At 47.1% G+C, this 68,769-nt stretch overlaps 4 protein-coding genes and 1 long non-coding RNA gene across 9 annotated transcripts; 4 read left to right on the top strand and 1 right to left on the bottom strand.

Moving 5' to 3' along the window:
• The first annotated feature begins 14,280 nt into the window (after positions 1 to 14,280).
• LOC150045115 (2'-5'-oligoadenylate synthase-like protein 2) lies at positions 14,281 to 21,524 on the top strand. Of its 3 annotated transcripts, XM_090320285.1 has the most exons (6): positions 14,281 to 14,937; positions 16,196 to 16,484; positions 17,029 to 17,204; positions 18,592 to 18,830; positions 19,624 to 19,753; positions 21,019 to 21,524. In XM_090320285.1, the coding sequence occupies exons 1-6, from the start codon at positions 14,506 to 14,508 to the stop codon at positions 21,490 to 21,492; spliced, it is 1,740 nt and encodes a 579-aa protein (XP_090176411.1). In that variant the 5' UTR covers positions 14,281 to 14,505; the 3' UTR covers positions 21,493 to 21,524. The 3 variants fall into 3 exon arrangements, with proteins under 3 accessions (XP_090176411.1, XP_090176413.1, XP_090176412.1); XM_090320287.1 differs by lacking the exons at positions 14,281 to 14,937; positions 16,196 to 16,484 and having other exon boundaries at positions 17,113 to 17,501; XM_090320286.1 differs by lacking the exons at positions 14,281 to 14,937; positions 16,196 to 16,484 and having other exon boundaries at positions 17,113 to 17,661.
• Positions 21,525 to 27,106: 5,582 nt separating this feature from the next.
• Oasl (2'-5'-oligoadenylate synthetase like) lies at positions 27,107 to 38,923 on the top strand. Of its 2 annotated transcripts, none has more exons than XM_090319966.1 (6): positions 27,107 to 27,304; positions 30,862 to 31,120; positions 32,792 to 32,967; positions 34,851 to 35,092; positions 36,114 to 36,261; positions 37,903 to 38,923. In XM_090319966.1, the coding sequence occupies exons 1-6, from the start codon at positions 27,107 to 27,109 to the stop codon at positions 38,401 to 38,403; spliced, it is 1,524 nt and encodes a 507-aa protein (XP_090176092.1). In that variant the 3' UTR covers positions 38,404 to 38,923. The 2 variants fall into 2 exon arrangements, with proteins under 2 accessions (XP_090176092.1, XP_090176091.1); XM_090319965.1 differs by having other exon boundaries at positions 34,851 to 35,119.
• Positions 38,924 to 41,266: 2,343 nt separating this feature from the next.
• On the top strand, positions 41,267 to 47,075 carry C28H12orf43 (chromosome 28 C12orf43 homolog). Its single transcript, XM_090320284.1, has 6 exons — positions 41,267 to 41,416; positions 43,410 to 43,452; positions 43,617 to 43,715; positions 45,741 to 45,814; positions 45,985 to 46,072; positions 46,375 to 47,075. Exons 1-6 carry the CDS (start codon positions 41,269 to 41,271, stop codon positions 46,688 to 46,690), a joined length of 768 nt encoding a protein of 255 aa, XP_090176410.1. The 5' UTR covers positions 41,267 to 41,268; the 3' UTR covers positions 46,691 to 47,075.
• Positions 47,076 to 48,390: 1,315 nt separating this feature from the next.
• Hnf1a (HNF1 homeobox A) lies at positions 48,391 to 63,425 on the bottom strand. Its single transcript, XM_090320282.1, has 10 exons — positions 63,098 to 63,425; positions 58,050 to 58,249; positions 55,908 to 56,094; positions 55,434 to 55,675; positions 54,073 to 54,224; positions 53,781 to 53,982; positions 52,201 to 52,392; positions 50,974 to 51,095; positions 50,747 to 50,891; positions 48,391 to 49,820 (listed from the first exon to the last, which is right to left on the bottom strand). The coding sequence occupies exons 1-10, from the start codon at positions 63,421 to 63,423 to the stop codon at positions 49,693 to 49,695; spliced, it is 1,896 nt and encodes a 631-aa protein (XP_090176408.1). The 5' UTR covers positions 63,424 to 63,425; the 3' UTR covers positions 48,391 to 49,692.
• LOC150045111 (uncharacterized) lies at positions 61,319 to 65,728 on the top strand. Of its 2 annotated transcripts, none has more exons than XR_016532959.1 (3): positions 61,319 to 61,619; positions 63,364 to 63,528; positions 64,849 to 65,728. It is a non-coding gene; the product is annotated as an uncharacterized LOC150045111 (long non-coding RNA). The 2 variants fall into 2 exon arrangements; XR_016532960.1 differs by lacking the exon at positions 64,849 to 65,728 and adding an exon at positions 64,047 to 64,299.
• The last annotated feature ends 3,041 nt before the right edge of the window (positions 65,729 to 68,769 follow it).

Here is a 68,769-nt window from a genome sequence, read left to right as displayed (position 1 = left end):
CCATGCCCAGCCCCAGGATGACTGCAGCTGGCACAGCTGAGCTGCATCTGGGGGAGGAAGGACACGGGCTGGTAGGTACACACTTAGAGCCACACAGCCTCGGTCTGTTCTCTGCCAGGCGCTTCTCAGGTGCTCAGTCAGTAAATCTGACCCAGGCCGGGAGCCCCAGCCCCGCCGACCCCTTTTCCCTGCTCCCTCATCTTCTATCTGCTCCTCCTCGCTGCAGCCCAAGCCAAACCCAGCTCATTAGCTATGCAACTGTCACTCGGGCAGTTGGTTTAGAATGTCCGGAGGCTCAGCTGGTTGGCAGTTAAGCTGCCCACTGGTCATTTCTGATGATTACCTGATTTTCTTTCTTACTGGCATGCTGAAATTTAGGCGTGTGCCAGAAAGAAGATACCAAATAACCAAACCCCATTTAAAAGCCCTTCAACACTCAGGCACTCAAAGATGGAGACATTTGATGTGTCTATGGGATTCATTTGGGCATGATTACTGGGAACTTAAAACTCAATTTTTGTCATTCACCACTGGCTAATGTCTATAATCCTAGCAACTCAGGAGGCTGAGATCTAAGGATCATGGTTCCAAGCCAACCCTAGCAGAAAAGTCCCATGATACTCTTATCTCCAATTAACCACTCAAAAACTGGAAGTGGCACTGTGGCTCAAGTGGTAGTGTACTAGCTTTGAGCACAAAGAGGTTCAGGGACCATACTCAGGCCTTGAGTTCAAGCCTCACAAAAATAAAATTAAAAAAAAAATTTCCCCCTCTGGTCTTTACTCCATGAACCTTTTCTCTTGGGTTTAACTAATATGCTTTCATGCTAACAAATTAGATCTGTGTGTCTGTCTACCAAGCCCAGTGGGTTGGCCAGCATATCAGGATGGGACCTTCATTCCATTATGTTGCCCTTAACAAACCCAGAAGAAAAGAGAAATCACTAGAGATCTACTCCTAGTAAATCATTAAATCCAAGTTCATGGGATTTCACAATACAGATTGACATACAGATTGGTAAAGGCAGACAATACCTTCACTCCCTGAGAAAATCCACACATTGGACTTTCTAGAAAAAAAGACTTATCAACTATTATAAATGTAATTAGAGGACAAAAGTAACTATGCCAACTGGGAGAAAACAAACGAAATGATGCTGTCCCCCAAAAGAAACATACTCATTAGCTGACTTATGAAATGGTACAACTCCTTAATAGTTACAATAAAAGTATATATCTTTTTTAAATAACTATGCCCAAAGATCTAAAAGCTACTGTGAGGATTATGCATCTCCAAATAGAAAAAAAATATGAATTCTAAAATTAGATAAAGTATAAAGTAAAATGTAAACTAGAAAAAGGAAACAAATAGAATTTCTGGAGTGGGAAAACAAAAGTAAAGCACTAATTTTAAAACTCATTAGAAAATAAAAATAAATACAAAAGCTCAACTGGGCATCAGTGACTCATGCCTGTAATCCTAGCTACTCAGGAGGCTGAGATCTGAGAATCACGGTTCAAAGCCAGCTCTAGCAGGAAATTCTGTGAGACTCTTATCTCCAATTAACCACCAGAAAACTGGAAGTGGCACTGTGGTTCAAGTGGTCGAGTGCTTGCTAGCCTTGAGCTCAAGGACAGCGCCTGGGCCCAGAGTTCAAGCCTCATGACCACCACCACCAACAACAAAAAGGCAACCAGTCCTGAAAAAAAAAAAAAAAATCATCCTGGGTCCGGGAGTTTGGCCTAGTGGCAGAGTGCTTGCCTAGCATGCACGAAGACCCGGGTTTGATTCCTTGGTACCACATACATAGAAAAAAGCCAGAAAAGGTGCTGAGGCGCAAGTGGTAGAGCTCTGTCGGGAGCAAGAGTGGAAACAAACTGTACTTTGATTTGCATCAGATAATTGCTTGATTGTCTCATTGTTTTTTGGCCTTCTCCTGTTCAATTGATCTGAGATTTACCATATGAATGTAACCCTCAACAGCTCCCTGATTAACGATCTGGATGTAACACCTGGGAGGGCCCTGGTCTCCGGAGGGGATAAAAACTTTGTGTTAAGAATAAACGAGGCGCGCAGTTTTTGCTTGGGCTGCAGACCTCCTGGACCCGATGTGTTTGTCTCTCTTCTAATTTTTCCAGTCCCTGCCCCTTATTTCAGGAACCCCAATTTGCTGCCGGGAGGCCCCGGCATCTGGCGCCCGAACAGGGACCCTGAAAATCTGGGACGAAGGTGAAGGACCCCTCCCTGTGGTAAGTAACACATCGTAGGACTATTAAGAGAGTATAGTCAGGAGTAATAATTATGGGTCAAGCTAATAGCCATGAGTTATTTCTACCGATCTTAACAGGCCTATTTGAAGCCCACGGAACGTGGGTGGAAGAGGGGGTGCTTCAGAGCTTCCTACAGTTTCTCGAGGAAGCATGCCCGAGGTCTGTAGAGGAGGCATTCCAAAAAGCCTGGCAGCGGATAGGAGAAAGAATTCAAGATTATTATGAGGTATATGGCCCCGAAAAGACCCCAATAGAGGCTACTACTGTATGGAATTTAGTAAGTAAATACATAGATCCTCTACATGAAGATGCTGAATTTAATCTTGAATTAAGGGAACTTTATGAGTTAAAGGACCCTTCTGAAGAACCTGAGGCTGAGCCATATGCCGCAGCCCAAGAGAGTCTAAATGAGATCTTGCAAACGGAACAACAACCAGTAGATATTGAGTATCAGAATTCAGGTTTGAATACCAAGGAGGAAAGTTATGATGAGTCAATGGAGGGCCGAATGGCTACGATGGAGAAGAAGTTAGAAGAAATCCTACATTTTCTATCGAAAATGGGGACAGAGCAGAGAGCCCCCTCAGAAGTAGGAAAGAAATATGACCCTCAGGCCACTATGGTGTCTGATTCTAAACCTTACCCCTCACACCCACCGCCTCCGGCTGCAGCCTTACGGCCTCAATCCCTTTCTCAACCTTTAGGCAAGCCTAAAGGCCCTAGCAACAAGTCCCTTTTAACAGGCACTACAACCAGGCACAGTGCATCGCAATTAAACCTGACTCAGGCTGCTAGAGAGAGGGAAGGTATTTCAGGGCCTCGATGCTTCCCTAGTTCAGTTGATCATGATGAACAAGTACACCATCAGCCTGTTCCTGTTAAACTATTACAGGATTTAAAAAATGCCTGCTCCCAATATGGGCCAACTGCCCCTTTTACTCAAGTAATATTGGAGGCCGCGTGTGCTGGTATTGCATGCCCAAATGACTGGAAGCGGCTTGCCAGAGCATGCCTTAGTGCAGGAGAGTACTTATTATGGGAGACAGAGTTCACTGCACAGTGTCGGGCTAAAATTGAGACAAATAGGTCTAAGAACCTGCCTTACACTGTTGATCAGTTGTTAGGAGAGGGAACCTATAAAAACACCGAAGATCAATTGGGTTATGCAAAGGAGGCCTATTTACAAATAAATGCTGCGGCGAGAGAGGCTTGGAAAAAGTTACGCAATTCCAATCGTACAAAAAATCTAGTAGAAGTTAAACAGGGACCGAATGAACCTTATCTAGAATTTTTGTCTCGATTAATGGAGACTGCAGACTGCCTAGTACAAGATGAGAATGCAAGGGAGAATATAGTTAGACACATAGCCTATGAAAATGCCAACGCCGCCTGTCAGGCGGCTATCAGACCCCATAGGAATAAGGGAGGAATCACGGACTTTATTTCACTGTGTGCTGATATTGGACCCTCCCATGTACAAGGCCTTACTTTAGCCGCCGCTCCTCAAGGAAAGACTGTTACTGAGTCTCTAAAATATAGAGGTCAGCGGCATTCTCGGGATGCTAGACCCCCAGGGCGTTGCTTTTCTTGTGGACAAATAGGACATTGGATGACGCAATGCCCACGCCAGGCCAGGCAAAAGAGAGAAAAATCACCTGGCACATGTCCACGCTGTGGTAAAGGGAAGCACTGGGCTAAAGATTGCAGGTCAAGAACAGATCGCAATGGCCGCCCGCTTTCGGGAAACTGGAGGAGGGGCCAGCCCCTGGCCCCGCAAAACCATGGGGCAGTCCCTCCCTCTTCTCGGCCACAAGTGCATCTTCTAACAACCCCCCAAGATCAGTCTCCGGCCTCCTCCGTGCCACCCCAGGAAGTGCAGGATTGGACCTCTGTTCCTCCACCTGCTCAGTATTGACCCCAGAGATGGGGACACAAGCTCTCCCCACGGGAGTCTTCGGCCCCCTTCCCCCGGGAGTGGCTGGATTGCTGTTAGGGCGAAGTAGCTCAGCCCTTAAAGGGATACAGATTACACCTGGCAAAATTGACCAGGATTTTACTGGAGAAATCAAAGTTATGGCCTCTGCCCCGAAACACGTGGTATCGATCCCAGCCGGTCAAAAATTAGCACAATTAATACTTGTGCCTTTACCTCCCGGGGAGACTGCTAATCCCCCATGTGGACAGAGAGGATTTAGATCTTCTGATATCTATTGGGTACAAAGCATAAAACAAGAGAGGCCTGAGATGACTATATTTATACAAGAAAAGCCCTTTAAAGGAATATTAGACACTGGAGCAGATGTGTCTGTGATATCTAAAAAACATTGGCCAGCCCAATGGCCCCTGACAACCTCTATGACTTCCCTACAGGGGGTTGGGCAAGCAACTGACCCACAGCAGAGCAGTGCGATCCTTGTTTGGAGAGATGAGGAAGGGCACTCTGGTCATTTTCAGCCATTTGTCTTGGATCATCTGCCAATTAATTTATGGGGTCGTGATATCATGGAAAAAATGGGAGTGTATATGTTTAGTCCTAGTGCTGCGGTCACTAAGCAGTTACTTGATCAAGGCCTCCTCCCCTTTAGGGGACTAGGCCGAGCAGCACAGGGGGAGCTAGAGCCACTCCAACCCCAGTCTCACCCTACGAGACAAGGATTGGGGTATCCCTTGACGGGAGCTGTCGTTTGCCCTCCCCCTCATGCTGATCCCATAAATTGGCTCTCTGAACGACCGGTATGGGTTGAACAGTGGCCTCTTTCACTAGAAAAGATCATTGTAGTACAGCAGCTGGTACAGGAGCAGCTGGATTTGGGGCATGTGGCCCTTTCTAACTCTCCATGGAATTCTCCAATTTTTGTTATAAAGAAAAAGTCAGGTAAATGGAGGCTGTTACAGGATTTGAGAAAAATAAATGCCACAATGGAACTGATGGGGGCCCTACAGCCTGGCTTGCCTTCACCCATGGCAATCCCAAAGGATACTTATAAGATTATTATAGATTTGAAGGATTGTTTCTATACTATACCCCTGGCGCCTCAAGACTGTAAGCGCTTTGCCTTCAGTGTCCCCTCTGTTAATTTTAAAGAACCCATGAAGCGATATCACTGGCTTGTGCTCCCACAGGGCATGGCAAATAGCCCAACTTTATGTCAAAGTTTTGTGGCTAGAGCCATTTCTTCCACTCGTGAAAAATTTTCTTCTGTTTATATTGTTCATTATATGGATGACATCTTGTTGGCTTGTTCTGACCCTATCGTCGTACGACAAGCCTTTGGACAACTAAAGCAGGATCTGAGCCTCTTTGGCCTTGTAATAGCAGCTGAAAAGGTTCAGGAACACCCGCCTTTTACATATCTAGGCCATATATTAGGCCCACACTATTTTAAAAGCCAAAAAATACAATTAAAAACTTCACACTTAAGAACTCTTCATGATTTTCAGCAATTCTTAGGAGATATAAATTGGCTTCGGCCTTATCTAAAGCTCTCCACAGGAGAGTTAAAACCCCTCTTTGATCTCTTAAAAGGAGATACCAACCCTACATCCTTGCGCGAATTAAATCCTGACGCCAGGAGGGCCATCCAAATTGTAGAAAAGGCAATTTCCCAGCAACAAATGACCTATTGTGACTATTCTAAACCCTGGGGAGTTTACATTTTAGCTACTTCTCACTCCCCAACTGCTGTATTGTGGCAGGATGGCCCACTTTTATGGCTTTATCTACCATCAACACCCGGCAAAGTGCTGACCCCCTACTACGAATTGGTAGCTAATCTGATACACATGTGCCGAGTGGATTCCCGTAAATATTTAGGTCAGGAACCTCATTTTATCTGTGTCCCATATAATTTACAACAACAAGATTGGCTATTCACCCATTGCGATCCTTGGGCCATTGCTTGGGCCAATTATACGGGAAAAATTTTGCATCACTACCCGTCTAACAAACTTCTCCAATTTGCTGCGTGTCATACGTTTCTATTTCCTTCCATAGTACAGGCCTCGCCTTTATCTTCTGCCGCTTTGGTATTTACAGATGGATCCTCAAATGGAACGGCTGCTTTGACCATTAATGGGAAAACTCAATCTTGGGTTACAGGTTTTTCCTCCGCCCAAGAGGTGGAGTTAGAGGCTGTTTTACAGGCACTCGTCCTGTTACAAGACGAGCCCTTTAACTTATACTCAGACAGTCAATATGTAATTCGTGCTCTTCAAGTCATAGAAACTGTTCCCTTTATTGGAACTACTAACTCCAATATTCAGACCCAATTTCGCCAAATACAAACTTTGCTTTGTTCTTGCAACCACCCCTGTTTTTTTGGCTTTGTTCGAGCTCACACTAATCTTCCTGGCCCTTTAAGTGAAGGCAATGCGGTCACTGACTCTGCCACCAGAGTTTACTTAACTCAGGTTGAACTTGCTAAGCAGTCACATGCCATCCACCATCAAAACAGTCGAGCCTTGCGCCAACAGTTCAAATTATCTAGGGAAACAGCAAGGCAAATAGTTAAGACTTGCTCCAACTGTGTCCCTTTTTCACCAGCCCCCCATTTAGGTATAAATCCACGAGGACTGCTTTCTAATCACATTTGGCAGATGGATGTCACGCATGTTCCATCATTTGGCCGATTAAAATATGTTCATGTTACTGTAGATACTTATTCTAATTTTATCTTGGCCACCCCCCTTGCTGGGGAAGCCACTAAACATTGTATTTCTCACTGCATTCGATGCTTTGCTGTGATGGGGATTCCCTCGCAAATAAAAACAGATAATGGCCCTGGCTATGCAAGCCGAGCATTTCAATCCTTCTGCCGTTCCTATAATATCACTCATATTACAGGCATTCCTTACAATCCTCAAGGTCAAGGCATCGTGGAGAGAGCTAATGGATTATTAAAACACCAAATTGCTAAAATACAGAAAGGGGAGTCGTATCCCGCTACCCCTGTGAATATACTTAATCATGCTTTATTTGTTTTAAATTTTTTGAATTTGGATTCAAATAATTTATCTGCTGCTCAGCGATTCTGGGAAAAAAGAGAGCAGCGTCCTTTTGCCTTAGTGAAGTGGAAGGATCCCCTAACTGGTGCTTGGCATGGACCCGATCCTGTTCTAACCTGGGGTCGAGGGCATGTATGTGTTTTTTCACAAGGAGAAAATGACGCCCGCTGGCTGCCTGAACGCTGCGTTCGGATCGTGGAGAGTGACAGTGGCCATCCAAGCAGCGACTCACTGGGCCTACACCCCCAACCCTCCAGTGGTGCATCCTGCGACGTGGAAAGGACCTGAGTTATTCGTGCATGTCTATTGGGACTGCTACTGATCCACTTGTTCCACACATTCATATGAGCTGTGTTTCTCCTCCTTTTACTATTATGTAGGGACCTTTTAACATATTCATTGACTCTACACAATTTAATATGTGACATTATTTTGTCTTTACCATCCCTCTTCTTAATAACCTCTTTTGTAAAAGATGCCCAGGTGAAAAGCAAAGGCCTCCAGAGGTAAGTAGAAGTCGGCCGACCCCCTGTATGTCTGTGTTTTGTTTTATTTTTTCTTATTCCATTTTATTTTATTTTATTTAAAAAAAAAAAAAAAAAAAAAAAAAAGGGTGCACTGTGGGCCTAAAATAGAGGCCTGGGTGGTCAAGGGACGCCTTGACCCCCCTTCCCCTTCTGAGTTTCTTGTCAATATCAAGGCATACCAGAGAGTCCCACCTGCAAGACATGTCTAAATCTAAAATTAGCTGTTAAGTGTATCTGATTGAGTCCAATTTTCTTGTTATATGTCAATGTCTGATTATTTAAAAGTCTCCGCTTCTGTCTTGTTCATGTTACATATTTTTCTTTGTCCAGTTTTTGTCTTTAAAATTGGCACCATTTCTAAGTGTGGGTCCTTATGGTTTTTCTGTGCGTACTCAAGCACACATCCTTGTTATTTATTTGAACATTTCTGGGCCTAGCATGGCCGCTCCCCCATGTCTGCAGTTGTAACAAGCCCTGGAAAAATAAATTCCAGCTAAGCTGCCTTGCAAAAAGTTTTGTTTCGAACCTGGTTCTCACCTGTAAGAGTAAAATTGGCAAAACTCTCTTGACACAAACTTCCGGAAATTGAACGGCCGATATTAATTTTGCGCGCTTTATGATCTTTGAGTATGAATGTGTGTGAATGAGTGAGTGAACATGTTCAAGGTTAAATTGTCAGCATGCTGAAAAAAAAAAAAAAAAAAAAAAAAAAAGGATAAATTTATACTTAAACACAAAGACAATTGGGTAAATCTAAGCTTAAAACTTCAAGAAAAATATTAGGTTTGGATGTTTTACAATGTCTCAAAGAATTATTGTGTTGTCTTAAAGAAAAACTGGTAAATATTTTTCTAGATCCTGAAATCTGCATTTTATTGCAGGGCATACAGCTGTTTACATTGTAAACATTGTATCCTGTTCAGCTCAGAGGTGTTAGGGAATTTGGGATTTATTACTTTAAGTTAAAGTTTGGAAACATGTATTAGAGATTTAAATGTAAAATTGTTCATTAACGTCAGAAACTTTGCCTGTCCTTTCTTGCAAACTGACACTAGAAATCTGATGGTAAAATGTGGATAATGTGATTAGTATTTTAAAGGAATGTTAAAAAAAAAAAAAAAAAAAAAAAAAAAAGGAAGAAAACTAAGTCCAGACTTGGACTTTTGGTGCACTGATGTCTATAGTTCTTGCATTAGGGAAAAACTGTTATTTGAGTTTAAACTGTCGTTGGAGTTTTAGACAGTAATCTAAACTGCATAAGAGCCCCTTTTTTCTAAAAGGCAAGAGGAGTGCCTTGGGCCCTAGGGGGCCTGAGGGCAGGAGCTCTTTGTGCCCTTAAAGGTTTTTCAATTGCAAATAAAGGCTAAGGTGTTAATTGTTTAAGCCAGTATCAGTAAAAGTTATTAAGAACATTGGAAATGGGTTTCTAAACAATATTTGAAAGTGAAGTTGTCTTATATGTTTAAAGAAAGAGAGAAAAGGAAAATCAGGACTACCAAAGTAATTGCTTAATTGCTATTTCAGCTTGCTCTTGTAACTTCCAGCTAGCCCATTGGAGAAGAACAGCAATCCTTATTCAGATGTAACTTTGGCCTTTTCCAGGTTCTAGGTAAGCTCATGCTTAGAGACTATTTCTGTGTCTACCACCTTGTTGCTCTATTGGAGATACATGGCCGTTCGTAGGACTCACTGATCTGAAAACTGCAGTTTTGAGCCAACCCCGGGCAAAGCAAAGTCCCTGTGAGATTGTGGTGTCTAATCTGGCAGCAGAGTGCTATTAAGGCAGAGTTGCTTTGGAGCTTGAAGCCGCAGAGTGCTAGCTCTGAGCTGAACAGCTGGGGGACAGCACTCAAGCACCAAGCTCAGGACTCACAGTGGCAGGGTGCTAGCCTTGAGCTGGAGAGCTGAGGGACAGTGCCCAAGCCCTGAGTTCAAGTCCAGCAACTAAGCAAGTGAATTGCCAATGGGACATTTATCCCTGTGTGGGGAAACTCTACTGGGACACGACGCAGAAAGCCTCTGCTTGGATGGCAGAGATGGTGTCAGATCTTAGTCACTTGTGCTTGGCCGATCAAATTAATCAGAGCCGGGAGGTCATAGAATAGTTTGTAAGCATGCCTTACTAATGCCCATGCCTTTCATAACTGGGCAGGAACTTGTCAATCTTCTGTGATAGTGGATAGTTTAAAGCCCTAATTGAGCAAAATTTTTATTTATTTATTTATCTATTTATTTTTGACACCAGCCACAAATTCAGGAAAAGTTTGTGGATCTGAGACTTGTGTCTCTATTAATCTGTTTAGATCTGACAACTGAAGCATTGTTAAGGTTGCAGAAATTTAGTTCCCCAGACAATCAAGAAAAGGCTTTTGCAAATGGGTGCTATGTAACTACACTATTGTAGCCAAAGATGGTTTGTGCAGTTGTTAAATGTCAAATATGATCTCTAGTTTGGAGTAAATTATTATTCCTGATATCTAATCCTTGCAATCCCTAATAAACAGGCTAGGCTTTTTAAGGTCCCTGGTCAAGCACAGAGACAACGCCCCTGAGTCAGCTTGAAGAAGTCACAGAAGCCGAATCTCCGCCCATCTATCCCCTTTAGATGAAGGGACCAGTCATTTTTGGAAAGTGAGACAGGATAATGAGATATTAGAGATAGTGAAAAGAATAGAGATTGCACTTGTGTTTCTTTTAAAATAAAGGCGGGGGATATGTCGGGAGCAAGAGTGGAAACAAACTGTACTTTGATTTGCATCAGATAATTGCTTGATTGTCTCATTGTTTTTTGGCCTTCTCCTGTTCAATTGATCTGAGATTTACCATATGAATGTAACCCTCAACAGCTCCCTGATTAACGATCTGGATGTAACACCTGGGAGGGCCCTGGTCTCCGGAGGGGATAAAAACTTTGTGTTAAGAATAAACGAGGCGCGCAGTTTTTGCTTGGGCTGCAGACCTCCTGGACCCGATGTGTTTGTCTCTCTTCTAATTTTTCCAGTCCCTGCCCCTTATTTCAGGAACCCCAATTTGCTGCCGGGAGGCCCCGGCAGAGCTCTAGCCTTGAGAAAGTCTAAGGACAGTGCTCAGGCTCTGAGTTTAAGCCCACGACTGGCAAAAAAAAAACAACAACAACAACAAAAAAAAGAAGCTCAGGGCCAGTACCCAGGCCCCAGGGTTCAAGCCCCAGGACCAAGAAAAAAAAAAAAAACTAAAAAAAATCATCCTAAACCCCTCATTTATAGGACAATGGCATGGTAGAAGCAGATGGGGCCTTTGAGATGGTCCAGGGTGGAGGAGCTCACAGATTCAAGAATAAGGAACTCTCCACACACCTCAAGTGGGAGGTCACTAGGAAATCTTCTTTCTCCACCATCTGCCCTTGTGCAGATTGTAAAATATCAGAAGACAACTGGGTGCCAGTGGCTCCCACTGGTAACCCCAGTTCCCCAGAGGACATAAGCATATGTCTGTGCAATTGAGTACCATTCACATCGAGACCCCACTGTACGCCCAGTTCTGTATTAGACTCTAGGACCACAAGAGTCTTACCTTGAAGTGGCCTCCCTCGTCTGTTTTCTCCAAGCCCCAGCAACACATAAGCAGTTGTTCATAAACAGGAAGTACCTTGGGCAGTGAGAATCTAGTGGTTCAATCTCTGGCATTTGGAATCAGAGCCACTGTGTTTGAATCACAACTTGTCCAGTTCTGTGCTGTATTCAGCAAAGGAGGTAAAGGATAGAGGTCTGTGACTGCTAAAGATGGGAGAATGCTCTACCTCTCCTTAGGAAGAATTGTTTTGTTTATCCTGTTTATTTGGGGCCCATGAGCTTGTTGTGTATGTGGTTTGGGTTTTTCTCCATTTCTCTGTAATAATACCCTGTTCTTTCACACTATTATTGCCTAGACCTTTCTCTGCTCTTTCTGCCTTTCTAATTCTTTCCTTTCTTCAAGTACCGTCTCTTACCTTGCTTAAGTGTTCATCCTTACAGTTTTATTCATGGTTAAATGCCTGTTTGTCCCTGAGCTCTATTCCTCTACAGCTTTGTCAAGGAAAAAGCTGAAATGTCCAGTCACTGCTTACATTGCTGAAATATGTTTTTGTTGGCTCTCTTTCACCAGACAAGAAGTACAAGAGAAACACGCCCCAACAAATCACTGTGTAGAAACACTTCCAATATGAAGAAACAAATGTCAAGTCCACAGAATCTCAGCAATAACTGAATTCAAAGATAATGAATTGGTTGAAATGTCAGGTAATTCAAAAGTTGCCAGGAGCTGGTAGCTCACATCTGTACTTCTACCTACTCAAGAGGCTAAGAGCTGAGGATTGCAGTGTGAAGCCAATCCAAGCAGGTAAGTCCATGAGACTCATATTCAATCAACCACCAAACAGTCAGAAGTGGAGCTGTGGCTCAGGTGATAAAATGCCAGCCTTGAGCAAAACTGCTGAGGGATAGCACACAGCTCCTGAGTTCAAGCCATAGTATCAGCCTACACACACACACACACACACACACACACACACACACACACACACACACACACACACACACCACACACACCACATACACACCACACACACACACACCACACACACACTACACACACACACCACACACACCACACACACACACACCCCCACACATACACACCACACACACACACCACACACACACCACACACACACACCACACACACACCACACACACCACACACACACACACCACACACACACACACCACACACACACCACACACACACACACACACACCACACACACACACCACACACACACACACCACACACACACACCACACACACACCACACACACACACATGCTCGCCTAGCATGCACAAAGCCCTGGGTTCTATTCCTCGGTACCACATACTCAGAAAAAGCCAGAAGGAGGTGCTGTGGCTCAAGTGGCACAGGGCGCTAGCCTTGTGCAAAAAGTGTCCAAAGACAGTGCCCAGGCCCTGAGTTCAAGCCCCAGGAGAGGCGAAAACAAAACAAAAAAAATTACAGGAGGGACCAGGAGCATGGCCTAGTGGTAGAGTGCTCACCTAGCATGCATGAAGCCCTGGGTTCGATTCCTTGGTTCCACATACACAGAAAAGGCCAGAAATGGTGCTGTGGCTCAAGCCTCACGATCCACAAAAAGAAAGAAAGAAAGAAAGAAAGCAAGCAAGCAAGCAAGCAAGAAAGAAAGAAAGAAAGAAAGAAAGAAAGAAAGAAAGAAAGAAAAAGAAAACACCATGGCCAGCTCCCAAGGCCCAACAGACTAACTGCTAGCTGACCATACTGCCAGCAGCTCAGAAAATTTGTCTCTGGATGTAAAGCTTAACAGGCTCCTGACTCTCAGGTCTGATTTCATACCTCTCTGAAATAGCTAGGTATTTATTTATTTAGATTGATCATGAGTCTTGAACTCAGGTCCTGGGCGCTTGTTTCTGAGCTCTTTTGCTCAAGGCTAGTGCTCTACCAAGTAGAGCTACTTCGCCACTTCCAGTTTTCTGATGGTTAATTGGAGATAGTCTCCTTGACTTTGTAACCCAGGCTGGCCCTGAATCATGATCCTCAGATCTCAGCCTCCTGAGTAGGTAGGGTTACAGACTTGAGCCACCTGTGCCCAGCTTAGTTTTGTTTTTGTTTATTTAATTTTCAGTTGTAGGGCTTGAACTCAGGGCCTAGGCACTATCCCTGAGCTCTTTTTTGCTCAAGACTGGTGCTCTACACCTTTGAGCCACAGCTCAAAACCACTGATACAGCTTTTTAGCTTCCCACAGGTTTCTGAGCATTGGAAGGTTTATCTAGATGTCAGGAATAAAACTAGTATAGGGTATGTTTTTGCTTCTGGAAAATAAAGCTCAGTGGATCTGAGAGGCAGGATGGCCTTGGGAAAGTTAGGCATGATAAACAGGAATTCAAAAATTCAAGTTTACAGCAAATACAGGAGATAGTCCTTCCTCAATTTCCCTTAGGATTAGGATTAAGGATTAGGAGGAAATGAGGCAGAATAAATGGGGGAAAATAAGACCTGATGAAGGCAACTCAGAAATATGTTTAGAAACACAGAAGCACTATCTTTGCTTCAAAGAGAGACAACAGGGTGACTTCCTTCCTGAAAGATGCATTTCTCACCCCAAGAATTAACATTTGTCTGGCAGGATGTGTGCCTTCCTGCGAGAAATGCACCCCTAAAATGTGCACAAGCAGACACTTTCCTTATCTCAAGGATACACATCTATTTTATGGCAAGATGCATTCTTACCTGGAAGACATGCCCCCCCCCAACACACCCAGGAACTTCGAAAGTGTACCACCAAGAGCAATTAAAGATAAAACACCTATCTGTGCATAAATGTAAATATCCCTAACAGTCAAGGTGTGTCTCTGCTTTTTTGTTGTTGTTGTTTTTTTGTCTGTTTGTCTGTTTACTTAATTAACCTCTGCCAAGTTTTCTTACCATTGTGATTTGTCCAGAAATCTTATACTGCAACCCAAGTCAAGGATCCTAAGTGAAAAGTCCCTGCTTTTAAAGGGAAACTTCACAAACATTCCCTTGCACCCAATGACAGAGCAGTGGGAAACTAGATCTAAAGCATTGTGGGAGTTTCCCGAGCTGAGAAAAGGGAATCTTGGGCTCCACAGTTTCAGTTTCCTTTCTCAGAAAAATTCTTGAGAAGGACAGAAAGGAGTGATGGGGGAGGGAGGGAGTAAGGGGAAGAGGGGAAAGAGGAGAGTTGTCCTATCGGGAGAGGATATCCAGTCATCTCCTCCCCTGTCCCTGCCCCTACCCCGCCCCCAAGCAGAGGACGATAAATTCCTCCACAACCCTGGCAGTCTCCAGCCTTTCGGTGGCTGGATGAGGCTGAAAGGTACTGGGCAGATACACAAAGGGTTTATTCCAAGGGGGCAGCCGGGTCCTGCAGAGATGGAGTTCTTCCCGGACCTGTATGGGACCCCTGGGGCTATGTTAGACAGCTTCCTGAAAACAGACCTTCAGCCCCATTCAGACTGGAAGGAGGAAAGCCAGGATGCCTGGCGTAGAATTGAGCGGTTCTTTCGGGAGCAGTGCTTCCAGGATGAGCTGGTTGTAGACCAAGAAGTCAGGGTCCTGAAGGTGGTGAAGGTGAGTATTCAAGACCCTGGGGTTGAGGTCTTAGCTGGGTTCCTGTGGGATTTGCGGGGGGGGGGGGGGGGGGACTCAGTCTCCTGGGATTCTTAGGAGCGATAAGTGGAATGAAGCATGGGGGAAATACAGTCAATGATTCTATTGGAGCGGAAGGATTGTGAGGAGACTCAGTGATCTCGATGTCAAGGACTCAGGTGCTTGTTTCTTGCTTTAAAAGCTCCCCTTTCAACTTCAGTCATTAAAGAACACTATATTTACCTTGTAAAATGGTACTCACTGTTAGAGACTACCTTGCCGAGGGCATTTGGTAAGTTCAATGGCTTTTCAGGGTCTGACCACATAATTCAATATTCAAATGCAAATTGCTCAGGGGAAAAATGCTCATTTAGAACTCTACATCTGTGTCTGTCTGAGAGAGAGAGAGAGAGAGAGAGAGAGAGAGAGAGAGAGAGAGAGAGTGTCTTGGGGCTTGAACTCAGGGCCTGGGCACTGTCCCTGAGCTCTTTTTGCTCAAGGTTAAGCGGTCTACCACGTAAGGCATAGTTACATTCTTAGCTGCCTTGATGCTTAATTGGAAATAAGAATCTCAGATTTTCTTGCCCGGGCTGGTTTCAAAACATGAACCTCAGATCTCAGCCTCCTGAGTAGCTAGCAATACAAGTTAGAGCCACCAGCACCTGGCTTGTAACTCAACTTTTAACATGTCGCAAGGCACTATTGAGTGAGGCAGGGATGTAAAAAACAGTTCAAAACCAGACATAAAGGGAGTCTGTTAAGGTCCTAGTGGAGAAATTGTGTTTTCCCTTTCATTTAGATTCTCTGAATTATTTAACTTTCTAAATGGAGAGAAAGCTATAACACAGGTTAATGAAACTCTTACCCATTTCTGAACTCAGGGGAATTGGGGATCCCTGCCCCAGATTTTAGAATATTTACCTTGAGGATGGGACCCTCAGGCAAAACATGAAGTGTATATGAATGCTTTTTGGTACATCTGATGATGCACACCGTCTAAAGGCAGTTTTAAGTGATTTGTCAGTGCACCTATAATCCCACGACAGGCTGGAATTCTCCACCTGTGTCAGGCCAACACACCCACAAAATTGGAGATTTGGGAGCATTTTGTGTTTTAGATTCGGGATGCTCCACCTGTACCCACAGCAATGACTGCTGTGTATGGTAGCAGGAGGCACAGTTGCCGCTGGCCTCACCATCTTCCTGGGGGACAAGTGCAAGCCTTTGTCATCCTCCACAGGGAGGGTCTGCCGGGAAGGGGACCACACTGAACCACCGCTCGGACCAGGACATGGTTCTGTTCCTAAGCTGCTTTACCAGTTTCGAGGACCAGGCCCGGCACCGAGAAGACATCATCCATTTCATTGAGGAGAAACTGGAGCGTGTCAGAAGAAGCCTAGCGTTTGACATCAGTGTGCTCCCACACAGACAGTGGAACGTGACCCCTCGCTCCCTGACTTTGCGGGTCCAGTCCAGGAAGCACAGTGAGACCATCCAGGTGGACGTGCTCCCGGCTTTTGATGCCCTGGGTAAGGATGCCAGTGGGTTAGGCCCAGAGGAACCAGTCGGGGGAAGAAGGAAGAAGGGGCAAGAGTGAGGGCAAGAGTGAAGAGCAAAGGGGGGAAGGGAGGGAGGGAGGATATGGGAGTGAAAGAAGGAAGGAAGAAGGGTCTGGTGCTGGTAGCTCACACCTGTAATCCTAGCTGTTCAGGAGGCGGAGATCTGAGGATCGGTGGTTCAAAGGCAGGCCAGAGCAGGAAAGTCCATGAGGCTCTTACCTCTAGAGAACCCAGTTTCGTAGCTCAGAGCAGTAGAATGCTAGCCTTGAGCAAAAGAGCTCAGGAACAGCACCCAAGCCACAGAGTTCAAGCCCTACAATGGAGAGAGAGAGGGCGGGAAGGGGGAGGAAAAAAGGAAGGAAGGAAGAAAAGAAAGAGAGGGAGGGAGGCAGGGAGAGAGATCCTGTAAAGAGTATTGCAAGAAATGATTCATGCATACGTTATCCTATGCTAGATGATACGCACATCTTCCTGTCATCCTCATGTTGCTGACAAGGTACTTTCCTCCTCTCAGGGTCCTTTAACCCAAACTCTAAACCAGCACCAGAAATCTATGAAAATTTAATAACCAGCAAGGGCCTTCCTGGGGAGTTCTCACCAAGCTTCACGGAGCTACAGAGACACTTTGTGAAAAGCCGTCCAGTGAAGCTGAAAAACCTCCTGCAGCTGGTGAAGTACTGGTACCTGCGAGTAAGAAGTGGACGCCGAGCCTAGGGAGGGGATTCAGGAACAAGCTGTGACTCCGTGGTAGAGCAGCAGTGAAAAGAGCCAAGGGACAGGGGCTGGGAGTCTGGCCTAGTGGTTAAAGTGCTTGCCTAGCATGCACGAAGGCCCGGGTTCGATTCCTCGGTACCACATGTGTAGAAAAAAAGCCGAGAATGGTGCTGAGGCTCAAGTGGTAGAGCTCTAGCCTTGAGAAAATCCAAGGACAGTGCTCAGGCCCTGAGCTGAAGTCCAGGACTGGCAAAAAAGAAAAAAAAAAAAAAGGTAAGGGACAGTGCCCAGGCTCTAAGTTCAAGCCCCGCTACTAGCACCAAAAAAATAACTTTTTAATTATCTTTTTAAAGATAGCAAGCTGGTGGCTCAGACCTCATTCCAGCTCCTCGGGAGACTAGGGCCTGAGGATTGCAGTTCAAAGCCAGCTCAGGTAGAAAAGTCCCTGTGAAATTCTTACTTCCAACCACTCAAAAACCGAAAGTGGCGCTGTAGTTACTATTTTCAGGGATGGGGATTTAGCTCAGTGGAAAAGCATTTGCCTGGTGCGAGCACAAGGTCCTGCATTCAGTCTTTTTTTTTAAATATTTTTTATTGTAATTAATAAAAGGGTTACATGATATTTGTCAGATAGAAGGTGCATTAATTCACATACATTGATACCCTTTCCCATGTCTTGGTCCCCATTACCCTCCCCCTGCATTCAGTCTTTAGTTCGGCTAAAAAAAATTTTTTTTAAACCTATTATCAGTCCAGACACTTGAACCATTGCTAGCTCATTATTTATCCTGACATAGAACTTAGTTTCAAAAAGTTAGAAAATGCTAGGCGCTGGCAGCTCACATCTGTAATCCTAGCTACTCAGGAGACTGAGATCTGAGGATCACAGTTGGAAGCCAGCCTGGGTAGGAAAATCTTGAGACTCAATTAACTGCCAAAAGAAGTGGAGCTATGCCTCAAGTAGCAGAGCACCAGCTTTGAGCAAAAACAACTGAGGGACAATGCCCAGGATCTGAGTTCAAGTCCTAGTACCAACACACACACAACCACTGGGATTCTAATTAAGATTGCAATATATTTTGAAATTACTTGAGAAAAAATATAAGCTTTTCACATTGCTCTTTTTGCTTTTGTTTCTCTGTCACTTCATCTGTGTGTTTTTGTTTTCACTGATGATGCCCTATATTCACTATATTCTATTATTTAAAAAAAAACTTATTCTTCCTCTTTGGCTTTTATTTTAATTGTCCAGGTGATAAGTCCCTCTGAATCTCACCATTTCATGGTTTATGCCACATAAAGCAAAATGCTAGTCATTCTAAGTCATCTCATCTATTTTCTCTCCTCCTCTTCCTTTCTGCAGTATGTGAAATGTAAATATCGAGGACCATTACCCCCCAAGTACGCACTGGAGCTCCTGACCATCTATGCCTGGGAAATGGGTACAGATGACAGTGAGAACTTCAACTTGGGGGAAGGGTTTGTAACTGTGATGCAACTCCTCAGAGATAATAAGGACATCTGCATATACTGGACCAAATACTATAATTTCCAAAACGAGGTGGTCAGAAACACCATCAAAAACCAGTTGAGGAGTCCCAGGTGAGTGCATTGAACGTGTCACCTTCAGCTTTAAGAAGTAGCTTTAAAAAGAAATTAAGGGAGCCAGGACTTTGGCCTAGTGATAGAGTACTTGCCTAGAATGCAAGAAGACCTGGGTTTAATTCCTTGGTACCACATACATAGAAAAAGCTGGAAATGGTGCTGTGGCTCAAGTGATAGAAGTCTAGCCTTGAGAACACTCAAGGACAGTGCTCAGACCATGAGTTCAAGCCTCAGGGCTGGCAGAGAGGTAGAGAGAGAGAGAGACAGAGACAGAGACAGAGAGACAGAGACAGAGACAGAGACAGACAGACAGAGAGACAGAGAGAGAGACAGAGAGAGAGAAAGACAGAGAGAGAGACAGAGAGAGAGACAGAGAGAGAGAGAGAGAGACAGAGAGAGAGAGAGAGAGGTGGGGGGGATTTACTGGTTTCTTTGCAACTGAAAAGCTCAACAGTAAAAGAAGCTTCAGGTATGGCATGATCCAGCAGCTTTCTGTGTCAGAGTCCCTTCTCATAAATTGCTCCACTCTGCCCTCTCCAGGGCTTTACCGTTACATTCAGGTTCACTCCCTCAAGGCTGAGGCAGTTCTGGACTTCTTGTCTGGACATATACGTTCTGGTACCAGAAAGAACAATCCAATCAAAATGTGAGTTGTACTGTGGATCAACTTAGGCTATACCTTCCCTCCAGACCCACTGACTTCCTATCACCAGCAGTCCTTCCTGCACAGAGGCATGCACAATCCCACAGGCATGAAGGTCAGAGGCCACTATTTTGCTTCTCTCTCCAGGCCTGTTATCCTAGACCCAGCTGATCCCACCAACAACCTTGGAAGGAAAAAAGGTTGGGACCAGGTGGCTAAAGAAGCAGCTAACTGCCTACGGCAGGTCTGTTGTATCAGCTCAGACTGGCAAGTACAGGTAAGACTCCATCCCATAATTAGGACCTCCTGTTAACCCTACATGGATTTTCCCCATAGCATCCATAGATTCCCAGGGTCGGCAGCACTTTCCCCACACAGACATCCTAAGGAACCAGTTGAGCAATTCTTCCCTTCTGCTTCAAATGCCCACGCCTCAGTGTTGTTTTAGTTTCATCTGTACAATGGGAAGGCAAGTCAGAAACGTGGTCTGAGAATTCCTCCCCTAAACCCATCCCATGCTTCCTCCTGGGTGGTTAGCAAAAAAATAAAATAAAATAAAATAAAAATAATACAGCTCCTTGTCTTTTCAGCAAGGGAGGTAACTGATCTCTCTAAGGATATAAGTGAGGATCGCAGGCCTTCCCTGCACAAAATATCCCAGGTGCACGGCCTCCCCGGGATGACTTTGCATGCATACCCAGATCACCACTGTCTGCATCTGGGGACACAGAAATTCATTGTTCAGAATCCAGGACTGAGCCTTGGAGCTCCCTGGAAGGTTTTCATCTCAACTTGCTCCTCCCAGCAAAGTTACTTGTCCCACAGCCCACAACCTGCACGGACCTCCTGAGTCTGATATCAAAGGCAAACACAAAACAAGGGAAGTCAGGCAGATAACGAGGATCTCCCCAGGACCCATGGGACAGCCAGCCCCATGGCTGAGAATATAGCAGCTCAGGAGGCTTTCGAGAAGCCAAGGAGAAATGACATCTCTTCCACCTCAACTCCTCATTTCTCCAGAAATGCACACCAAGAATAAATAATAATAAAGCAAAAGGAAAGAAGGAAGGAGAAGGAGAAGAAGGGAAGGAGAAAATACTTTCTATAGCCACTACCCTGTGGAATTTTGCTATTGCATTGGCCATACGTTCCTACAGATTTTTGTTTGTTTGTTTTGATCAGTCATGGGGCTTGAACTCTGACCTGTGTGCTGTCCCTGAGCTCTTCAGCTCAAGACCAGTGCTCCCCCACAATAAGCCACAGCACCACCTCCAGTTTTCTAGTGGCTCATTGGAGGTAAGAGTCTTATGGACTTTTCTGTCCAGGCTGGCTTTGAACCATGATCTTCAGATCTCAGCTTCCTGAGTAGCCAGGATTACAGGCGTGAGCCACCAGTGTCCAGCAAAGCCCCTTCTTTTATTTTTATTTTTTGACAGTGTTCAGTAAGGAATAAATTGTATTACCAGTAAGCTAGAAAGGAGTAGCTTTGGAGAGAAGAGACAATAGACATCCCTGACCAATCTGCTTCTTCCTCCCCTTCAGCCAGCAAGGGACGTGCAAGTGACTGTGAAGCAGAGAGATATGAAAGCCTGGTCACTCTGGGTGAATCCCTATAGTGCCATCTGGACGATGAAGGCAGAGATTAAGAGGATAAGTGTTCTTCAAGGTCGGCTTCGTCTCTCCTTCCTGGAAGCAGACGGGAACAGGCAACTGCTCAGCTCCCAGAAGACCCTGGCAGATTATGGGATCTTCTCCAAGGTGAACATCTGGGCACTGGCGACCTCCCCTTCTGAGATCCAGGTCTATGTGAAGAACTCTAGTGGCCAGAGCAAGCCTTATGCCATAGACCCTGAAGACATGGTTTATGACTTGAAAGAGCTCATTGAAAAAGATGGAGGACCTTGTGTGAGGGATCAGACACTGAAGTTCCAGGGCCGAGAACTGAAGAATCATTGCAGCCTTGAAAATCTGAAGATCAAGGACTGTGATACCATCGTTCTCATCAGAAGAAACTGAACCCCCCACCACACACATACACACACACACACACACACGTGCGTACACGGGGGGGGGGGGGAGTGCACATCTGGATGCTCAAGTAGCTTGCCTCTCCTCCACCAGTGCTGTTTCACCTCAGATAACTCTATTCTATCTAATATGAATATATCTGACACTTTACGAATTCTACACACGAATCTATCCCTCTCTTGCTTAGAATTCTCCTGCGTCTCCCATCAACTAGAGAATGAAGTTCACGTTGCTTTGCTTGACATTTGGGTACCTTGATAATCCAGCTAAGACCTCGTTTGTCCCTCTAGCATCCTTCACTACTCAAAAGACATTCCCGGATGCTTGCAAAGGTCACAATCGCATTGTTGTCTTTTCCCCCCCAGCTCCCATATTTCCATCTTTCAACATTCCAGCTCTCAAGTCTTTCCAAATCCAAGTGAGAATTTCAGACCAACAGAATCAGCACCATTGGTAACTTCTTGGACTGGAAAAGTTTCAGCAAGCCAGGCATCAGTAGCTCATTCCTGTCATCCTAGCTACCCTGGAGGCTGAAATCTGAGGATCCCAGTTGGAAACCAGCCTGGACAGAAAAGTCCCCATGAGACTCATCTCCAGATGAGTCTCAAATGAGGGAACAGATGAGATTATATGAAAGGAAATGTATATAAATGTAACTCTTCTGTATATCACCGCTATAAAACTAAATTAGCAGAGGTGGGGGTGGGGGGAGGGAAATGGGGACCAAGACATGAGAAAAGGTATCAATGTATGTGAATTAATGCACCTTCTCTCTGGCAAATATAATATAACCCTTCTATTAATTACAATAAAAAATATATGAAAAAAATAAATTAGCCAGGAGTGGCTCATGGCTGAAATCTTGCCTACTCATGAGGCTGAATCTGAAGATCAAGGTTCAAAGCCAGCCCGGACACTTATCTTCAATTAATCACTAGAAAAGGGGAAGTGGGGCTATGGCTCAAGGGGTAGGGTGGTAGCCTTGAGCTGAAGAGCTCAGGGACAGCGCCCAAGCCCAGAGTTCGAGCACCATGACCCACAAAAAAAGTAAATTAATTTTTAAAATAAAAAAAAACCTGTAAAGCTCTTGTGATTAAAAAAAAAAGTGCTGATAGCTCATGCCTGTAATCCTAGCTACCCAGGAAGCTTAGATATAAGGATCAAGGTTCAAAGCCAGCCCAGGCAGAAAAGTCTATGAGACTCTCGTATCCCATTAGTCTTCAAGTGGCTCTGTGGCCCAAATGGCAGTGCTATCCTTGAAGGAAGAAAAATAATAATAAAGCAACTCAAGAACCAGTGACCAGACCCTGAGTTCAAGACCCAGAACTGATACAAAATGAAAAACTGATAAGGGCTAATTGGGACAGACAGTTCTGCATTGGATCCTCAGAGCCCAGAGGAGAGAGAAAACCTTGACAAGGGCAAAAATTGACAGGCTTTCTGGGAAGAGAGAAGTAGAGGCAAGGCTTTAGAAGATTGTTGTAGTGAGGCTGGGAGTGTGGTCTAGTGGTAAGAGTATTCGCCTAGCATGCATGAAGCCATGAGTTCAATTCCTTGGTACTACATTTACATGAAAAGCCAGAAGTGGTACTGTGGTTCTAGTAGTAGAGTACTACCCTTGAGAAAGCTTAAGGACAGTGCCCTGGCCTTGAGTTCAAGACCCAGAACTGGGAGAAAGAAGTTATTGTAGTCCATGGAGATATGTTAATTTGAGATGGAGCTAAGAACAGGGGTAAAAAAAGGGGATGCATCTGAGACTTCAGATGAAACTATACTGCATGAGCCAGCTATTATTCCCTCCAAATTCCCCTTTTATAGCCTAAATTGGAGTAGCAGGAATTCTACTGTTTCCTCCCTGACTTTGGCAGCTTTCTCACTCCTACTCTAAACAGCAAAATCAAAGAATAGAGCAGAATGCAATTTCTATTTTCCTCCCATATCCTTTTCCCTAACGTAGGCTAAAGACTACATTTCCCAGCCTCCTTTGCAGTTGGCTATAGCCATGTGATTGAATTCTGGCTGATAAAATTCATTTGTTTTAGGCATAAATTTGTATAATCATCAATGACAATTTCCATATATCTATTGGGCCCAGAATTCTTAGGGGGCAATTTCCCTTCTGTTTTACATCCAGGGAAGCAAATGGAGAAATACTGTAATATTCGGTCCATTAAAATAATATTTAGGAAAGCTTCTGATCTTTGGCTCAGTTTCCTTCCCTGGATATCACAAGCAGAAAGTGTATAAAATCCACTGTTTTGGGAACTGATCTGCTTTGTCTTGAGTGTAAAGACATGAATTTTGATGAGGATGGAAGGGGCTCCCTTTGCTACCTCCCAACAGAGGACTCTGGGGGCCTGTGAGTAAAAGAGCCCAGTGTCACTAGGAAAATCCAGGAGGAGCTCAGTGACTTTGATCAAGTGCCAAGAAGATTTAGAGAAGGGAATTCTAGGGTTTTGAGGAAGAAGGACTTTGAAATATTGACTCTTGCATTTCCTCTACACCCTGGCCTTACTTCCTTTTCTGTCCAGCCTGGGCTTGAACACCCTTTAACTTTCTGACCAATCATCCATTCACTCAGATAAAAAACAAAACCATAAACATACACACACAGGGTTGCAATCATAAAGACTCAATTTGAATTAATTTAGGCCAAACAACAAAAAGAACTGAATGGCATGTAAGAGTCCAGAGGTAGCCAGACCCCAGAGACTCGGGTCTGAAATCCTACTCAGGTGGATGACCTCTGGCCTCAAAGCCAGCCTGGCAGGGAAGGCCATGAGACTCTTATCTCTAACAAACTACTCAGAAAAACAACTCATAGGAAATATATGTAGATAGGGAAGAGGAGATCGATTATGGGAATTGGCTTATGTGATCATGGAGGCTTGGGATATCCTCTAATATGCCACCTGCCACCTGGTGACTCAGGAATGCCAGTGGAATGATCTAGTGCAAGTCACATCAAGGAAACCGGTAGTGGTGAGTCCAATCACTCAGAAACCCAGAGTTCCAAAGTCTAAGAGTAATTGAAAATAATTCTTCGTTGGGCTCGGAGTTTTGCCGAGTGGTAGAGGACTTGCCTAGCATGCACGAAGACCCAGGTTCAATTCCTCAGTACCACATACATAGGAAAAAGCTAGAAATGGTTCTGTGGCTCAAGTGGTAGAGTGCTGGCCTTGAGAAAGCCAGTGCTCAGGCCCTGAGTTCAAGGCCCAGGACTGGCAAAAAAACAAAACAAAACAAAACAAAACACCTCTTCCTTCCTTAACTTCTCTTTAAGTCCATCATAGCTGGAATAATGCTCATTCACAGTGCTGAGAGCAGATCTTTTCTTCCTTCTTCAAATGCCAGTCTTTCCTGGAAACACCTTTATTTATTCTATGCTCAACAATCTGGACAACCCTTAGCCCAGTCAAGTTGATAACTGATATTAACTCCCACATAGTCTAGGAATGCAAACGATGTCAGATGTGCCAGGTTTTTTTTTAATTTATTTTTTTAATTTATTTTGGCAGTCTGGGGCTTGAACTCGGGTCTGGACACTGTCCTTGGGTATTTTTTTGCCATCAGTTAGTTTATGGTGTGTATTACACCACCCCCAAAACATTTAGTTGCTGGAACATCTGATTCCAGGACTGTTTCCACCTCTCTGTCTCTGCTTATATGCTGCTTTCTTCTGCCTGGCCAGATTCTTCATCTTTAAGATTCACACAGGGAGGTGGGAGCTAGGAGACAGGGCTCAAATGGGCAGGGTACCTGCCTACCAAGTGGGAGGGCTTGAGCTAAAACATCAGTACTGCTGAACTTATAAAAAGATTCATGTCCAATAAGTCTGTGAATTCAAAGTCTCCATCATGGCTTCCCCCAGGTTTTGGTGCCCTTTTTGTTGTTATTGGTGGTGGTGGTGCTGGTGGTGGTGGTGGTGGTGGTGGTGGTGATGGGGCTTGAACTAAGTACCTGGATGTTGTCCCGAGCTTTTTCACTCAAGACTAGTGCTCTACCACTTTGAGCAATAGTGCCCCTTCCTGTTTTCTGATGGTTCATTGTGGATAAGAATCTCATGGACTTGGGTCAGGAGTTTGGCCTAGTGGTAGAGTGCTTGCCTAGTTTGCATGAAGACCCAGGTTTGATTCCTCGGTACCACATACATAGAAAAAACCCAAAAGTTGTTCTGTGGCTCAAGTGGTAGAGCTCTAGCCTTGAGAAAGTCCAAGGACAGTGCTTAGATCCTGAGCTCAAGCCCAGGACTGGCAAAAAACAAAAACAACAAAAAGTCTCATGGACTTTCCTTCCTGGGCAGGCCACAATCCTCAGATCTCAGCCTGGTGAATAACTAAGATGGCAGGCATGAGCCACCAACATCTGGCTGTTTCTGTACTGCTTCTTTGTCTTGTTTTGTTTTGTCAGCTGTGGGGCCTGGGTGCTGTCCCTGAGCTCTTCAGCTCAAGGCTAGCACTCTACAACTTTGAGCCACAGCACCACTTCTGGCAGTTTATTGGAGATAAGAGTCTCGTGGGCTTTCCTATCCTGGATGGCTTTGAACCGAGATCCTCAGCCCTCAGCCTCCTGAGTAGCTAGGATTACAGGGGTGAGGCACCAGCACCCAGCTTTTGTGCAAACATCTGAGCACACATCTCTCGTCTCATTCCTCTATCCCTTTGCTTTAAGAGTCCTCTGTGGAGAACTCATCTTATTTTGTTCTTAGCACAGAACCTGACATCAGGAGTCTCAATAAATGTTTAGATACTTACAACCAACCTTTTAAACTCTGACATGAACATTTTTTTCCTCATCCTGGGGCTTGAACTCAGGGCCTGAACCCTGTCCCTGCTCAAGGGCTAGCACTCTTACCAGTTGAGCCACAGTTCAATTTCCAGTTAACTGGAGATCAGAGTCTCTTAGATTGAGCTTCCAGGCTGACTTCAAACTGTGATCCTCAGATCTCAACCTCCTAAGTAGCCAGTATCTGACTGACAGAATATATTCTCCGCCCAGTGTTCTGAATCTCATTGGCACAACAAGTTTAATGGGGTGAGTGTTATTATTACACCCACCTTAGGAATAAAGAAAGTGAAGATCAGAGAAGTTAAGTCTGGCGAAGGCCACGCTGGAATTCAGAATTCAGAATTCATTCCTTATCCCTACCATAATCCAGTCCTTTCTTTTTCTGAACCTTGATTTTTCTTCAAACAAAGCTGGGACAGTTGGAGAGGATGATCTGAGCTAGATGTCCCTCCCAGAAAGGTCACACTGGAAGCAATTTCAGTTTCCAAACATCATGAAAGGGAAACTCCGAAAGTTAAGAATCGAAACCTAAGACACAAAGATTGGCTGGCTGCCAGCTCTGTTAAGGTGGCCCAAACCTGCCACCCTCAGCCTCCTGTCCCTGAGCACACCTGCCCACGTAAAAGGTATTTGAGAACAGGAACCCAGTCAGACAACTCAGCTCCTGGGTCTCTTTTCCTTTTTACTCCTTTATTCCACCAGGAGCTGAAAGACAGCTGGACAGGAACCTCCTTAAGAAAGGGGGTGTGTACTCAGAGGCTGGGGAGTGTGTGTCTATATATGACCACCCAAGCAGTGGTACCATTCCACCAAGATGGCCCTGGCCGAAGAGCTCTACAGCATCCCAGCCTCCAGGCTGGACTCCTTCGTGACTCAGTGGCTGCAGCCCAGACGGGAATGGAAGGAAGAGGTGCTGGAGGCTATTCGGACTGTGGAACAGTTCTTGAGGCAAGAATGTTTCCAAGGAGATCAGAGCCTGGGTCAGGAGGTGCAGGTGCTCAAAGTGGTTAAGGTGAGATGTGGCTCCTCCATCCCCGGTCAGGCAGGGGATGCTGGGAACACCTTGCTTCCTATCCCTGGACCATGCTAGGGACATCTTGGGACAGTCCAGCTAGCCACCTGCACTTTACTGCTGTCTTGAACAAAACAAGGCTGATAATAATAGCCTGTAATTTGGGTCACCATAGCCTAAGCCCTTACAATTCTGTCATCTTTATAAAGTTTCATCTAGTTCTTTTGCCCAAATTACTGTTGGGTCAAATAGAAACACTGGCAGATTCCTACGGATCAAATGCAATTCAAGGTCCTTCATTTGGTTCTGGTGTGCTGTTTATAAGTTATGGTTTGGGGACAGTTGAGAAAATTTTTGTTGTGATTTTTTTTTCCAGTACTGGGCCTTGAACTCAGGGCCTGGGTTCTAACCATTAGGCTAATTCCTTTGCGTTTTGAACCACAGCTCCACTTCTGGCTTTATGGTGGTTAATTAGATGGAAGAGTTTCACAAACTTTTCTTTCCTGGGCTGGCTTTGAACCATGATCCTCAGATCTCAGCTTCCTAAGTAGCTAGGATTACAGGTGTGAGCCACTGGTAGCTGGCCAGTTTGGGACATTTCTTTTTTCTTTTTCTTTTTGTCAGTCATGGGATTTGAACTCTGAGCCTGGGTACCGCCCTACCCCTTAAGCCACGGTACCATTTCTGGTTTTCTGGTGATTAATTGGTGATAAGAGTCTCCTGAGCCAGGCGTGGTAGCTCCTGCTTGTAATTTTAGCTACTCAGGAGGCTGAGATCTGAGGATCAAGGTTTAAAGCCAGCCCAGGCACAAAAAGACCTGAGAGAAATCATCCAACTCAGCCAGGCACCAGTGGCTCATTCCTGTCATCCTAGCTACTCAGGAGGCTGAGATCTGAAGATCACGGTTCAAAGCCAGCCCAAGCACAAAAGTCCATGAGACTTTTTTTAAAGTTTTACCTGATTTATTATTTTATTTTTTAAAGATTTTATTAATATTGATTTTTATATCATATTTCAAATGTCATGTTTCACAAACCAGTATTCAAGAACACAATCACTGACACATAGCTTTTAGGACACAATTAAAATTAAGCTGAGGATTTGTATGTCATAGATACATATCAACCTATATAACATTACGACTATAGAGTTTATATCCCATCATATATTTTTATGTCTATGTAGTTATGTTTATATTTCCAAGACCCTGTCCAAAACATGGGTGCCCAAATATTGAGTCATCGCCCTTGTACTGTTTGGGTCTAATGTCCACATATCGAGGATACCATGTGCCTTTTGTGCTCATGAGACTCTTATTTCAAATTAACCACCAAAAAACCAGAAGTGGAACTGTGGCTCAGAGGGTAGAATGCTAGCCTTTAGCTGAAGAGCTCTGGGACAGCGCCAGGCCCAGAGTTCAAACCCCACAACTGACAAATATATATATATATATTTTTTTTAATATCCTGCTGTTATTGCTGGAAAAACAAGCCAGACAGCCAAAGTATTTATCTTGAGTATCTGACGGCATCCTACCAAGCCCTTGGCATACAGTATTTTATCTAATCTTCCTAGTGATCCCATGATTCACTGCTCGTCATTACTTTCATTTTATATATACAGGGTTCTGAGAGGTCACAAGACAAAAAAAAAAAAGTTTAAGTCAAGGTTGGGCCTGTGGCTGCATCATAGAGTATTTGAGAATCGATGAATAGGTTTGAAAACTTGGGACTCTATCTCCAGCAAGGAGAAGAAAAAAAAAAGAAACAAAACAGGTCAAGGTTAAAGTCAGATGACCCATTCTGCATCCCATGCTTTGCACTCACTTGAATTCTCTGCTTTCGAATGTGATCAAATTACTCAGACCCCAAACAAGCTCAAACAGTGTGGTGTAGATAGATCTACAGTGTCCTTTATCAGAAATGCTTAGAACCCGAACTAGTTCAAGTTTGGGATTTTGTAATGTTTATGCATACATAAAAGATATCTTTTTTTTTTTTTTTGGTTGGTTAAAGGAGTTGAACTCAGGATCTGAGCACTGTCCCTGAGCTCAAGGATAGTGCTGTACTACTTTGAGCTACAGCTCCATTCCGTTTTTGTTGTTGTTGTTTGTTTGTTTGTTTGTTTTTTGCCTGTCCTGTACTTGAGCTTAGGGCCTGAGCACTGTCCTTGGACTTTCTCAAGGCTAGAGCTCTACCACTTGAGCCTCAGCACCACTTTCAGCCTTTTTCTACATATGTGGTACTGAGGAATCGAACCCTGGTCTTCATGCATGCTAGGCAAGCACTCTACCATTAGGTGAAACTCCTGGCCCCTCCACTTCCAGTTTTTAAGTGATTAATTAGAGATGAGTCTTACGGGGACTTTTCTGGCTAGGCTAGCTTAAAATCCCCAACCCTCAGGCTCCTGAGTGGCTAGGATTACAGGCATGAGCCACCAGAACCCAGCTGTAATAAGATATCTTAGGGATAGGAATCTATAGTCTGTTGTTTTGTTGTTGTTGTTGGTTTGGTTTGGTTTTTGTGTCAGTACTGAGGCTTAAACTCTGGGTCTAACACTCTTGTTTGGCTGGGTTTTGTTTTGTGTTTTGTTGTGGGACTTACACTCAGGGCCTGGGTGCTGTCCCTAAGCCTCTTTGTGCTCAAAGCTAGTGCTCTACCATTTGAGCCACAGTACCATCTCTAGTTTTTGAGTGGTTAATGGAAGATAAGAATCTCATGGGGACTTTTCTGCCTGGGCTGGCTTTGAACCATAATCCAATATCTTAGCCTCCTGAGTAGCTAGGATTGCAGGTGTGAGCCAGGCACCTGACTTGGCTTTTTTTTTTATTTTAATATTACATACACACACAGACGCACATACATCAAGGCTAGCACTCTACCACTCGAACCACAGCTCTATTTCTAGCTTTTTGTGTGTGTGATTAATTAAAAAGAGTCTCATAGACTTGCCAGTCCAGGCTGACTTCAAACAACGATCCTCGGATCTCAGCCTCCTGAATAGCAAGGATGATAGGCAGGACCCACCAGAGCCTAATTCATATCTGTTCCATACGTAACCCAGATAAGTGGGAACAATATTTATAATGTTTTGATGGTGATCACGTGAGGTCGGTGTGAAGTCTTCTGTCTGGTATTATACCAGCACTCCAGTGATTTTTAAATTCTAGAGCATTCTGGGTTTTCAGACTAGGGATACTCCACAAGTATTCCTCTGGATTATGCATTTCTGTGCAGAGTTCTCAGACACCATGCAGTTGAGCAGACATGAAGCCTGAAGCCAGGCATGGTAGCGCATGCCTGTAATTCCAGCTCTCCTGAAGAGGGTGCAGGAAGATCACAAGTTTCAGGACAGCCTGGGCTAAAAGCTTCAGAGTCAGGCAGAAAACTGAACAACTCCATTCTCTAGGCATCTCATTTTTCCTGCCTGTTAAGGCAGTACACGCCCATCCCTCAGGAAGGCAGTGTTGCAAGAGATCTGGCTATCTCCTGCGCCAAGTGCTGGGGTTGCCCCAGCCTGTAGAGGACCTCGGGGTGATGGGGCTGTGTCTTCTGCAGGTGGGCTCCTTCGGGAATGGCACAGTACTCAGGAATGAAACGGATGTGGAGCTGGTAGTGTTCCTGAGCTGTTTCCACAGTTTCCAGGAAGAGGCCAAGATCCGCCAAATCATCAAACTCATGCAGAGAAACGCGTGGTATTCTGCGGACCTGCTAGCCCTCGGGCTCAGCGACGTGAGGACAGAAGAAGTCCCCAGCGCGCTGGTGCTTGACCTGCAGCCCATCTGTGTCACCATCATGCCTGCCTTCAGGGCTCTGGGTAAGGGGAAGAGAAGCTGGCCACTTACCCCACTGCCCTCCACAGGAGATTTCACTTGTCACAGAAACACCTGCATTCCTTCATTGTATCTAAGTTCTGTGCTAGGGCAGAGTGGCTGCCATGCGGGCAGAACTCACACTCACAGGCTGACAACTGACCAAAACACACCCCCCCCACCACCCCAGGAAACATGGCAGGCAATGCAAATGATGGTCAGTGCTTGGAGGTCAGTAGCTCTCGCCTGTAATCTTAACTACTCAGGAGGCTGAGATGTGAAGATCAAGACTCCAAGACAGCCTGAATGGAAAAGTCCAATTAACCAACACAAAAGCCAGAAATGGAGGCGTGGCTTAAGTGGTACAGTGCCAACCTGGAGCAAAAACAAAACAAAATAAAAACCCAGGTGAGAGTGTGAGACCCTGAGTTCAAACCCCAGTACCAGCAATTGCAGAAAGAACACTCAGGAAGGGACTATGGGAGTGATATGGGAGGGGGAGTTAAAATCATTTTGTTTGTGGGTCATGGGCCTTGAACTCTGGGCCTGGGCACTTCAGCTCAAGGTTATCACACTACCCCTTGAGCCACAGCCCCACTTCCTGTTTTCTAGTGATGAACTGGAGATAAAAGTGTCATGTTCTTTAGTGTCTGGGCTGGCTCTGAGCTGAGATCCTCACATCTCAGCCTCCTGAGTAGCTAGGATTACAGGCGTGAGCCACCATGCCCAGCTAAAATCATAATTTACAGTGCTGTATTTTATCCACCAACGTCCCACTGATCATTAGCACCGAGCACTGCTTTCTGGACCAATTTTGTTCAAGCTCCAGCAGAGTCCTTAGGTATCTGAGTTAAGCAGTGTGTGTGACAAGCCCAGATGATACAGGTTTTTATGTTAGTCTGCTTCCCAAATACTGTGACAAAAAAGAAAAAAAACAGCTGAGATAATCAACGTACAGAGCTGTTAGCTTCTGTTAGCTTCAGTCTGTGGCTGCCTGGCCCTGGGAAAGCAGAGAGCAGTGTTAATTCAGCACATGGGATAAGAGGCCTGTTCACCCTCCAGGAAAGAAATCAGTTATCTCTGTAAGCCCCTCCAAGGGCCCCTCCCCAAGTAACCTAACTTCCTTCCACCAGGCCCTGCCTCTTAAAGGTACCACTACCTCCTCCATAATAGACTGGCAACACCATGATCACACAGACTGTGGGAGATATTTAAGAGCCAAACCATAAGAGGTTTTATCTCAGGTGCCAGCTCCTTATGGCTGGACTGCCTCAAGTTGTTCAATGTAAGAGACAGGATTCTCTATCCTAGAAAGCAGGAAAGTCATGTATCCCATCGGCCCGCCTCTTTCCTACGAATATTGGGAGGATCTAATTAATCACCTAGAAAGAAATCTAAAACAGATTCAGAAAACCAGCAAGTTGAGGAGGAGGGGCCATCCCGAGAAGACAAGTCCTGGAAGGGCCTGAGGAATGAAAAGGCTGAAGCTGGCTTTCCAGAGTAAGTGATCTCACAAGCAAGGACCAGCTCTGGATTCTGAGGATGTGAGGTTTCAAGTCTCCCTGGAAAGATTACCCCCAATAAATGAGTGGCTCTCCTCCGGGCATCACTTATTCCTTCCCCTCAGGCCCCTGCTGGCTTTCCGCAGTATCTGTCTTTGCTCCCTCTCCCTTCAGGGCCTTCAGTTCTCCATTTTCAGCCACCCACTGAGGTCTACGTGAGTCTGATCAAGGCCTGTGGGTACCCTGGAAATTTCTCCCCAACCTTCGGTGAGCTGCAGAGAAACTTTGTGAAACATCGACCAACAAAGCTGAAAGCCCTGCTGCGACTGGTCAAACATTGGTATTATCAGGTACGGGAACTGCCAGGCACAGGGGCAGAAAGAGAAGGCAAGGAGAAGCAGAGACAGAGATTACGTTCTAGGAAACTACACTGAGGGAAATGAAGCCAAGTATGGTGTAAATCCCAGATTCCTAGGAGGCCCCAGAGAGTGGAAGAATCATAGTTCAACACCAAGCCAGGGAAAAAGACTCCCCAGCTCAGCAAGCAAGATGGGTATGGTGACTCACACCCCTGATCACAGCTACTAGGGCAGCATCGGTAGGAAGATTTCATTTCTTTCACATCTTATCTGAATATAACAACAACAAAAAGCCAAATGCTGGTGGCTTCGACCTACAATCCTAGCTACCCAGAAGGCTGAGATATGAAGGTCAAGGTTCTAAGCCACCCCAGTCTATGAGACTCTTATCTCCAATTAACCACCAGTAGTGCTGTGGCCTTGAGCAACAGAGCTCAGGGAGAGTGCCCAAGTCCCACCACTGAAAAAAAGCATAAAAGTCTGGGAGCCTGGCTAGCAAATGTGAGATTGTATGGCATTCGAATCCCAGTATCATCCAAAGGTGTGTTTCCCAGGAGAGATTGCCCCAATCTCTCCTGAGTGGGCTGAGTTCCTAAGTATCAGGTCATTACTGAGTGAGTAAGTTCATGATAACTAATTTTTACAATTTTCACACATAGCACCTACACAGAATCAAGCACATTTCAAAATGTCCAGATGAAGGTTTTTGTTTCTTTTGTTGGTTTCTATTTTTTACATCATTTTAAGTATGTAAATAAACGACACGAGGTACATTTAAAATGTACTATCACCATCAACCCTATTTCCAGTTTTTCTTTCTCCCAAGCAGAACTCTATACCCATTAAACAATAATTCTCCATTACTCCTCCTGGCCCAGGCAATCACCTAGCTCCATGAATGCGCCCATTCAGGAAAATATCACATGTAACTGGGATCATACAGTATTTATTCTTTGTTCTAGATTGTTTGACCTGTCATTTTGGGGGGGAGGTGAGGGTTGTTTTCAAGTTCATGTGCTTGCATGCATGCATGTGTGTGCACGCGCGCGTGCACACACACACACACACACACATTTCTGAATGGTTTAAATTCATTATAGCATGGAAGACAGCAGTAATGAGGCTTCTGGAGGGAACTATCAGAATTTCCAAACCAAAAAAGAGAAAAGGACTTCAAAAAAAATCTAATCAAATTCTCATCAATTACCACACTCTGGGAATAAATTCTTGTCATCTGCCTCCTACCAGAGATAGCCAGATGGTTGTCCAATCCTAAAATCACAGTCATCAGTTACTATTATCAGTAGAGATCTAAGTGGCCCATAAAACCCAGGTGGCTCACACCTGTGACCTTTGCTACTCAGGAGACTGAGATCTGAGAATCACAGTTCAAAGACATCCCTGGCAGGGAAGTCTGTGAGACTCTTATCTCCAGTAAACTACCAGAAGATCCAGAAGTAGGGCTGAGGCTCAAGTGGTAGAACTCAGGGACAGCACCCAAGGACCTAAGTTCAAGCTCCAGGACCAGTATAAAAAAGAAAAACAAGGGAAGGGGGAGGGGGAGGGAAATGGGGACCAAGATATGAGAAAGGTATCAATATTTGTGAAGTAATGAACCTCCTCTCTGGTGAATATAATGTAACCCTTCTATCAATTACAATAAGAATATATGAAAAAACAAAAGCACGAAGCAGTGTCACAAACAACATAGATTAAAATTTGGATTTTCTAGCTTCTGGTTTAATGCCATCTTACATATAATTTTAGGATCTCTCTGGTGCGCTCTCTCTCTCTCTCTCTCTCTCTCTCTCTCTCTCTCTCTCTCTCTCTCTCTCTCTCTCTCTCTCTCTCTCTCTCCCCATCTATTTCCACAGTATGTGAAAGCCAGGTGTCCCAGGGCCAATCTGCCTCCTCTCTATGCCCTTGAACTACTGACAGTCTATGCCTGGGAAGAAGGAACCCAGGAGGAAAACAATTTCCGGTTGGAGGAAGGCCTCACCACGGTGATGGAGCTGCTCCAGGACTATGAGCTCATCTGCATCCACTGGACCAAGTTCTACACACTTCAGAACCCAATCATTGGCAACTGTGTCAGAAAACAGCTCAAAAAACAGAGGTACCTGCCCAACACATCCCTTGCAGGGTGGGGAGAGGTAAGGAGGAGGCTGAAAAGAGAATTCAGGGAAGCCTAGCCTACTTTAGAGTTTTATGGGTTGCCTTTATTAAGGTCCCAGTAAAACAAGCATAGCAGCTGACATTGAAATCTCCAAAGGAGGTGTCTTAAGTTTGCAGCTGTTCAAGATCCTGAAGAAGGGGGGTTTTAGGTGCTTTAAGCTTTTTCCTTGTTCCCAAAGCTACTCCCCATTCTCCCGTAGCCCTCTTGCTCTCAGAAAATCATTTCAGTGCTTTGTATTCTCTGTGCTGGTCCTGGGCTTGAACTCAGGGCCTGAGTACTGTGTCTGAGCTTCTTTTTGCTCAGGGCTAGCTCTCTACTACTTGAGCCACAGCAACACACCTGGCTTTTTCTGAATTATTTATTGAATAATCCCACAGATTTTCCTGCATAGGCTGAGTTCAAACTACGATCTTCAGATCCCAGCCTCCTGAATAGCTAGGATTACAGGCATGAGCCACAGCTCATCAAAGCCAGGCACCAGTGCCTCATGCCTGTAATCCTGGCTACTCAGGAGATTGAGAGCTGAGGACTGTCGTTCAAAGCCAGCCTGGGCTGGAAAATTCGTGAGACTCTCACCTCCAATGAGCCACAAGCAAACTGGAAGTGGTGCTGTGTTCAAAGTGGTAGAGTGCTAGCCTTGAGCAAAAAGAGCTCAGAAACAGTACTCAGGCCCTGAGTTCAAGCCCCAGGACTGGAAGAGGGCGGGGGGGGGAGGCAATTTTTCCAAGTGCATATGTGTTATTGCTCCAGATAGGTCTCCTCATCTCCAATCCAATTCTTGGAAATCTCAGTGGCTTCATGCTCTTGCTCTTCAGCAATGTTTCTGGGCCCTCCTGAACCACTAGCCCTGGGCTCTGTACACACAGAATCTCCATAGCTTGAATAAAGGGTCATTGAGCAGCATCTTGGCTGGAGCCTCCCAGCAAGAAGGAACCTGGGCACCTCTCTTCCTGTGTTACAGGCCCATCATCCTGGACCCAGCGGACCCCACTCACAATGTGGCAGAAGGCTACAGATGGGACATCGTGGCTCAGAGGGCCAGGCACTGCCTGAAACAGGACTGTTGCTATGACAGCCAGGAGATTCCCATCCCCAGCTGGACTGTGAAGGTAATGATGCTTCCTGAGACTGTTGGGGGCTTGAAGCTCCGAGTACACTAATGACTGCAGGGTTGACTTCTCCACTTCTGTGCAGGCAGATTGAGGTCCTTACTGCACCACCATCAGTTCTGTGAGCTAGGGAAAATGCTTACGTTCATTCTTTTTTGGTTTTGTGCCGATTCTAGGGTTTAAACCCAGGGCCTGGGTGCTGTCCTGTAGCTTTTTCATAGCTCTGCTTACAATGTTTTGCTAGTTCCTTGGGAGAGAAGATTCCCAAGGACTTTCCTGTCCAGGCTGGCATCTAACTGCAATCCTTAGATCTCAGCCCCCCGAATTGCTAGGAAGAACAGGCGTGAGTCACACCAGCCGAGACGCTCTTGGGCTGTCTAAACCTCTGATTCCCTAACTTTGTTTGCTTTCTTTCTTTCGTTCTTTCTTTCTTTTTTTCTTTCTTTCTTTCTTCTATTATTGACTAGAAAATCAGGCCATATTCCCGATCCTTCTTCACATGAGCTAAACCCAGCCATGTTAATTCCATCAGGCGTCAGGTGGCAACCCTGGACATATTGTTGGAAACTGGAGGAGGGGAAGCCTCAAGAAACACCCTAGGCTGTTAGAACACAAGTCCATTAAACAGATTTGCACAAAACTGCTGCAAAGGCTATCAGAGAGACTTCAGTAAGGTAAAGCATGCAGCAAATGAATACAAAAGCTAATATATGTGCAATGTCCACTCTGGCACGAGGCAAAGACCACAATAACAAATTCTATTCACATCGCTTTTCACAATGGGAAAAGTGCTTGTCTAGGCACTGTCTCAGCTGGTTTTCCTGGGCAAGTCTACAAAACAGAAAGGTCAAATATTGATATCTTTATCGTTATTACCACTATTGATTTTTACCATGTTACAGATGAGGAGACTGAGGCTCAGAGAGGGTACGCCAGTTAATCAAGATTATAGTGGTAAAAGGTAGCAAAGCTAGGATTCACAGCCTGATCTTTATGGTGCTTATGAAACAGAACAAGTGCCCTCTGAACTCACCAGACACGATTCTTTATAGGAGCTTGGGGCTCTAAGTGAACCCGAAAGCAAGGGAAAGATATGGAGGCTCAGAGGACATGCCAGGAAATACGTAGGTTGTATGCAGGAATGAGAGCCTCACCCGTAAAGGCAGAAGATAGAAGCAATATCAAAGGCTTTATAAGGAACAGATTGCAAGTGGAGAACCCACCAACCACATGAAGCCTAGGAAAAGTATGTCTCTAGATTTTTCCAGACGATAATTAGATAGATAGATAGATAGATAGATAGATAGATAGATAGATGGCACATCATGCAATGACAGAACCCAAGACCTTAGCTATGCAAAGCCAGCATGCTAATGTTTGAGTTATATACCCCAGTCCTTTGGTTTCTGGACAAGATCAATCCTCCTGCCTTAGCCTCCCAAGGGCTGGGATTGCAGGCATGCACCATCATGCCTGCCATTGCCAAGATTTTTTTTTTGTCTTGAAACATCAGAAGGCTTTGAAATGCTCCGATTCTGTTTCTGTAGCTGTTGCAAAGGTAACACAGGTGAAGGGAACGTATGAGTGCCCGTGCACTGTGAGCTGGATTAGCCTCTCTCTTTCTCTCTCTCCCTCTTGCAGTCAGCACCAGACATCCAGGTGACAGTGAAGCAGTGGGGTCACTCCGATTTACTCCTCTGGGTGAACCCTTATGAATCCATCAGAAACGTTAAAGAGAGAATTAGCCGGAGCCGGGGTTACTCAGGCCTGCTGCGCCTATCCTTCCAGGAGCCCGGTGGTGAGAGGCAGGTACTCAGCAGTCACTGCTCCTTGGCTTCTTATGGAATCTTCTGCAGCACCCACATCTGCCTGCTGGAAATGCTCTCCCCAGAGTTTCAGGTGTTTGTGAAGAACCCGGATGGTGAGAGCCATGCTTACGCTGTGCACCCCTACCACGCCATCCTGAGCCTGAAGCAACAGATCGAAGACCGACTGGGGTTGAGCAGCGACCAGCAGCAACTGGAATTCAGGGGTCACGTTCTGCAGGACTGGTTTGAGTTTGCCTACTATGACATCCAAGACAGCGTCACCCTCACCCTCGCCAAGAAAAAGGAGGAAAAAGCTCCAGCCCCACACATCTAGTTTCCTCCGGAAAGTTCCTGTGCCATCCCTGTCGTGTCATCCTGAGCTCATCCTGTCCTCTACCCTTCCAGTTCTGTGTTTGGAAAGCTTTACAGTTCCACTGACTTTTATTAGTCGTCCCAGCCAGTCAGTGGGAATCCAGAGGGGTGTGAAACTAAAAGACAAATGGGACAATGGCCAGACCCTATATGCCAGCAGAATTCTGGTCTCTGACTTTCTTCAGGAACTATCAGAAATCAAACCACAGCCTTCCCAAGAATCAACCAGAAGATTTCTAGCTTCTCTAATTCCCCAGCCAATCAGAGGAAGATAAATAACTTCCTCAAACCTATCACAGGGCAGCCCAGATTCTGGTTGGCCCACTTCCAACCTCCCTCCATCAAATCCCTCCAGAAGCCTTTCCTTTTTTCCTCCCGACTAGAAAGCTTTCTGGTCACACTATTTGGTCTCAAACTCTATGTCAAATGCAAGGGATGGTGGCTGGTTCCTTCTAAGGTTTGAATAAAAAGTCGCTGTCTCATTTGGGTGGTCTTCATTCATTTCCTTGAGTACTAATGCTGTTCGGATGGTTTTTCCTTATTTTGAGCCTTTCAGCTCTGGAAATTTGAGGGTGGGAGGAAACGGAAATTAAAAAAAAGGCCAAGGGCCAGGAGTTTGGCCTAGTGGTAAACGTGCATGCCTCGTATGCATGAAGACCTGGGGTTCCAGTTCCTCAGTACCACATACATAGAAAAAAGCTGGAAGTGGTGCTGAGGCGCAAGTGGTAGAGCTCCAGCCTTGAGAAAGTCCAAGGACAGTGCTCAGGCGGTGAGCTTAAGCCCAGGACTGGCAAAAAAAAAAGTGAGAGACCAAGTCTGAGAGGTTGAAATCCAGGCAGTTTAAAAGCTCCCCTCAAGGAGCATGGTATCCTTAATATGTGTCTATTAGATCCAAACAGTACACGAGTGATGACTCAATATTTGTATACCCAATGCTATGGACATGTATTGGAAACATAAACACAACAACACAGACATAAAAATTTATGACTCTGTAGACATAATGTTTTATTACATAGATCAATATGGATCCATGACATACATACCCTCAGCCTAATTTAAATTACCTTCTAAAATCTAAGTGCCAGTGTTTGTATATAGAGATTCCTTTATTGAATACTTTTTTGGTAAACACGTCACTTGAAATATGACGTAAAAATCAATGTTAATAAATTCTTTAAAAATTTAATAAAAATTAAAATTAAAAAAAAAACTCCCCTCAAATGGGTTGGGAATGCAGCTTAGTAGTAGAGTGCTTGCCAAGCATTCACAAAGCCTTGAGTTCAACTCCTCGGTACTACATAAACAGAAAAAGCTGGACGTGGTGCTGTAGCTCAGGTAGTAGAGTGCTATCCTTGAGCAAAAGCAGCTCAGAGATAGTGCCTAGGCCCTGAATTCAAGCCCCAGGACTGGCAAACACCATCCCCTTCCCTACCACCACCAACAGCAATCACAACAACTCCCCTCAAGCCAGCAGCTTGTCATTTCACACCTGTAATTTTTGGTTGAGATCTTATGAGTGCACATGCACACCAGTCCTGGGGCTTAAACTCAAAGCATGTGCACTGTCCCTGGACATTTTTGCTCAAGGCTGGAACTCTACCACTTGAGCCACAGTTCTATGTCCAGCTTTGTTGTTGTTGTTGTTGTTAATTGGAGATATTTTTTTTCTGGTCATGGGACTTGAACTCTCTCCCTGGGCTCTTCAGCTCAAGGCTACTGCTCTACCTCTTGAGCCACAGCGCCAGGCCACTTCCAGTTTTCTGGTGATTAATTGGAAATAAGAGTCTCACAGACTTTAGTGCTTGGGCTGGCTTTGAACCATGGTCCTCAGATCTCAGCTTCCTGAGTAGCTAGGATTACAGACGTGAGCTACTGCACCCGGCTAATGAGAGATAATCTTACATCGTAAATTTTTGGGCTTCAAACGGCGATCTTCATATTTCATCGTCTTGAACAGCTAGGATTTGGTGTGAGCAACCCCTGCCAGGCTCCAGTAGCCAGCAGAAAGCCAAAAGTGGAAGTGAATAAAGTAGTAGAACACCAACTTTGTGTAAATAAGCCAGACAAGCCAGGTGCTGGTGGCTCACACATGTAATCCTAGCTAATCAGGAGGCTGAGATCTGAAGATTGCCAGTCAAAGCCAGAAAAGTTCTCATGAGACTCTTACCTCCAATTAGCCACTCAAAACTGGGAAAGTGGCACTATGGGTCAAGTGGTAGAGGACTAGCCTTGAGCACAAAGAGGCTCATGGACAGCACCCAGGTCCTGAGTTCAAGTCCCACAACTGATAAGAGAAGGAGAGATAGAGAAAGAGAAAAAGAGAAAGAGACAGAGAGACGGAGACAAAGAGGGAAGAAAGAAAGAAAGAAGGAAGGAAAGAAAGAAAGGAAGGAAGGAAGGAAGAAAGAAAGAAAGAAAAGAAAGAAAGAAAGGAAGGAAGGAAGGAAGGGAAAGAAAGAAAGAAAGAAAGAAAGGAAGGAAGAAAGGGAAAGAAAGAAAGTAAAGAAAGAAAGGAAGGAAGGAAGGAGGAAGGAAGAAAGAAAGAAAAGAAAGAAGGAAGGAAGGAAGAAAGAAAGAAAAAGAAGAAAAGAAAAAAAGAAAGAAAAGAAAGAAAGAAAAGAAAGAAAGAAAGAAAGAAAGAAAGAAAGAAAGAAAGAAAGAAAGAAAGAAAGAAAGAAAGAAAGAAAGAAGAAAGCTTCCTTCTGCGCTCCCGTCTAAGTACGGACTACAATTCCCACAATACCCCACGGCAACAGCGTTCACTGGGTCACGTGGAAGGAACCACGCCGGAAGCGTCATCCACAATCCTTTGCGGCCGCCCAAGATGGCCGCGCCCAGTGGCACCATGAGCGACTCAGAGAGCAGCAGCAGCAGCAGCAGCGATGGAGAGGAGTTGGCGCGGTGCCGCGAGGCGGCGATGCCAGCCTGGGGCTTGGAGCAGCACTCGCGGGGAGCAGAACAACCGAGAGTTGGTAGGGAATTGAATTCGGTGAGGCTGCCCTGAAGACACGGGCCCTTCACAGGGGGCTCTCGGGACGCGGTCGCTGCACCGACCCCCACCTCCCAGTCAGTGATCAGCCACACCCCCTGAACCCTCGCAGCCCCCTTTCCTCCTCTCTGAGCCCACATTTCTTCTTCTTTTTGCCAGTCCTGGGCTTGGGCTCAGGGCCTGAGCACTGTCCTTGGCCTTTCTCAAGGCCAGAAAGGCTAGAGCTCTACCACTTGAGCCTCAGCACCACTTCTGGCTTTTTCTATGTATGTGGTACCGAGGAATCGAACCCGGGTCTTCGTGCATGCGAGGCAAGCACTCTACCACTAGGCCAAACTCCCGGCCTGTTGTTTTGTTTTTTAATTCCTCACTTTTCTATAAGGATCCCCTACCAAGCACTCCTCACCTCTCCTCCCTGCTTTTTTTCCCCCCTTCTTGGTTTTGTTTTTCATAAGCTTATCCCTATTCCATTTCATATTTTGTTTATTGTGTGTGTCATTAGCCTCCACCAATTAGAACATAAAGTTCTTGAGGACAGGGATATTTGTGACTCAGTTGCTCAGCACACCTGCTTATTATTGACAGGCATTAGGTATTTGTGTGAGATAGGTAGACTGGGTATCCCTAACGTTTTGGCTTTAAAAAAAAATATATGTGAAGGCGGGTGTGGTGGCTCATGCCTGTAATCCTAGCTACTCAGGAGGCTGAAATCTGAGGATCACAGTTCAAAGCCAGCTGGGCATTAGAGACTGAGAGACTCTTATCTCCACTTAGTCTCTAGAAAAGGGGAAGTGGGGCTGTGGCTCCAGGGTTGGGCAGTAAGTAGCCTAGAGCTGAAGAGCTCAAGAGACAAAACCCAGGGGTAAGACAGTAGCCCTGAGCTGTAAAGCTCAGGGACAGCACCCAGGCCCAGGGTTCAAGCCCCATGACTCCCACTCCCCCCCCCCCAAAAAAAAGTGAGGGCTGGGAATGTGACTTAGCAGCAGAGTGTTTGCCTAACATGCATGAAGCCTTGGGTTCAGTTCCTCAGTACCACATAAACAGAAAAGGCTGGAAGTGATGCTGTGGCTCTCTGGCGCTGTGGTGGTGGTATGCTAGCCTTGAGCAAAAGAAGCTCGGGGATAGTGCTAAGGCCCTGAGTTCAAGCCCCAGGACTGGCACAAAACAAAACAAAACAAAACAAAAACAGGCATTGGTAGCTCAAATCTGTAATCCTAGCTACTCTGGAAGCTGAGATCTAAGGATGAAGGTTCAAAGACTGACTGGGCACAAAAGTCTGTGATATCCTTATCTCCAATTAACTACCAGAAAACTGTAAGTGGTGTTGTGGCTCAACCTGCTAGAGTGCTAGCCTTGAGCTAAAAGATCACAGAGATGGTGCCCAGGCCCAGTGTTCAAGCCCCATGACCGGGGGAAAAAAGAATGTGATCAGCACATTTCTTCTACAGCGTTTAGCCCACAGGCAAGCATGGAGTAGGCACTCAATAAACTGAAAGCTGGGCATGGTGACTCACACCTGTAATCTCAGGTACTTGGGAGATGAAGGATCATGGTTTGACTGTCAAGACTAGGCAAAAGTATATGAGCCCCCCACCGCCACCTCCTAGTCTGAAAACAAATTAAAATTTAAAAAGAATGGGAGCATAAGTGGTTTCCGAACAAGCATGAGACCGTGAGTTTAAAACTCCAGTACCACCAAAATCAAAAGAGTATAGTAACAAACTTAGACTTACCTGTTCTGCAAGATGATTATGAAGGTTCTGGAGTGCTGCTTCAAGTAGCCATTAGACTCTAGCCAACATTAAATCTCCTTGACTCTTCCTCTTCTGTAAAATGGAGATGGTGATCAAATCTCCAGGGAGCCTTGGAGAGATCCACCGAGCCATAGGAATCACTTAAAATACTGCCTGGCACTCACAGTTGTTTTTGTTCTCACTTTTTCCCCCCATAAATGCTTCAATTTTCATTTTCCATAGATGCTGCAGGTAACCAGTTGCCAACTACTCGACCGAGCCTCAGGTACTGTGGGCTTTGGGTAGAAGCTTCAGCTTCATGTATTCATTCATGTGTATATCCAGTGCTGGGTGAGAGTCAGAGGGAACAAGACTCAAGTGTAGTCCTTGTCCTCTCGGGAGACAGCTGCTGAACCCACAGGAAGTGAAGTGCTTTTGTGTGCGTTGTAGACACAAGGTGGACGAGCATGAGCAAGATGGCAACGAGCTTCAGACCACCCCTGAGTTCCGAGCCCATGTAGCCAAGAAACTGGGAGCCCTGCTGGACAGGTGAGCCCATCACCTCGCTGCTCTTACACAAACAGGAATTGGCATAGGTCAGCTGCGACCTCTTGCTGTGTATACTGCAGATGACATTAGTCACCTCAGTGATATTACCAAGCTCCTATCCAATGGCTAAGCCCCATGGCCTTTTCCCTGCCTGAGCCTGCTACCATGAGAACAGGAGGAGCCTTGAGAAGCTCCCACCACAAGAGGATGAAGGACAGACAGAATCCATCATTCTGCATATCTGCCAGGCATGGGGGCCTGTTCTCCACTGGCTACTACCAGTACAGGGCGAGAGTAGTGTGGGAAAGGGCTGGCTTAGGAAGGCCAGTCTGTGCCCTGGGAAGGCAGGTCCATTGTCCTTTTGGATATTGACTTCAGATGAAGGAACATGATCCCAAATTCTTCCTTTCAAAGCCTGCCAGGGCTCTGTCAATCTGCATGAGGACACCATTCTTAAAACCCCTGCTAAGAATTGGGGATGTGGCTTAGTGGTAGTGTGCTTGCCAAGCATGTATGAAGCTCTGGGTTCGATTCCTCAGTACCACATAAACAGAAAAGGCTGAAAGTGGTGCCGTAGTTCAAGTGGTAAAGTGCTATCCTTGAGCAAAAGAAGCTCAGAGACAGTACCCAGGCCCTGAGTTCAGACCCCAGGACTGGCAAAAAACCAAAACAAAACAAAATTCCCTGTCAAGACAACTACCTGCTACAATAAAATACCATGAAATGTCATATGTTTTAAAGACGAGAGAGTAGAAGATCAGGGCATCTGTAAACCCAGTGCTTGGTGAGGTCCTGTTCATCTTTCTCCTCCATACACAACACCTCACCATGTCCCCCTCAAGGTGGAAGGGGACAGGGAGTCTCTGTCATGAGTTTATGAAAAGCTCCATTTATCGTCTCCTAACACCGTCACCTTGAGAATTAGATTTCAACCTAGAAACTCTGGAATAAGACAAACATTCAGACCTCATTACTAACCTAGCAAATGGCTTTATAAAAAAGGGAGCCCAGGGCCAGGAGTATAGCCCAGTGGTAGAGTGCTCGCCTAGCATGCATGAAAGCCTCGGGTTCCATTTCTCAGTACCACATACTCAGAAAAAAACACAAGTGGCGATGTGGCTCAAGTGGCAGAATGCTAGCCTTGAGCAAAAAGTATCCAGGTACAGTGCCCAGGCCCTGCTTTCGAGTCCCAAGACTGGCAAAAAAAAAGGGGGGGGGGAGTTCAGCCAGGTACAGCACAGTGACCCTATCAGAAAAGCTGAAAATGAAAGGACTACAGATGTGGCTCAAGTGGTAAAGGGCAGGCCCCAGCACCCTGAAACAGTGTTCCTGTGTGCAAACCCCGCAGTGCATTGAGTGCCTTCCCTCCATCTATGAGCTGAGCATCACCAAAGAAGGAAGAGGGGCAAGGCCATCTGCCATGGGGTTGGTGTCAGCTTCCAGGGACATTTGGCAATGTGTATGTGACTGACGCTTGAACTCAGGGCCAAAGTACACCCATTTGTCTTTTTAAATCTTGCACTCGAGAGGCTGACGCAAGAGAATTTGCATGTATGAGGCCAGCAAAGCTAAATAACAAGTCCTTGTTTCAAAAGAAAAAAAAAAGGAAGGAAAGAAACGTTCTCAAGCTGACCTCTGAACCCTCTTCTCTGACCTGGTCATATTTCCATTTATATACTTGCTACTAGAAAGGTCAAAGAAAAAAAATCTAGGCTCTTTCACATTCCACACTCTGCATTAGTTGAAATTTCATTCGCTTGGTTGTACTGTATCTCAAAGCTCTTCAGTATTTTCTAGAGTAAAAAGTGTTTAAACCAATGACGCATTGCAGTTGTGGTGGGGGGGGACCATTGGTAAAGCTATTGGCACTGAACAGTCAGCCTTCTTAGCAGGCCAAAATTGGATTTAGGATCATATGTATGCCCAGTACCCTCCACTTTAAAACCATTTTGTAATATACAATCACGTTTGATCTTGTTATTACCCAGCATGTCATGCTGAGTCCATCCTGTCTTCTCCCCTTAGCTCCATTACCATCTCAGAAGTGGTAGCAGAGCCCAGGAAAGCTGAGGGGCAGAAAGTGGCCCCAGAGGATGATGGTAAGTAGCTTTAAGCCCTTAGTGTTGGGTGGGGCTCAAGGTTGAGCTGGGCCAGTCCTGCCCAGAGATGTGGTCCTAAAGCACAGTTCCTTTGGGACAGTGGCAGGCCACCCCGGCCCCAGAGAACCAGACTGAGTCTGCCCAGCTGACTCTGCCCCTGTGGATCCTAGGCTTCCGCCTCTTCTTCACATCCATTCCCGGAGGCCCTGAGAAAGAAGCTTCTCTCAGACCCCAAAAGCGAAGACCCCCCAGCTCCAGGTGAGGAGCCCTCCCTCTCCCTCAGCCCCTTCTTCTTCTCTTTCTGTTTTAGCCAATCCTCTGAAAGAACCAGGCAGACCCTAGTCAGGGGCAGACTCTGGGGGTCTGAGGTCACTGGATAAAGAATGACTCCTCCTCCTTTTCTGTTGGCTTCCTGTTATGTCTCTGTCAAGACCCCCATTTTACAGATAAGCGTACCCAGGGTCAGAGTCACAGCACTCAGTGAGGTCATGTGGCTGGCGGGCAGAGCAGTGGAGTGAGGGGCCACCTTGAACCATCCTGACTTTCCCTCCCCCATGCAGCAGCGAGGACAGCGATGAAGAATGGCAGCGGTGCCGGGAGGCAGCTGTGTCTGCTTCAGACATCCTCCAGGAGTCTGCCATCCACCGCCCTGTCAAGGCGGAAAAGGAGTCCAAGCAGAAGAAAAGGAAGTTGAAAAAGAAAGCCAAAGTGGCTGACAATGACTCATCCGGGGCCACCACCCCCCCCAGTGGGGCCCAAGGCCAAAAGCAAGAAAAGGAATCAGGAAAGATCAACGGGGATCAGGTGGCACATGGGACCAAAAAGAAGAAAAAGGCCAAGAAGGCCACCAGGTCTTCACCATGTGCTGCAAACTGACCCCATAACACAGGCACCGCCCCCACCAGTTGCAAAGGCCAGATGCCCCTGAGGGACAATCGTTTCCAGGCCATGCCTCTCCACTTCCAAGGCCAAGACCTGAAGTCCCAATTGTGATGACAGCATGTGCAAAGTCTGCATAAAGGCATGACTGTGGAAAGAGATGCTTCAGGAAGACCTGTGCTTCTAGAACATTCCAGGCCATGTGGCAAAGCATCCATCCCCCACTACCCCCCGCCCCCCCATATTATCTCAGGACAGCAAGTAAAGGAAGGTCTTTCTCCCTGACCCTCAGCCTGGTGTGAGAAAGGGTCTTCTGTATTTCTCTCAACCACACAAACTTGAAAAGACATTGTCTGAGAAAAAAAGAGATTTTTATCCTTTCCTCAGTTTTTCAGAATTTCCTTCTGATATTTATGAGTACCCATAATGTCTGTAGAGCAATTAGCTTTTCAGAAATGGTCTCGGGGAAGACTATAACCAGTGGTACAAGGCCCTGGTTCGATCAGTGGCACCAGGGGTGACAAAGAAAGTAAATTTTTGAGAGACCCAAAACTTAGAATGACTTAGATGCTACCTTCCTGTGGATGCTCAATGTTTCCTTTTTCTTTTTTTGCTAATCCTAGGGTGTGAACTCAAGGCCTGGGTGCTGTCCCTGCGCTTTTTACTCAAGGCTAGTGCTCTAACCACTGTGAACCACAGAGCTACCTCCAGCTTTTATTATGTATTTCATTGGAGAGAAGAGTCTCAGGGACATTCCTGCCTGGTCTACCTTTGAACTGTGATCCTCAGATTTCAGCCTCCTGAGTAGCTAGGATTACAGGTTTGAGCCACCGCCCTTGGCTCTTTCTGATTTTTGTTGTTTTCTGTCAGTGCTGGGATTGAATTCACTCACCAGTACTCAAGCCATACCTCCAGTCCTTTCTTTCCCTTTTGTTTGTTTCTCAGATAGGGTCTCGTGCTTTTGCCCAGTCTGGATTCAGACTATGACCCTCCACCTCCAGAGTAGCTGGGATCACAAGTGTGTATGTGCACATACTTGGCTTTTTTTTTTTTAAGAGTCTCAATATGTAATTCAGGTTGGCCTTGAACTCATAATCGTGCATGTCAGCTTCCCAATTGCTGGGGTTATTGGTATTCATCAGTGCTGAATCTTAACATTTTAAAATAAATAAACACCATATTTGGGGTCCCCCTGCCCATACTCTTGGAATGTACACCAGTCTAGCTTCAACACTCCAGGAAGTGTCACAGCACTGGGACTAGGCCTCATGCAATCAGGGTCTTCTACAAGGGGTAGAAGTTCAAGGCTCAGGTAATTCTTTTTTCTTTTTTTTTCCAGTCCTGGGCTTGAGCTCAGGCCCTGATCACTGTCCTTGGACTTTCTCAAGGCTAGAGCTCTACCACTTGAGCCTCAGCACCATTTCCGGCTTTTTTCTATATATGTGGTACCGAGGAATCGAACCCAAGTCTTCGTGGGTGCTAGGCAAGCACTTTACCACTAGGCCAAACTCCCAGCCCAAGGCTCAGGTAATTCTAACAGCATCTCCTTGCCTCAGGTTCACAGAGCTCAAGAAACAGGTAGGTGTAAACAGGTGTGGCTGGAGCCCATTTCTCTGCACCTCAATCCCCACCCCACCTCACCACCCTCCTCATGTCCAACCCCCATCAGTCACTCCTGGACAAGCAAGAACTTGCTCTGCATTTCTCACTGACTTTACTAAAAGTTAAATAATTGTACAGAGTTGCCCATAACTGGCTGTACACGGCAAGGGGATTAGGTTCTCAGCAGCAGCCCCAAGAGATGAGGTCGCATGTACCTGGAGTCTCACAGCTGCTCTGGCCCTCTCAGAACGTGAGGCTCCTCAAGGAGGCTGCTGGCTGCCTGGTCCCCAGTCCTGAGTCAGCCAAGTTCCCAAGCTTCAGAGCCTCAGTTCAGGGCATGCAGTTGCTCCTTACTTCCTTACCCTCTGTCCACCTCAGCTGTCCAGGCCTTGCTGTTCTTGAACTCTGTCATGCCAGTCTTGGGGTCCTGAGACCAGAAGAGCTGCTCCCCCAGGCCTGGAGATTGGATGAGTCAGGAGCAGCCTTTCTAGAAAGGGCAAAGTAGCAAGTTGGCATGAGAAGGCATGATGGGAACAAATGAGCAGGAAAATGGTTCTGGAAGCAGCTCAGGGCAAGGAAAGCCAAGAAAGCTCTGTCTACCTTCCTGTTAGCCCAAGTTCCCCAGTAGCTGGGCATCTGAGCCCCAGGCCTTGGCACACAGCAGCCACTTGGGTAGCTAGGAGGGAGTTGAATCAGGGTGGAGTGGCCTGGTGGGTGCAGAGGTGGCATCGGGGGACCGTGACGATCCAGGGCTTTGCAGTTCAGTAAGTCTGGTGTTGGAAGAAATGTAGTAGGACATTGGTGGCTCACACCTATAATCCGAGCTCCTCAGGAGCTGAGATCTGAGGATTGTGGTTCGAAGCCAGCCCAGGCAGGAAAGTCCATGAGATTCTTATCTCCAGTTCACCACTAGAAAACCAGAAGTGGTGCTGTGACTCAAAATGGTATAGAATGCTAGCCTTGAGCAAAACACTCAGGGATAAGACCCAGAGTCAAGCCCCAAGACTGGCCTCAAATAAAAAGGGGGGAGGAAATGTGGCTGTGGGGGAATCCCGCAGGACCCCAAGGTTGATTGCAGGCCCAGGCAGGGGGGCTCCAGAGTCAAAGGATGCCTCTTCTACCTGTGTTCTCAGTCACAAGGTTTCACAGTGAGCAGCAGGCACATTCCTCCCAGAATCCTCCTAGAAAGAGGCTCTGCCTCCCTGTTCTCCATTGTGCCACCCTCCTTAACAGAGGGTCTCTAGGAACTGTCCCTTTCCAGTGCTGACGGAGTGGTCTGGGGACCGAGTGGCAGCTGAAGCATGGCAGGCTCTGATGTCCTCCAGGTGAGGGGCCGTGGTCCCCATCACCCCCCAGGCAGGCTCCAGGGCCTGGACCCTGGGAGGTGGTTGCCATGGTTACTGGGAGGAGGAGGCCATCTGTGTGGAGATGAACGTCTCAATGACCCCGTGGTTGGATGGTAGCAGGTGGCTGTGGCCATTGGTGGCATCGGAGCTCTGATACAACACCAGGCTGCTGGAGGACACTGCGGAAAGAAATGGAGCTGCTGGCTAGCTGGTCTTGCTCACCTGCCCATCTCTAGGGGTGCTTAAACCTCACCTGAGCCTCAGAAGATCACACAACCCCAAAGGCAAGTCTCTACTTATATGTCTTTTTGTTGTTGTTGTTATGGGGCTTGAACTCTAGGCCTGGGCGCTGTGCCTGAGCTCTAGTGCTTGCTCTACCACTTGAGCAACAGCTCCACTTCTAGTTTTCTGGTGGTTAATTGGAGATAAGATGGGCATTCTTGCCTGGGCTGGCTTTGAATCATGATCCTCCAATCTTAGCCTCCTAAGTAGCTAGGATTACAGGCGTGAGCCACTGGTGCCCTTCACTAATTTATATCTTAAAGGGACCCTTCCAGCCAGGCTGTGGAGCCACCAGGTGTGGCTAGCTCAGGAAAGTTTGGAAGTTTGAGGCAGTACTAGGTTTTGAACTTGGAGCTTTGCACTTGCTGGACTGGTGCTCTGCCACTTGAGCCCTACCTCCATCCTTGGTTAGTTGTTCAGGTAAGGTCTTGTGTTTTTGCCCAGGGCTGACCTTGGACAGAGATCCTCCTACTTGCACCTCTCATATAACTAGGATTAAAGGCCTGAGCTACTGTACTCTTTAAAGACAACTTATTAGGTGCTAGTCATTCAAAGAATAATCAGTTCTGAGCCCAGCCAAACTAGACACATCTGTGAATTACTTCCGGCCTGCAGTAAACCTAGCTGACTTCCTATTTCTTGCCTTGGCTGTATCTTCCAGGTACTTCATTTCTTCCCTCCACTGAGTGAAGGAGCTATGCTTGAAATCCAACTCTGTAGAACACATACCACATGGCCCTTCATGGGTATGAGGGCTGTGTCTCCCCCATCTGCACCCCTCCCCAGGATACAGCAATGAAGAGGCAGGATGAGGATGGCTCACCTGTGGGGCTGGCACTGAGCCGGTGGGCAGGCTGCAGGTGCTGGATGCTGCCAGGGTCCTGGCTGGGGATGTGGATGGTGGTGGCTGGAGACCCGGGAGCGTGCAGCCCAGACTCACTGGAGGCCTCAGTGTCCGAGGTGAAGACCTGGAGACCAGAGCAACCCTCTGAGCTCCTGGGGCATGGAGTAGGGGCTCTGGACAGGGCCACCGGAGAACCGGGGCCTTACCTGCTTGGTAGGCGTTAGGCTGGCCAAGGCGCTCAGGTTGGTGGTGTCTGTGATGAGCATGGTCTGGGGAAGGAGGCCGGTATGCGTGTACTGGGCCACCTCAGGCTTGTGGCTGTACAGGGCTGGCCGGAAGGGAGGGAGACAGAAGGCAGACATGACACGGCTTGATAGGGCAGGGTTCCAAGGAGGAATAGCCCTCTCTGCCACTCCAGGGATCTGCTCGAGTATGATCAAGAGGACTACATACACCTCCTTTTGTCTCCTGGAAGCCACAGGTAGGAAATGGAGCAAGAGGCAGAGGTGCTGTGGTACTAAGCACAATGTTCTACCAAACACATGGGCTTCTGAGCTAAGTGCAGATGCTGTACTAAATGCAGGGCCTTACGTATTAGACACAAGCAGTGTTGTGCTAAGTGCAAGTAGTTGTACTAACTACAGGCAATGTACTAAGCACAGAGGTTACTGTACCAAATGCAAGTACTGCTGTATTAAGTGTAGGTGCTGTTGCTCTAAGTACAGCTGATACACTAAGCATGAGTCCTACAGTACTAAGTGCTGATGTTATTGTACTAAGCTCAGGCCCTCTTGTACTAGCTGCAGATACTGTTGTACGAAGCACAGGTGATATACTAAGTTCAGGTACTACTGTACTAAGCACAGGGGATGTACTAAGTTCAAATACTGTTGTATACCATGTTACTAAACATAGACCTCAGAGGAAAGGCAGGAGGCCCCCTATCAGCATAAGCAGGGCAGAGAGCAGCTATATCTCCACCTATGTAGCCTCTTTACCCCCTTCAAAGGTATGGACACCCTCACACCCCACCTCAGAACCACATCTGCCAAGACTCCATAAAAATGTAAGGTGCAACATGCATGTGCACTCAGGCACCTACCCTGGCAGCCGCACACGTGGAGTCACAGACAGGTTCACATGCCCTGGTCCCAACGCTGAATTCCCACCAGGTCTGAACCCAGCCAGGGGTGAGTCTCTGTGGTGGGGAGCCAGCTTCATGGAGTCCCCCGCCCCAAGCACTGGCTGGCATGGGAATACACAGCCCACCCCATGTGCAGAGCAGTGCGCATGTCCTACCCCACTGAGCATCTTCACACACACACATTGGCTGGGTGGTGGCCCATAGTCATCCGTCACAGAGCCCCAGAGACCACGACCTGCCACCCCCCTTCTTGCACCCTCCACCCCTAGCCCAGGGCCGGGACACTCACCATGGGGGCTCTGCAGCTGCGCCATGGTGGCCATGAAAGGGGCCTGGGCCATGTGGCTCTGCACGGGGGGCATAAGAGGCTGCTGATAGGAAGGGTGCAGGGGCTGGGAGAACTGGACAGGCTGCAGGGTGGTCAGGCTGCTGCCCATGCTGTTGATGACTGGTACACTCTGTGCCTGAGTAGAGGCCAAGCCTGGGACAGGAGAGGCAGAAGTCAGCCAAGCCCCCTTCTACACACACACAAAACCACTGTCTCCCCAGTCTCAGCCCAGATCTTCAAGGGAGTAGTGGCGGGGGGGAGGTAGGAGGAGAAACCATCCTTTCTTCCATGAACCCATTGGTTAGGAGAAGGGGTGATTTAAAAAATAAATAAATAGGGGCTTGGAGTTTGGCCTACTGGTAGAGTGCTTGCCTAGCATGCACGAAGACCCGGATTCGATTCCTCAGTACCACATACATAGAAAAAAGCCAGAAGTGGTGCTGAGGCTCAAGTGATAGAACTATAGCCTTGAGAAAGTCCAAGGACATTGCTCAGGCTCTGAGTTCAAGGCCCAGGACCAGCAAAAAATACATATTAAATAAATAAATAAACACCTGAGCTAGGCCTGATAGTACATGCCTGTAATTAATCCTAGCTATAGAGGAGGCTGAGATGGAAAGATCAAGGTCTGAGGTCAGCCCCAGGCAAAAATCCATTACAATAACTAAAGCAAAGAAGACTGGGGAAGGTGTTTCAAGTGACAGAATGCCTGCCTAGCAAGCACTAGACCCAGAGACAAAGGAACAAAAGAAATAGCCCTGGTACATCACCTCCTCTCAGCCTTTAGCATGTTATCTAGGCTGGTGACCAGTTCTCTGGGGTTGTCAAACTGGATTCCCAAGAAGCCTTGGGTTTCAGAGCAGTGCAGATGTCCTGAGCTTAGCTTTGTGTTCTCTCCTCTCCTCTTCCTACAACTCCCTATCTTTAACACTGGGTCATTTTATTTTATTTTGTGGAGATCCATTTCTGGTGTGTGTGTGTGTGTGTGATTAATTGGAGATAAGAGTTTTATGGACTTCTTCTGCCTGGGCTGGCCTCAAATCATGATCTTCAGATCTCAGCTTCTTGAGCAGTTAGGACTAGAGAAATAAGCCATGGCACCCAGTCCTGAGTGATATTTCTTAAAAACACTAGAAAACAGGGTGGGAGTTTGGCGGTTTTGATCTGTTTGGTTCCCTCACACATCACTGATACAGGGAGGAATACACTCTACACAGAAAACTGGCTACTCAAGAGGCCTCGGAAGGAAGAAAGGTCTACTGCTGGGGCTGGGCAAAAGCACGAGCCCCTATCTGAAAGGCAAACTGAAAAAGCAAAAGGACTGAGCATGACTCAAGGGAAGGAAGGAAGGAAGGAAGGAAGGAAGGAAGGAAGGAAGGAAGGAAGGAAGGAAGGAAAAAAGAAGAGAAGGGAGGGAGGGAAGGAGAGAGGAAGGATGGAGAAAATAGGTGGTGTGTGCATGACTGAATGATTCCACTTCCTGGATTCTGTGAGCCCGCCCCACCCCACCCCCAGATCTCTCCCTGCCTCCACCAGCTCACCGATGACCAAGGTAGAGGCACCGGTGTTGGTGAACGTGGGCCCCAGAGAAGCAGGCTCCCCTGGTCCAATGGTCATGACTCCAGGAAGGGAAGCCATGATGAGGTTCTGGGGCTGCTGGTTGAGACTCGGAGATGTCTGCTCCAAGCTATGCAGTGCTGTCAGGGTGCTAACGGGGGGCAGGGAGCCCCCAGTGGCTGAGACCTGCAAGAGGAAAGCCAGGCTGAGTTACAGGGGGAGGAAGGTCTCCCAGATCCCCTACCTCCCTAGGGACCACTGGAGGGTCGCACTCACCAGCTTGGCTTCGGTGCTCAGCAGGCTGTGGCTGGGCTCCAGGCCTGTGGGGGACACTTGGTGCAAGGGTGTAGACACGGTCACTAATGGGCCACCACTGCTGGATGGCACCTCTGCTGCTTCGCTGCTGGCAGGCTGTCCATAGCGCACACCTATCGTAGAGACAGTCTTAGCACCCCTTCTTCATTTCCTCACCCCCCAAATGCCTCATTATTTCTCACCACCCTGCTGTGCTCAAGCCACATAACTGCCTTGCCTCCCACAGCCAAGAAACTTTACCGTGCTGTCATCCTACGGGTTCAAGGCCCACACCCTGAGCTGGCTGTCCCCGTTCCCTCCAGGGTACTAGGACTGCTTACTGCTGGCCCTGACACAATGTTGCCAAGTACTGGTAGCTCACACATGGAATCCTAGCTACTTAAAGGACTGAGATCTGCGGATCACAGTTCAAAGACAGCCCAGGAAGGAAAGTTCATGAGACTCTTTCCAACTAACAGCCAAAAAGCTGGAAGTAGAACTGTGGCTCAAAGTGGTAGAGCACTAGCCTTGAGCACAAAAGCTCAGGCCCTGAGTTCAATCCCTATGACAGACAAAAAGCAAAAAATTAAAAAAAAAACCCCACAGTGTAAACCCAGCACTGTGGCTCACCCCTGTAACTGGAGGATAGTGGTTCACGAGCATACTGAGCAAAAAAGTTCACAAGACTTCATCTCAACCAACAGCCAGGCACTGTGGCCCATTCCTGATATCTAGCTGCTGGAGGAGGGGGCAGGGGAAGGGTAAACACAATGTCTGGGGACAGTGGCATGTGCCAGTCACCCCCAGGGATATGAGGAATCACAAACAGGGCAGCCTGGGTATAAAAGTGAGATTTTTAGTGTCTGTGGTGGTTTCTGGGACGGATCCTCTGCAGACACTAAGAGAACTTGTACAAAATTAGTTGAATTCCATTGAACTCTGCGCAGCTAGACTGCGTGGACTGGGTGAAAATTGGTTGGATTGAACAGTGCCAAACTTAAAGTGGGAGAGTTGGCACTTACAGGGGGAAATGGGATGGAGAAGACTGGAGTAGAGGGAAGGGACTGTGGTCAGCAGAGTGAGTGGACTGAACTGGACAAGTAGACACCAAAGAATGGACAGAATGCACGAAGTAGAATGGAACAGGTGGACTGGTGGGTGGGGTTACTGTAGAATACAACCAAACTGGTGCTGAGGGATGCAGGTGATGCCTGCCAGTAGGGCCTCCTACTTACCTTCTGTCCCCTCAACCTGCCCTCTGTCCCCTTCATCTTTCCTCTGTCCCCTCCATCCACTTGCTGTCCCCTGTAGCTCACAGCCCAGCCCCTGCCCAGCACACTCACTGTGGACCTTGCTGGGGGAGAGAGCCGACGGGGGCAGGCCAGGGGAGCTGTGGGCTGGCAGTGTTGGGCCAGGGCCTGGCCCTGGTGGGGGCCCGCTATACGTATCCATGGCCAGCTTGTGCCGAAAGGCTTCTTCCTTGCGTCGGTTGGCAAACCAGTTGTAGACGCGCACCTCCGTGACAAGGTTGGAGCCCAGTCCCTGCGCTTGCGAGGGTGACACTCCCCTCTGGATACATTCTGCCCTGTAGAAATGGCCACCCATGAACCTGCACGCCTGGCAAGGGAGGCAGAGCCTGAGAGATAAAAGCTCCACCCTAATGTCTGAGGCTGGCAGATCAGACTTCCAACACCAGTTCTGCTGTGTGACCCTGGACAAGTGACTTAACCCCTTTGATCTGGGTTGTATATGAGCAACATTGCTGTGGGGTTGTCATTCACCTCAGCCCTCATCAAACCAGCTCTCCACCCAGTTACCTATTGCATTCCTCCACCAAAGTCTCTCGTTCCTCCTTGCTGGGGTTCTTCTGTCTCTCATAGGCCTGGAACAGGATCTGCTGGGATGCTGGACCCCACTTGAAACGGTTCCTCCGCCCCTTCTTGGTTGGCAGCTCATCCCCCATGGGTTCTTCAATCAGCCCCCCCTGCCCTGCGTGGGTGAACTCTGGAGGATAAAGAGCCATAAGTGGGGCACTGGCCATACTCACCTCCCCACATCAGCTCACTTGATCATGATCTTGATTATCTCTCATTCCCAGAGGAGCCTGCAGGTAAACCTAGAAATCATCTCAACAAGGCATAAACACACTGGCCACCACTTTCTTAACCTTGCAGACATCACCAATTAACCGCTGCACAATTTTCTAACAGAGTCAAGATAGAAGCTCTCCATTCTCAACACTAGATTCCAGGTAAGCAGCAGCATGAGTTCAAGCTTGGCATATTTAGTCTCCCCATTTTACAGGTGAGGAAAATGAAACTTAGGGAGGCTACACATCTCCCTGAGACCTAGAGGGCACACAGTAGAGAAGTAACTTGAACCCTGTCTCCTGGGAAGATTCTGAGATATTTTCAACTCTCCAGACTTGGGAATAGGACTTGCTAGGAAGACAGAGACTCAGCTGGCCCTCATTATCTGGTTGGTCCTTTATAGATGATCCCTGAGGAAGCTACCAAAGGAATGGGGGAGAGGCTAAGAATGTGGCTTAGTGGTAGAGTGCTTGCCTGAAGCCCTAGATTAGATTCCTCAGTGCCACATAAACAGAAACAGACAGAAGTGGCATGGTGGCTCAAGTGGTAGAATGCTACCTTGAGCAAAAGAAGCTCAGATACAGTGCTCAGGTCTTGTGTTCAAGCCCCAGGACTGGCAAAAATAAAAAAAGAAATGATGGAGACCCCAAAGCCAAACCTTTTTCTGGGCTAGAAGCTCGCCTTTAGAGCCATAGCTCATTCCTGCCTACCCACCCACATGGCCTCTGAGCAGCCATCTTGCTGTCTACCCATCTCTATGGCCTGGTCTCAGGATGTCAAGCAGAGACAGGACTCAAGACCTGGAGTGCATGACAATCCAAACTTGGCCCCCATGCCTATATATATATATATATATATATATATATATATATATATATATATATGTATATGTAAGTGTGTATGTATATGTATATGTATGTGTGTATGTATATGTATGTGTGTATATGTATGTCCTCTCTAGATGGGCACTGGTGGTGGTTCACACCTATAATCCTGGCTACTCAGGTGGCTGAGATCTAAGGATTATTGTTCAAAGCCAGTCCAGCAGTCCAGGAAAGTAAAATCTATGAGACTCTCACCTCCAATTAACCACCCAAAAAGTCAGAAGTGGAGCTGTGGTTCAAAGGCAAAAAAGCTCAAAGACAGTGCCCAGGCCCTGAGTTCAAAGCTCAGTATATCACAATCACACACACACACACACACACACACACACATACACACACACACACAGCAAGGACATCAACAAAACCCAGGAAATCCTAAGAAAGGGTAACCACAGGTCCTTAGGAGAAAAAATAATGAAATAAAACAAGTCCACCTCAATGGGATACAGAAATAGAGAAAAAGCTAAATATATTAATACTAGATTAATGTTGGTTTGGCAATTGCGACAGAGATAGCTAATACACAGACTAGGTAGAGGTAGTATATGAGAATTTTCAGGAAGTGGAAGCATGATTCAAATAGTAGTGCATAAAGGGGGAGGAACAAACAAAAACCAAAATGGCTTAGTCTAAAGGCCATGCTTGGCACATGAACGCTCCTGACACACCTACCTCCCTGAGGTAGACCAGATGTCTCTTGCCTGCAGTTACCATTTAAGAAATGCTTTCATTTTTGTGTGTGTTAGGACTGGCACACAGTAGGAGCTCAATAAGTACCATTCCACAATAATGCAAGTCTCACATCCATCTTTGCTCACACTTTCTACACCAAACTGCAAACTAGTAGAAAGAAGGGACCAGAGGCATCCACCTAACTGTCCTCCCTTAGAATGCCTTGTGCAGATGAGTGAGCAACACTGCTATAGTCCCAAGGGCAGAGGCCCAGGCCCTGCCAGGGAGGACACAGACCAGAGCAGTTACTTACGCTGAGCCACCTCTCGCTGCTTGCGGACATACCAGGTGTACAATGCTGCTCGCTTCTGTGTCTTCATAGGGGTGCCTTTGTTAAGGTGCTGGGACAGATGGGACTGGTTGAGGCCGGTGGTGTCCACCACCTCCCGCTGAGGGATGTTGTGCTGCTGTAGGTACGATTTGACCATCTTTGCTACACGCCATGGGTCCTCCCTGGGAGAAGGTGAGCACAGGGCTTGCTCAGTGGTGACCCACTGGCCCTGCTGACACTGCTGGGGTCCTAAGCCACCTAGAGGTAGGGAAGGACCCCTGGGCTGAGGAGTGAGGAGAGCTGATCACCCATACTGGGACACAAGCCTAGGTAGCTACAGATATATAGACTCAAGGAGACAGGAAGGCAATCAGACTGAAGGAGAATCACATTGGAAGTTCACACCAGATGGGGCAGGGTCTCCCCTTCATGCCTCCTCTAAAGTTCCTCCCCTCTCCCTGGCTGGGAATAGGAAAACGTGTCTACCCACTCTCTCACAATGAGGCCTGGCGAAGTACATCCCTGATGAATGCTCTAATGACACTGACAGCCAGGCGCCCAGGTCTATGATCCTAACTACTCAGGAGGCTGAGATCTGAGGATCAAGGTTCGAAACCAGCCTGGGCAGGAAAGTCTATGAGACTCTTATCTCCAATTAGCCATCAGAAAACTGGAAATGGTGGTGTGTCTCAAAATGGCAGAGGGCAGACAGCCTTGAGCACAGGAACGGCTCCCAGATCCTAGGTTCAAGCCCCATGACCAAAGAATTAATTAACTAATTAATTTATTAACATAGATATACAAATGAGGGGATGGAAGGATGGATGGATGGATGAGTGGATGAATTGGGGTGGATGAGTGGGCAAATTAGTGGATAAAAGGGTAGAGTATAGTCTATCTGATATATCTGTTCTTGTTTGTTTGTGTTGTTTTGCCTGTCATGGGGCTTCAACTCAGGGCCTGGGCGCTGTCCCTGAGCTTTTCAGCTCAACGCTAGAGCTCTACCACTTGAGCCACAGCACCACTTCCCCCTGTTGTATTATTTCTGCTGTTTCAAGGCGGGCTTCCAACTCTCCATCTTCAGACTCCTCAGGGCTGGGGTTAGAGGTGTGTTCTACCACACCTGGCTTCTCTCTCTTCGTTTCTAATTTTGTACCAACCGCAGCACTGCAGTGACACCAGAGAGGCCCTCCTACCCAGCCCTTCCTTTCTCTCTTGCCTGGCACCCTGGGCAACGCCCAGGGAGGACCCCATTATGAGCTTTGCCCTCTCTCTGACTTCCTTTTCTCTTGATCACACAGGAAAAGAAGGTGGGGTAGATAAGTGAAAATTTAAAATTCCACAGGAGCAGGTGCAGCGCTGGGCTAGCAGTTTAAACCTTACAGTCACTTAACGAAGCAGGCTGACTCAGCTAACTCAGATACCCAGGCTACAGAGCAGACCACTCGGAAGGGTGAAGTTGATGCTCTAAGGTGACGTAGTGAGGGCTCAAGAATATTTTGCAGCCAGGAGCTGGTGGCTCACACCTGTAATCCTAGCTACTCAGGAGTCAGATCTGAAGACCACAGTTCAAAGCCAGCCTGGTAGGGGAAGTCTGTGAGATTCTTATCTCCAGTGAGCCACTAAACACCAGAAGTGGAGCTGTGACTCCAGTCGTAGAGCGCTTGCCTTGAACACAAAAGCTCAAGGACACAGCGGGGGCCCTGGAGGTCAAGCTCCAGAACCAGTACGCATGCGCACCACACACACACACATGCGCGCATGAATTGCTGGGTGCTTCCAGGCTTCTGTTGGAGCTTCGGCCTTCACCTCCCCCTTCTCTGGGTGCCAGGCAGGGCTAGGAGGGAAGGGCAGTTCAAAGTCCAGTCTAGGCTTCTGGCAAACAAGTTTATCCTGATGGCCTCTCTCCTCCTCTCAGAGCAGCAGCACCCCCCCCCTGCAGTCTTCCTTCTATCTAGGGAGTGTGAGTCACCTTTCCTTGTGCAGGGTCCCTGGGACTCAAGAGGCTCAGAACTAAAGACTATGTGCTCGGCTCCTTCTCTATGTCTTTCCCCCTCCCCCCCCCAAAAAAAATCACAAAGGACAAAGACCAGCAGCACATCTGCATCATGGGTCTCATTACTGACACAAAATAGTGATAATTAATAATAACAATAAAATAATAATGGCATATGCTACCATCCTGCATGTGCCATGAGGGCCATCTGCCTATTCTGCGCCTGTCGCATTGTTTAATCTAAGGGCACACATGATTTCCGTCTCCCATTTTCCAGAGGCTTAGCAAAGGAAAGCCACGTACCCGCTGATGGGTTGAAAAGGAGCAGAGTTGTGATTAGAACCCAGGCAGATTGGCTGTCCGTAGTGATAGCAGATGCTCCTACTTCCACTACTGTGGTCCTAGTGCTTACCCCACGCTCTGGTGATGAGAAGGAACAGAGAGCTTTAAATTGGGAGTTTGAGGTGCTCTGTGACCAGGAGGACTCACAAAAGATTATCACAAAGAAAGGGGTCCAGGTATTCCCTTAGCTTGAAGCATCCTATTCAGTCATTCCCTCTGTGGAAAGCAGAGATTATCAGGAAAGAGGGCTGTGAGGAGAAGGAACAGCACATGCAAAGGCCCTGAGATGGGAACCTGCTTGTGTGCATGTGTGTATGGAGAGACAGGATAGAGTAAAGGGTGCAAAGTGAAGGAAAGAAAGAGGTCAGGGGAGTGATCGGAGAATGTGGTGGGGGTGTAGAGGATGGCATTTGGGCAGGGAATTTGAATTTTATTCTTTATCTACTTAGGGAAACTGAGGCAGAAGAACAGCAAGAACTCATCTAGTATCATACAGTAAACTCAGAGAGAAGACCTAGGGAAAACTTCTGGCTACTGCAACAGGCTTGGGAAGAGACAGGAAACAGGAGACATCCTGCCTCTTCCAATAGGCCATCTTTCCAACAGCTTCTGTTTGGGCTCCAATTGTTGCCTCATCCCCTCCTGCCTCAACCTCCCCACCTAATAAGGCCATCCTCCAGGGTCCTCCCTATCCCCAGTCCTTTTCTGGGGGACTTTCTGACCCTGCTCCCAGGCTAAAGGCCCCACTTCTCTCCCCTCTGGGGTGATCGCAGATGTCTTTTGTTACCTGAACAATAAGTAACCCAGGTAGTTAGTTATCAACTCCACATGAACAAGGAGCTGGTTGATAATTTATAGCAACATCTCAAATTTAAATGGAAAGTAAATAGCATGCTGTTAGCATTAAAGAAAACCCAATTGGTGGGAGGGGAGCGCTTACAGCCTCCTCCCTGCTTGGGGCACCTCATTCTCTCCCCTGCCCCTTCTCCCAGCTGCTCGGAGACCCTCTGCCCTTCTGCCTGCTTGGCTCCCCACAGCGCTCCATCTCTTGTTCTTCCTCCTTCCTCGCCACGGGTCCTCACCTTCTAGGTCTTTCTGCTGGTCCCCAAGGAGTACTTTGACCTCTGCTCCCCCCTCCGTCCAAGGCTGTGGACCCAGGCCTCCCCCTGCCCAACTACCCCACCAGAGGGGCTGCTGATCAAGAGCCCAGCCAGGTAAGAAGGCCCTTGGGTCCCCAAGTCTTCCCGGTCTCACCCCCCTCCCCCCCAAAAAACCCCTCCAGTCCCACCTGGGGCCCTGAGCAAGTCAGGCCCAGCCCCACCCTGTCCTGGTTGTCCTGGCTTTGGATCTGGCAAGGCCTGGCTCTTTGCCCCACCCCTGCGGTGAGGCAGCCCTTTGCCCTCTTCTTCCTGCCAAGTCAGGGGGCCTGACTGCTCCCCTGCCCCCTTCCCCAAGGCCTCATGACTCTCGGGGACTTCTAGGAAGGCTGGGATACACTCACTTCCCACGCCAGCCCAAGCCTGAACCAGGACCTTGGACAGAATAGAGGCATGCCCCCCCCAGCCCCCTGCAAAACATCTCCCCAGCTTGCCTTTTAACTCCCTGCCCCCGATTCCACTCCAGCCTTAGCTTCCCTCCCATGCTAAGCCTCAGTTTCTCATATTGGTGAAGCTAAATTATCCCCAGCTTTCCCTTAGGGCTCATCACAATTGCCATTATGGGAAATTAAGGGTTCTCAAGCAGGTGAAGGTTGGGGTACATGCTACAGTGCCTTTTTTGGAGGGTGTTTCCCTGTAGCCCCCAACTCACCCTCCCCTCACCGTAGCACCCCCCCCCCATTCTCTCCACCCCCACTGGGTGGGAGGTTGCTTAGCCCAGGTCTCTCCAGGCCACCAGGGCTGTGGGCCTTACAAGTTAATGATCACAGGCCTTATCAGAGCCTTTTGCCATTTATAAATTTATAAAACAAAAGAGAAATAATAAAGTGTGTGGGTAATTAGTAACCAGGTTAGCTCTTCTGAGGAGAGGGGAGGCCTCGAGCTTCTGGACCCACCCAGTTCTCCAGGAGATGGGGAGGCAGACAGCAGATGGGGAGACCCTCAGCCCCCTCAAGGAGGCAGCTTGAATCCAGAGAGGCCTCTGATACAAGCCTGTAGCCAGGTTGGGGGGGATTCACGGTGGGCAGGAACCCAAGGTTCCAGCTACCTCAGGTAAGAAAGACTGGGACTTTCCCAACGGAACTCTCGGTCCTGGAAGATCAGGGAAGCTCCCCGAAACCCCAGCTTTGGCTCAGCCTCTCCTAAGCCTCCAGTCTGAGCACTTAGCAGGGAAATGAGTTGGGAAAGTACAGATGGCGCAAAGGTTTATCCCACCCTCCAACCCTCTGGCCCTCTAGGCATTTGCGTTGTGGCCTCTTCAACGCTTTCCTCCATCTGAGGGTACCCCCTGAGCCTGACCCACTTCCTAGGGACTGGGCTGGAGGCCATTGTCCATCCAGATTTTAGTCTCAGCAGACAGGTACAGGCTCCAGCCTCTAAGCCAGCACCCTCTTGAGTTCTTCTCGAAGCTGCCCCCTGCTCCCTCTGCTAGGCTACCAGGCCTGGCTGGACTGGCAATGGCCAGAAGCGAGGGTAGGCCTTTGGTGGGCTGGGCGGGGGGAGATCAAAGGTGGGGTGGGGTGGGGGGTTCTTACTGCAAAAGGGTCTCCACCACGGCTTTCTGGTGGGCTGCCTCTTCAGGGCTGAGGGTCTCCAGCTCTTTAAGAATGGGTGGCGTGAAGTCTTCCCCATCGTCGTCTGTGTCGTCCTCGGAGCCCCGGGTCTCCCCTAGCCCATTGGGCAGCTCGGTCAGCTCCCCTCGATTCCCTCCGCTAGACTCCCCCTTGTCCAGGGGAGCATCTGAAGCCAGCAAGTAGGGTCCCGGCTCCCCTAAGGCCTGGATCAATGCCTCTTTGCTCAGGCCGGATTCGAGCAGGGCCGTCAGGAGCTCGCTCTGCAGCTGGCTCAGTTTCGACACCATGGCTGTGCGGACACCCGGCCACGCGGCCACCAGCCACCAAGCTGGCCGCCTCCGCCTCCCCCACCCACCGTGCTGGCCAGCCGGCGATCACGAACCAAGCTGCAGGTACCCACCGCTGCCGCCACCCCCAAACCCCACTAGCCAAGCCCTAGTGGGCACCCCCAACCCCCCAATCCTGGCCCCAGAGGCCAGTGAATCAGGGCCCCTGCCTGCTCTGTTTACATTGGAGCTGGGGAAAATTCTCCAAGGTTCATATTTATCCGTGTGCTTAGCGAGGGGACTGAACTTTGGACTTCAGCCCTGCAAAGTACAGGCCTAGCATCTAGCCAGCCGGAGCCCAGGGAAATCATGGCCTTCCATGGGGGTGAGCGTGGGGGAGGTGGGATGGGGTGAGGGGGGCATCTCGCGGCCAGGGAGACCATCCAGCGCACACAACCCTAGGTTTTACCCCTCAGGGGCCTAGGAAGGGGCCAGGCCCAGGACCGAGAACCCCTAAAGTTTGTTTCTCAGGGGAAACAGAAGCACCAGGAAGTTGTAGTCCTCTGGGCCAGCTCTCAAGGACAGAACTAGGTCAAGTCCATTTGGGGAGTTTTCTTCTCACCCCATCTCATACTTCCTTACAGGAAATAAGCTCCATCTGCCATGGGCCAGGGACTGGCTAGGTCTGTCATATGCAAGAGTCAGTCTGAAGGACAGATCCCCACCACGTGGCAATCCAGGCCCAAAGAGGTTAAACGTCTTGTGGGAAGTCACACAGCCATAGTGGTGACCTGGCAGGGTGGGGTTAGGTTCAGGAGAGTGAGGATCCTGTGCACCCCTCCCCCATGAATTTTAAGAGGTACCAAAAACTTAGTCATGGAGACCGATAACATTTATTTATTTATTTGTCCAATATAGTTTGAGAATTAAAGTTCATACCAAAGCCCTTTAGAATGAAAAATGGGATGGTCCATATGAAATCTTACACGTGACTATTCATAGTTGCATCATCCGACACAGCTAAAATGGAGACAGGAAAGACATGAACACCTATCTAGGGGTGAATGATAAAGTGGGGATAACCGTGCAACAGTGTGTTGTTCTCGTGTTATAAAAAAAAAAGGTGGGGGGCAGGCTAGATGGCTCATGCCTGTAATCTTACCTACTCAGGAAGCTGAGATATGAGGATCATGGTTCCAAGCCAGACAGAAAAATCCCTAAGAGATTCCTATCTGTAATTAACACCCCCCCCAAAATGCCAGGAAGTAGGACTTTGGTCCAAGTGGTAGAGCACCAACCTTGAGTGGGGGGGTCAAGGGAGAGCTAAGGAACAGAGCCTAGGCTCTGAGTTCAAGCCCCAGGACCAGAAGACACACGTATACACAAAGATATGTAATAAAAGGAAATGACTCCAGGAACCATGTTCTATTTACATAAAATATCCAGAACAGACAAATCCATGGACCACTCGCTGCTAGAGGCCCGGCGCTGATCAGGAGCAAAAAATGAGGAATGGTCACTGTATGGGTATGAACTTTTGGGGGAGGATGAAAATGCTAAAGAATTGCTTATGGTGGTGCTGCAGAGTTCCAGAACATACTAAAAACTGACGAAATGTACATTTTGAGTATTTCTTGTTGTGTTTTATTATTATTATTACAAGGATGATGTCCAGAGAGGTTAGAGTTATATTAGTCAGGTTTCCCAGAGAGAAGGTTAAGTGTGAGCGTGAACACGACCCATTCCCATTTCCTACCTGCTAACACTGTGAAATCATGTGAGGCCACTGAGAACTTGAAATGTAGCCAGTGATTCTTGAGAGTCGATCTCATATTGAGGGGAAGGAGGGGCAGTTGTGAGTTTTGGGTTGTTTGGGGTTTGATTTTAAAGAGGACCTCAGGATCCTCTTGTCTCTACCTCCTGAGTGCTGAGATTAAAGGCATGTCACCACCATCCCTGGCTGAAGCATGATGTTTTTGATACACTGGTTTAAATTTTTTAATAAAGGTAAAACGTTTTGGTGAGGCTATGCAAGGAGTTTGAACTCAGGTTCCAGCGACTGTTTAGTGGGCAGCTACTTGCTCTCTCCACACCCCAGGCCTTTCTTTTTCCCTTATTGTTCAGACACCGTCTTGCTTTTTGCCCAGGCCAGGCTAGACCTCTATCCTCCTGTGTATAACAGCTATGAAGCTGAGATTTCAGGCCCACACCACCACACTCGACTCCCTATTGGCTGAGGGTGAAGCATCTTATAACTTCTTGTGCAGGCCAGCCTCAAACCATAATCCTCTCAACGTCAACCTTCTCAATAGCTAGTCTTCCAGACCACCACATCTGGAATATTTTTAAATATTATTAAAATCATGTGTCGGCTCACACATGGAATGCTAGCGCTTGGGAAGGCTGGGGCAGGAGCAGGATCCCAACTGGGTTACGTTGGTGAAACCTTGACTCAGATTTTTTTTTTTCTAATAGCCAGGAGTACTTGTGGCTCAACTTGCAATCCTGGTTCCTCTACTGAGGAGACTGAGATCTGAGGATGGCTGTTCGAAGCCAGCCTGGAGCAGAAGAATCTGTGAGAGCTTGATCTCCAACTAACCAGTAAAAATGCTGAAAGTGGAACTGTGGCTTAAGTGGTAGAGCATCCACCTTGAGTGAAAAACCCAAGTGAAGGCCAAGAGTGTGGCCTAGTGGTAGAGTGCTTGCCTAGCATGCGCGAAGACCTGGGTTTGATTCCTCAGTACTATGTACATGGGGGAAAAAAAGCTGGAAGTGGTGCTGAAACTCCTGTAGAGCTCTAGCCTTGAGAAAGTCCAAGGACAGTGCTTAGGCCCTGAGCTCAAGCCCAAGACTGGCAAAAAAAAAAAAAAGCCAAGTGAGACAGCAAAGCCTTGAGTTCAACCCCCACTACCACTACTGGCACAAAACCAAAACAGTTAAATTGTTTTTGTGATCTAAGGAGTGTGGCTAAGTGGTATAGTGCTTGTGTAGCATTGCTAGGCCCTGGGTTCTATCCCCAGCACTACCAAAAGGTAAGCACAAATTGCCTATGTGGCTTATACTTTTGTCAGTGGACATGGCTGTCCTGTAACTTACTCACATGCTGCATTGATGATTTACAGACTGCCTTTTCTGTTACACACGTAACACCTCATGAAGAAAGGGCTTTCTTCTGCTTTGTTCCCTGATGCATAGCATCTTGGACATACACACACAAGGTGCTAAATAACTTCATTAAATAAATAAGTTACTATATATTTTATTGCACTTAACCGTGTGCAATTTGTGTGTGTGTGTGTGTGTGTACGTGCACATGCTTCCCCAAATACAAGATCAAATCCTGCAAGCAATGGTTTTTCCTCTGAATTCTAGTGTTAAAAATGTAAACCCCAGCAGTACTGGGAGATTGAGCCTGGTGAGAGGCCGTGAAAAGCCTGGCCAGTGGCTCACACCTGTCATCCTAGCTCCTCAGAAGGTTAAGGTCTGAGGATCCTGGTTTGAAGCCAGCCTGAGTAGAAAAGTCCTTGTGAGACTCCTATCTCCAATTGACCACTCAAAAGCCAGAAGTGGTTCTGTGGCTTAAAGCGGTAGAGGAATAGCCTTGAGCAAAAGATGCTCAGGACAGTGCCCTGACCCTGAATTCAAGCCCCACAGCTGACCAAAAAAAAAAAAGCAGTTAGGGTCTGAGAACCACCTGCTCATGAATGGCCTGAAGGCTTTATCTGAGGAGTAGATTACTTAGGAGTGCTAATCTGGCTTTCTTTTGCTTTTCCTACCTTCTGCACATCAAAAATCCTTTGTCCCAACACTGGCCCCTTTGCCTGAAACTTCTCAGTATCACAATTGAAAGCCGAAATTTTAGTTATATATATATATATATATATGCAAATATATATATATCAAAAGCCAAATTTATACACACACACAATCAAAAGTCTAAGTATATATTTAGGCATTCTAGGGCTTGAACTCAAGGGCTAGACACTGTCCCCAGACTTTTTCCCTCAAAAGCACTCTACCTCTTAAACTACGGAGCTCCACTTCTGCCTTTTTGGATAGAGTCTTATGGAATTTCTTGTCCAGGCTGGCTTTGAACCACAGCCCTCAGATTTCAGCCTCCTGAATAGCTAGCCACTGGCACCTGGCTGCTTCAGAGTTCCTATCAACTTCCTTTATTCTCCCCACTTGTCCTTTCTCCCTCGGGGCGCAACTCTGGAAAGCCCATGGCTTCTGCATCTCTGGAGATCTCTGGAGATCTCTTCCTTGGTGGCCCCAGGCCCTGGTCTCAGCTCATCCAGCACCTCCCCAGCGTTTGACGAAGGGATGCCTGCTCTCCCACCCCCAGATCACCACCTCATCCATCAGCCTCTCCCATCCGCTTGTGAGGACTTCCCCATTTTCAGCAAGATTTTCCCTACTGCTGGAACCAGTACCACCTAGTTTATTGAAGCACCTGCTTAGCAAGCTCGAAGCCCTGAGCTCAAGCCTGAGTAGCAGCATGCATGCGTGCGCATACACACACACACACACACACACACACACACACACACACACAGAGTCTGTTTCCTGTATGAGGGTTTTGTCTATTGATTGTGGACAACAGAGAATCAAAATCTAAGGGCCCAGTCTTCATTAGAAGCCTAGCACTCTGCATACTACATACACCCAAAAAATACTTGCTGAATGTAGCCCAGTCAACAATTTCTTGAGTTTTTCGTGATTTCCTAAAGCTGTCTTATCCATCGGGCTAGACTGAAAAGTCTGGAAGAGAGACAACCTTGACCTTCTGTCTACTCCCTTTTCTCCTGCCCATAACACATAGTGGCCCTGGAAGCCTAAAGCAAAGATTGGTGCCTGAGCTTTTTTGCTCAAGGCTAGCGTTCTACCACTTTGAGCCACAGCTACGCTTCTGGTTTTTGAATGGCTAACTGGAGATCAGAGTCTCAGGGGGACTGTTCTGCCTGCGCTGGCTTTGAGTCACGATCCTCAAATCTCAGCCTCCTAAGTAGCTAGGATTACAGGTGTGAGCCCCTGTCACCCAAGATTTTGAGTCAGGAAGAACGCCTCATAGAAAGGACTTTGAAGCCGGCTGTGGTGGTTCATGTCTGTAATCCCAGCTACTCAGGAGGCTGAGATCTGAGGATCAAGGTTCAAAGCCAGCCTGGGCACTAAAGTGTGTGAGACTCTTATTTCCAATTAACCACCAGAAAACTGGAAGTGGCGCTGTGAGTCAAGGGGTATAGGGTGGTAACCTTGAGCTGAAGAGCTCAGGGACAGCGCCCAGGCCCAGAGTTCAAGTCCCACAACCGATATACAAAAAAAAAGAAGGAAGGAAATGAGGGAGAGAAGGAGGGAGGGAGGGAATTC

This window comes from Megascapheus bottae, chromosome 28 (genome assembly GCF_031878675.1).
Source record: "Megascapheus bottae isolate mThoBot1 chromosome 28, mThoBot2.hap1, whole genome shotgun sequence".
Classification (NCBI taxonomy): Eukaryota; Metazoa; Chordata; class Mammalia; order Rodentia; family Geomyidae; genus Megascapheus; species Megascapheus bottae.
Note: the sequence above shows the minus strand (reverse complement) of the source record. Positions and strands in the feature narration are given on the sequence as shown.

What these genes read in the sequence shown, in the direction of transcription:
- LOC150045115 (XM_090320285.1), top strand. Translation starts at nt 14,506, where the DNA reads ATGGGGGAGGGAGGGAGTAAGGGGAAGAGGGGAAAGAGGAGAGTTGTC. An exon ending in CCCGGCTTTTGATGCCCTGG is followed by an intron (nt 16,485 to 17,028) that starts GTAAGGATGCCA and finishes TCCTCCTCTCAG; the next exon opens with GGTCCTTTAACCCAAACTCT. An exon ending in GCTCAGACTGGCAAGTACAG is followed by an intron (nt 19,754 to 21,018) that starts GTAAGACTCCAT and finishes CCTCCCCTTCAG; the next exon opens with CCAGCAAGGGACGTGCAAGT.
- Oasl (XM_090319965.1), top strand. Translation starts at nt 27,107, where the DNA reads ATGGCCCTGGCCGAAGAGCTCTACAGCATCCCAGCCTCCAGGCTGGAC. An exon ending in AGGTGCTCAAAGTGGTTAAG is followed by an intron (nt 27,305 to 30,861) that starts GTGAGATGTGGC and finishes TGTCTTCTGCAG; the next exon opens with GTGGGCTCCTTCGGGAATGG. An exon ending in GCCTGCCTTCAGGGCTCTGG is followed by an intron (nt 31,121 to 32,791) that starts GTAAGGGGAAGA and finishes CTCTCCCTTCAG; the next exon opens with GGCCTTCAGTTCTCCATTTT.
- C28H12orf43 (XM_090320284.1), top strand. Translation starts at nt 41,269, where the DNA reads ATGGCCGCGCCCAGTGGCACCATGAGCGACTCAGAGAGCAGCAGCAGC. An exon ending in AGCAGAACAACCGAGAGTTG is followed by an intron (nt 41,417 to 43,409) that starts GTAGGGAATTGA and finishes CATTTTCCATAG; the next exon opens with ATGCTGCAGGTAACCAGTTG. An exon ending in ACTACTCGACCGAGCCTCAG is followed by an intron (nt 43,453 to 43,616) that starts GTACTGTGGGCT and finishes TGTGCGTTGTAG; the next exon opens with ACACAAGGTGGACGAGCATG.
- Hnf1a (XM_090320282.1), bottom strand. Translation starts at nt 63,423, where the DNA reads ATGGTGTCGAAACTGAGCCAGCTGCAGAGCGAGCTCCTGACGGCCCTG. An exon ending in TTGGTGGAGGAATGCAATAG is followed by an intron (nt 55,676 to 55,907) that starts GTAACTGGGTGG and finishes CCATTTCTACAG; the next exon opens with GGCAGAATGTATCCAGAGGG. An exon ending in TGCCTCTACCTTGGTCATCG is followed by an intron (nt 52,393 to 53,780) that starts GTGAGCTGGTGG and finishes CTCCTGTCCCAG; the next exon opens with GCTTGGCCTCTACTCAGGCA.